Here is a 70,546-nt window from a genome sequence, read left to right on the forward strand (position 1 = left end):
TAAGAAATTTTTTATAATAGTTCATCTTTTGCTCTCAATATTGAAGCAATGTCAGTGTTTTTCCAGCATCCTCCAAATTTGAGGCTCCTCTCCTTTACTTTCAGTTTCTTTTTTGCTGTGTCCCTCCCCCATACCAGGTTGATATCTTTAACTTCAACTCCCTGAATCTTTCTTCACGTTCTCTTGTGTGTAGGACGAGGGCTCTGTGGAGTGTTTGCCATGCCTGCAGGGCCACTACTGCAGTAATGAGACTACTAGTGAGGAAGCCATGCTGAGTGTTATGGTGTGCCCCCCGGGTTTTCTCTGCTCTCAGGGTTTGGCCAGAGACCCCCAGCGCTCGGCCACCCTCTGTCCTCGAGGTTTCTACTGCCCTGGAGGAGGCATTGTGAGTCAGGGAACGATGCATACAGCAAAGGAAGATGTTTTGCAATTCATATGGTCTGCTTTTCAAATGGCTGAATCACTTTTGGTCTCATAAACTACCTGAAAATCTGATTTCACTCACAGGATCCCAACCCTATTCCTTGCCCCAATGGCACCTACAGTGAGAGACCTGGTCTGCGTGATGCCACCGAGTGTATCAAGTGTCCTGAGGGGAAGTATTGTTACTCCCAGCAGCCCCAGGAGCAGCCCATTACCATGCCTGTAAGATCCCAAATTAATGAGGAAAATGGGATTAAAGATGAACAAATATATATATCATATTATTGTATATAAATTACAGAATCTAATTTTGACGATGGAAATACTATTTAGTCAAATTTGCATAAAGATTTCCGTATGGTCCTTTTATGTTGTAGGTAAAGATTGCACTTCAAAACTAAAATGATCTAATCATTATGTACGTTGTGATACTTAAGAGAGGGGTGTGTCCTGATGGGCACTATTGCCCCCCTGGGACTGGCCACCCTTACACCTACCCCTGTCAGGCTGGCAGATACAGGAACAACACACTTGGTCACAGTGGAGAGGTGTGTATTTCATGTCCATCCAGGCATTACTGCAACAGACCCGGAACTCACGTGCCCTTAGTCTGCCCTCAGGTAGGAATTCAGTGCATTTTGAAAAACTGTTTTACTGCATGGATGAGACTGCAACATTTTCTTTAATTGTGCTTGCCTCTGTGTATGTGAAACCTCTGTAAATATCCGTATCTTTCTGTCACACTATTCAGGGTTTTTTCTGTCCAGACGGGACTTCTATTCCCCAACCTTGTCCTGAAGGAACCTACAGCTCACGCTCTGCTCTCAGTGATGCGTCTGAGTGCACCCCTTGTGGTAGCGGCCAGTATTGCACCGGCGTGGGACTTGCACAGCCGTCTGGAAGCTGCCAGGAGCGTTTCTACTGCAGAGAAGGAGCCAAGTCTGCAGTATGAGAATGACATTTCAGTAATTTATTAAATGGAGGTTGTTTGTCATTAATTCTTAATACTTTTCCTTAATTATTTTTGATTCCCATTGGTTTCAACGAGCCTTCATTGGATCAACAAATACATGTATAATAGTAATAATAACACCAAAAGCAGCTTTGTATTACTGGCTCACATTAAACCAGTTTGCACTCTTTTATTTTCAGTGTGGTAAAGGCACTCGTACTATAAAACAGTATGATGTTGGAAATAATTTAACTTTATTTTTGCTTTTCTTTGCATCTAATGACTGTTATTATTGCCAGACTCCAATTGATGGACCAACTGGAGGTTTATGTCCAGCAGGAAGTTACTGTCCTCGAGGTTCGTCCTCTCCCCTCCCCTGTCCCTCCAGCACCTTCAACAACAGCACTGGCCTCAGCAGACCTGAGGACTGTGTCAGCTGCCCTCCAGGGTAATCCCCCTCATATTCACTCACCATTCTCCTTTACATCAGGATTATTCAGATATTGGCTGATATATATAAGAGGACTATGTGAAACTGAAGCCTCAACTCCGTGAAGCAATGTGTTTCTCTCCCTGTCAGTTTTTATTGTTTAGGTCTTAACAACACCTCACCTTCAGGTCCTTGTTTTCCTGGTTTCTACTGCACTGGTGGCTCAGCGTCACCTGTTCAGAATGAAGCAGAAGAGGGTTTTTATACCTCGGAGGGAGCAGCCAGAGCTGAACCATGTCCTCTTGGCACTTTTGGTCCGGTAGGAAATCATACATACAGAATACCAAGTGTCGCTAGTCTTTAGGTGTTTTGTTTTTAATTAGATAATGGGATAATACAATATTCAAGGTTATCCCTTTGCCTATAAATTCTCCACAGCGTCGAGGTGCACAGTCATGTGTGGCGTGTCAGGGAGGCAGACTGTGTAATCAGACAGCCATGTCCCACCCGCCAATGTGTCCCACAGGACACTACTGTCCTCCAGGGTCCTCGATGGCTCGCCCCTGTCCTCCAGTCAGTATCTCTGCATGAGTATGTGTGTAAAAATGTACCCTTTATCAAATTCACATAAGTGATATTAAAAATGATTCTGTGGTATTATTCAGGGCTCCTACTCTGACCAGCCTGGTGGTGAAGCTATGAAGCACTGTCGGCCGTGTGAGGCAGGTTTGTTCTGTAGCAGAACTGGTCTCTCTGAACCTCAGGGTCTCTGTAACCCGGGACACTACTGCACCTCTGGAGCCTCCACTGCCTCTCCTGTAAGACATAATGAATCACAACTTTGATAACAAATTTACAGGGCTTTAAGATGCATGTTTTGACGTCATATTTCAAAATTTGTAATTTTTTTTCTCTTTATAGATGTGTTTCAAAAGCTCTGATGTAAACATTCTGTGATACCTTTCATATTTACCATGTGGATTTCTGTATAATATACAATGATGGTGAATTGTTTGACATTTTGTCTGCTATGTGCTTGTAGATAATTTATGCTTACAATTATGTTCTGTTGAAGTGAGGCAATTAGTCAGCATGATGCAGTATGAAAGTGGGGGAAGGAGTCAGACAAGAAAAGCACAGGGCTATTAAAGAGGTGGAAGTATCCTGGTTTTGAAGTTGGATATGTCTGCTTTGAAGCTGTGTAGTTGATTGGATGGCAGCTATTAATTTTTCCGTGCACTTTGACTGCTTAAGTATGTTCATTTGATATGAATATGAATTTAAAGGCATGTTTAGTTTGAGTTTGGATTAGTAAATAAATAAGTAAGTGCATTTTTGGATATGCTGCTGAGTGCGTAGGAATGATGGCTACCAACTAAAATTGCCCACAGCTTCAACTTTTAAACTTCTAACTTGAACAGCAAAAATGAAGCCAAAATGGTAATTTTGTCATATTTTGAAGGCCAAAATTATTTCTTTAAATTGCTTTTTTGGTCCAACAGTCCAAAGCCCAGAAATATTCAGTTTAGCATCACATAAGGCAGATATTTTGTTGACGACTTTATTTGACGAATGAAATTAAATATTAACTGATTATCAAAATTGTTGTTGATTTCAGTCACTCAAATTCTAATGATCATTGTGACATTTTTACAGGTGGCTGTAGCCTCTGGTGGTGTTTGTCCTGCAGGATACGTCTGTCCACAAGGGACCAAGTACCCCCAGCAGCACCCCTGTCCTGCAGGAACCTGGAGCAACACTATTGGAGCCCAAAATATGTCCTCGTGTTATCTCTGCCCCCCAGGACTCTACTGCAACAGCACTGGACTCAGCCAGCCTTCAGGAATTTGTAATACAGGTATTGGAAAGAATTATCTGGTTCAATAATGTTGAACTACACTTTTATCCATATACTTATGTTGAAGCAATTTTGTACTTGTCCACTTACCGCTGTACATGTATTTCATAGGTAGGTGAAGGTTCTCTACATCCATAAATAATGTCTTATTCCTAAAATATTTTTCCTTCATTGAAAAGGAAAGTGAAGAAAAAAGGCATAAACAGAAAATATTTGGCTCAAACGATCTTCACTGTCATAAGTCACTAAAATGATGTCATCTAATTTAAAGGATATTACTGCTCTGGAGGGGCAGCGTTTTCAATGCCCTCAGATGGTGGAACAGGGGACATTTGTCCCATTGGACACTATTGTCCCTTGGGTTCAGCTTCTCCTGTACTCTGCCCCGATGGAACATACTCAAACACTACCGGTATAAACATTGATTTCACAAACTGCACCACATATCGGGTATCATTATTTTGAATGATACACAACACTTCATAATTTTATTCTGTCTTTTTTTGAATGAAGGGGCAGAAGTGTGTGATGACTGCCCCTTAGGCACGTACTGTCTCTCAGGAGAGAGCATCCAGCTCTGTCCAGCAGGACACTACTGTCTTGGTGGAGGTGTTGAGGGCATCCTGCCATGCCCACCCGGCACATACAGCCCTCAGTCTGGCCTCAGTCAAGTGGAGCAGTGCCTCATTTGTCCAGCAGGTGAGAGTATTGTCACACGGTTTTCAGCACTCTGTATGGAAGACACTATTTATACATGCAGTGTTTAGCAGAATTGGATCTTAATGTATTACATTTTTGTTGAAACCAATTCATTTAATTAAAAGGCAAGAGCACAATGTTTATTCACATTTATTTAACTGAAATATATTTTAATTTCTATGCCTTATTTCTACTGAAATCATGTTTTCTATTGTTCATGCTTCACTAACAGGGTTCTTTTGTGAGGACTGGGGTCTGTTTGAACCTACTGGACCTTGTCAGGCTGGTTATTACTGCATCGCAGGTACACTGCATGTGTAGTTGGTGCTACATGTTCAGTATTACGTGTAACCTACCTGCTACTGCAAACACACGCCTTTGCACTGTTAAATTGGATCGGACAATTAAACCTGACTAAAATGTACAACTTGTCAAGGTGTAAACTTTCAGAATCCAGATGGCAACTTCAGCACAGGAGTAGGAGGAGCATGTCCACAGGGGAGGTACTGTCCTGAGGGCACCAGTCTCCCTCTGCCCTGTCCACCAGGGACCTATTCTAAGAGGTTGGTTGGTCAAAATATTACACACATTGTTTTTACCATGTGACTGTAAACATTTGTGAGTGCATATGTTTACATTTGTGTGGTTTTAGTCTTCATCTGACAGACACCTCTGGCTGTAGTCTGTGCCCAGCGGGTCAGTTCTGTGGCACTGCAGGTCTTACACGTCCATCTGGTCTGTGTCGGGCTGGATTCTACTGTCCTGGGGGAGACGCAGCAGGAACAGGTAGAATTTAAAAATCCTAACTTTTGTTTTCATGAGAAGTAGATTTTCGCTGGTGTTGTTGCCACAGAAATTTACTTCAATATTCCTTTCTGCAGGGTAAACCTGGTTAAACTATATTCTAATATTAACACAGCAGTAACTATTCTTTCAATTTATTCTATGAAATGAATAAGTGTACAGCCGACTTTATATATAATGTGTGAACAGAAATCGTATGACTAAGCATCAGATAGAAGAGAAACAGATGCTGATAAATGCAGGAAACCTGAATGTGTGAGAGCGTTTTGCTGAATGAATGATAACTGAATTAATCAGGTAATCCCATGATTCATTACATTAAGGGATTAGCAGCCATCATTTCAGTGATGTACCACATCAAATTGGTTTTTCCTCTCCAGGCTCAGAGGGAGGGCTTTGCCCACCAACTCACTACTGCCCTGAGGGTAGTGCTAGCCCAGTGCCCTGCCCAGCCGGAACCTACACCAACCTCACAGGACAGTCTGTGTGCTCACGCTGCCCTGCCGGATACTACTGTCCAGAAAAGAGTGGCAATTTTACCAAGTTCCCCTGTCCTCCTGGATTCTACTGCCCTGATGGTACACTCGCCCAAAACACTATCAGCCAATGGTTGTGTATCTTCATGAATCCATTGGAAAAACATGTATTAGTATACGAGTGTAAATCCAGCATACTGTGGTCTATAAAAAAGAGAGTAGCACTTTATGGAACACTTCATGAGCTTCTCGTTGCGCTAAACGGTACTCTTTGCATTGGTATCCTGTTCAACTCAGCTTTGACCATACAGTTAGAAATGTGGCTCTATAAATACCAATATGGCATGTGGTGCTTGTTTGTAATCCGATTGTATTATTTGCGTAGGAACAAGGCATGCCACTCAGTTTCCATGCCCTCGTGGATACTACAACCCAGAGCCCATGACTCAGAGCCTGGACAGCTGCCTGCCTTGTCCTCCAGGACACTACTGTGAGAAAGAAAGGCTGACTAAAGTGTCTGGAAAATGCAAGCCTGGTCAGTAATATTATCTTTGTTTATTTCTACCAAAGATCCAGTCACAGTCATACAGTCTAGTTTCTCAGTATCAGGATTTTGTCCTCTATAGCAGGCTGTTTCTCTCTAGAGGCCGGCAAACCAGTTTAAAGCTGTCTGAAAATCTGGAGGGTGGGGAACAAAGAGTGCGCATTAAGCACTGAACATCACAGCTCGACACCAGACGCGTTTCAGCAACAACAGCAGCTTTCAAATAATTCTGTGTGTTATTTATTTATATCCAAAGAGTCAGAAGTGCGTCGCTCCATATGTCTGCCACATAATTCTTAGGTCTCAGGCTGATAATAGAAGTGTGGCTGCATGGTTTATTAAGTCTTTTTTTCCTCATGGATGAGTCATCTCTCTCACCTCGCTCTGTTCTGCTGTCTTCCTGCTCTGTTGAGTTGCTGTTGCTGTTGCCCTGTTTTGCCCTGCCCTGAGAAAGTTACTGTGTGACATCTGCACTAATGAGCAGCAAGAATGTTTTGCTTTTCACAGGGACCGATCGCAGTCATAACATCAGTGCATCACCCTCATCGTCTTCCGCTTTGTCTCATGCTGTGTTTGTTCCTCTCAGGTTGGTTCTGTGTGTCAGCAGCATGGAACTCCCAGCCCTTTGACCTAGACAATTACACAAACGCCAACTGCCTTTGCCCAGCTACCTCCACAGGGGGGCGCTGCCAGGTGGGTTTTTACTGCCCCTTGGGTAGCTCGGAGCCCATGCCTTGTCCACCTGGAACCTTCTGTAACATCTCAGGTATTTGGACACTGACTAATAGCATTTTAAATAATACACACTCTTAAACTTGTCCACAGTGAGCATAATGTCACAAATAAGATCTCAGCAGATCGCACTGTGTGGTGTTTGTTTGTAAAGTAAGACCAGTGCTTCAGTCATAAGGGTATCAGGACACCAGCAAAAGCTGAATTTAACTGTTTCACATTCACTGATCATAAATCAATAAATGAGTATAAAACGTTAAACCGTACAAGGAAAAGTATTCAGTGATACATGAGAAATGTAGATGAATGTGTTGAAAGGCATTCAAAGGGTTTGTTCATGAATGATACAACACCATACTATATATAGCTGTATATTGCCTTGAAAATATCGTAAGAATTTTATACTGCATAAAAAAATAGCCCTGATTAGTATATATTGAAAATAATACATACTGAAACATATGTATTGTATTGGTGTTGTGTTATACATGATGGAAGTGTTATTTTGAGGGGGATGTATGAGTTTGGATTTCCTTTGCGTAAATACAGCTATTATTACATTTTCTGGCCACTATGTAATGTTTGCTAAAGTTATGAAAGAGAGAGAGAGAAAGAGCATTGATAAGACATTTTAATTCCAGACAGTATTCTTCTGGTAGGGACGTTAGTCTCTTGGCTAGTTATATATTTTTGTGTATATAAAATCTAAATAACAATATTATGATGTTGCTCTAAAGGTTTGGCTCTGCCAATGGGTCCCTGCTCCCTCGGGTATTACTGTGTAGGAGGAGCCACTGAGGCTAGGCCAACAGATGGCGTAACAGGCAGCATCTGTCCACCTGGGACGTACTGTGGTAAGCCCAGCTTTACTGCCAATACTAACTTGCCAACAAAGTAACGTGCTTGGTAAAATCGACAGTACATTGGGTCAACAGATGCCTGGCATTTTGCTTAATTTAGAATGAGTTTAACAGGAAAAAACTATATTTACTTTTCTTATTGTCATCACTACACATTCTGTGTTCACCACTCAGAATGGAGAGCAACAAGAGTCTTAGTGCATCTGTATGTTCATAAAAATACTATATTATTAGGAATTTTAAGATAATGTAACGTTAAGTAGAATTACACATAAAACTGAGACCATGAAATACGTTCTTTGTATAAACTATTAATCATAGACCAAAACAACAAGTTTTGTACAAGAGTCTGCGAAGTCTTATCATATCTTACCTTATACTTAAGGGGTATTTTTTTTTTTTTTTAATTGATTGGACCTGTTTTTTTTTTTTTTTTTTTTAATAGCAAAAAGGCTCCAGATTCTAAAGTGGGCCCATAGATATGTAAATTAGGAGAAGAGGCGCTGCAAAAGCAGCTTTAACTATGACCCAGGTGGATTGGAGACCCAAATACCCAAAGGTATAAGTGTGAGTCAGCTTGTTTCTATTTGTGATAGCTGGATGATAAACTGATTAGCTATGTTTGTGTGCACCTCTGCATCCTGACCAATGTTTCTTCGTGCACTGCCCTATAGTGCTGCACAGGCATTGGTATAAAAAAAGGTATGAATGAATAGAAGAATGAATGATGACCTCCTCCAACTTTTTCTCTCTGCAGTTGAAGGTTCAGGGGAGCCAGAGTTGTGTCCAGCTGGTACTTTCTCCCCAGTGCCAGGTCTGACCAGTGAGGCTGGCTGTCAGCCCTGTACTGCAGGTTTCTACTGCAGAGGAGCAGGCCTCAGGGCTCCAACTGGACCCTGCAGCCAAGGTCACTGTTTCATGAATCATTAATTTATATAATATAAAAGGATTCTGGTTCTTACCTGTTTGATAAAAGTATGTGTTTGATACATTCTTTGTTAAAACCCCAACCTCCTTACTATTCTTTAACCATCTACTGTGTTCCTGTATATTTTAATAGGCTACTGGTGTCCTCTTGGTCAGACTGCCGCTACAGCTCTGCCGTGTCCTCGGGGTCACTTCTGCTCAGAAGGTAGTTCAGCTCCAGATCCCTGCCCATCAGGAACCTTCCAGGATAGAGACAAACAAGCATCTTGTTCTGTCTGTGAAGCAGGTAGGAGCCCTTTTAACTCCTATTACCTTCTCAGCCGAAGCATGTTTCTTTTCTTTTAAGCACTCTTTTTTTTTTAGCCTTGAGACATTTTTGTTTTGCTGAACAGGCTACACTTAAAATACCTCTCTAGCAGTTTAGTGTTTTTTTTTTTTAATTGAAATTGTTGGCCTTTTTCACCAGCATGTGTTCCATTTATTATGCTGCCCTTTGCAAGTTTTTTTTAAAAGAAGTATTCTTATTTATTCAATATTTTGATGCTTTGGCAACATTGTTTGTCAAAACCTTCATGCCAAAAAACCTTTTGAATCAACCATCAGTATAGAAACTTCAATACAATACTGCTAAAAAAAGTTTTTGTTATTTTTCCACCATCTTGTCTTCAGTGCTTTCTCTTACTGGCAGTGCTAATTTGAAAATGAGCATCTCTCCTCTTTTGAAGGGTACTACTGTGATTTGAGACCGGGTCTTACCAATGCCTCCTTGCTGAGGCCCTGCCCTAAAGGACATTACTGTCCTGCTGGTACAGCCCTTCCCAACCAACACCCCTGCCCCATAGGCTCCTTCAACTCAAGACAATACGCATACACCTCAGCAAGCTGCATGCCATGTGCTGCTGGTAACTACTGTCCTTCTGCTGGACTGTCAGAGCCGGCAGGTGAGAAAGAGATCGCTCCCTTCTAATCTAATCTCATCTGATTTGATCTCGTCCCAGCTCGTCTCATATCAACTGATTTAAAAATCTGTCCACTGGAATAGCAGAACAGTTAATGGCACCTCAATGGGCAGAAAGGCTATCAAATTGCCATTGGAATGTGGCTACCAATCTGACCGACTTTGAAAGATGTGCTTATTCCATAGTCCAACCAACCAATGTGTGTGTAATCTGTGGTTTTTGAGACCATTCAATGAACATCTGAACTTGAAGCAATAAGTGCTACAAAAAAAAAATCAGGCAACCTTGCCTTGACCTCTGCCCAAGATTTAAATGGCAGTAAACCCAAATGTCTGTGCATGCCATTTGATAACTTTTTTGACACTGCAGTTAACAAATGGACTTTAGAGCTTCCCTTGTATCTTTAATATTTAAATCTGTGGTTCACCCAAATTGCAAATGACATTTTTTTTTGTAATCAACTGCAGAAAGCTTTGGTTTTACTGTATTTGCCTGGATTTTAAAATATTTATGTTTGACTAGAGACTCTCAGAAACTAGGGAGATTCAGTTTGGCAATTCAGTTGTTATACAGAGAAGTTGTAGTCTCAAACATGTACCACAGGGCTGTAGATTTATCTGCGTCACTGTAGTATGAAAATGTGTCGTGATGTTCTTCTACCCAAAGGACCATGCCATGCTGGTTATTGGTGCAGAGAGGGAGCATCCTCTCCCAGCCCACTGGATGGACTCTCAGGTTCCCTGTGTCCTGCTGGTCACTACTGCCCCCCAGGTTACTTATTTATCCTCCCTCAATAAGCAGCTGCTACACTGTCGTTGCCTGAAATGTATCAAGCTGCATGGGACCCTTGTTTTTGAAGTAGAGTTTTTGTAATCCAGTGATGATACAGCTTGCCTTATAGGGTAATGTAACCAAATTTATACTGTGTGAGGCTTTAAGCATTCTCCTTCATTATATTTTTTTGGCTGCAATGTTTTATTCATGCATCTTACCATTTGAAGGCCTACAGGAAGTTCTGACAACGCTTATCTTGTAACTTTTGATACAGTTTTCCTCAAATTAATTTGTATGCTTGTTCCCTCTGACTCGGTGCGCTGATCCGTGCCTTACAAATGTTGCTGCAGGGTAAACTCTGCATTGTCGTGAGTTTGCTGAATGCTGCACCCAGCAGCGGGTGCTTTATAAGAGTGTCTCACTCATTTAGTTGTACTTCAATTCTGATTATAGTGTGTCACAGTGTGATGTTTTTACAAAATTAATAACTGCATATTCCTGCAGTCTTAGTTTTTGCAATCTCTTCTTCCAATTGGAGTTGAAATGCGAGTTTGTGATTATGTGTCATCTTTACAGGCACCACTGCTCCTGAGGCCTGCCCTGAAGGAAGCTGGTCAAACAGCTCAGGCCTGCGTAGCCAGGAGGACTGCAAACCCTGTCTGGGGGGATTTTACTGTGACTCTGCTGGCCTCACTAAACCAAGTGGATCTTGTAGTGGAGGGTACACCAGACACTGCATTTATGAAATATATATCACGTGTACTTATTGTTTGTCCCCAGCCATTTTATCATTTCACACGTCAAAACAATAGGACTGTTATTATCCTTGGGTTTTCATGCTATCATGTTTTTTGTGCAGGTATTACTGTGTAGAGGGAGCTGTCACATCCAGCCCTACTGATGGAATGACAGGAGGACCCTGCCCTGAGGGTTACTACTGCCCAGAGGGAACTGTTCAACCTGTGCCCTGTGATCCAGGGACATATGTGGCTGTTACACACGCTACTCAGTGTGAGCCTTGTTTGCCAGGCTGGTACTGTGTGTCTGGGTCTCTGTATCTGTGTCCTGCAGGTTTGTAGTTTGTTGTTTTGCCCTTGACACCACTTTGGAAATACAATTTCAGCTAAATGCTGTTTTTGTGAAATTATCTAGCAAAATTGTTGCTAAAAACAGAAACGAACAATGTTTATCAGTAAAAAAAAAAACAACAATGAAATTATTATTATTATTATTATTATAAGAATTGAACCCCAGTTTTTTCATCCTTCATATTTATGCATTTCCTTGCTTTTTTTTGTGCAGGTTTTTACTGCCCTGAAGGAACTGGATTTGACTTGAAAAGCTGTCCAGAGGGAACTTACGGTCCTGACCCTGGCTATTGGTCTGTCTCTCAGTGTAGGCAGTGTGACGGTGGCCATTACTGTTCTTCCAGAAATGGCACAGCTGTCACTGGACCATGTCAGAAAGGATATTACTGTTCACATGGAAACATCTCTCCACAGCCACTGTCACAGGCTGCAGGTAAACCAACATGTTTACAGGACAGGCACTCCAAATTCACACATTTAAGAAATGGAGTATGTTCTTGTAATACCACATTTGTTCTTATTATTATGTCAGAAAATTGTATTATTAGTGTTAATTACAAAGTGGATGAGGATGTGGTTCTTCATTGATATTCCTGTTTTGAGATGGTTGATAAATGTCAACTGTTTTCCGTGTGTCTTTCACCAGGCGAAGGAGGGGCATGTCCTACTGGTCATTACTGCCCCCAGGCCACCATCCATCCGCTGCCCTGTCCACGTGGAACATTTTCGAACCTCAGCAAATTAGTCTCTGAGGTCATTTTAACTTTATATTACAACCACATATCTTCTTGACAAAGATTGAGAGAAGTATTTACCATTGAAATTACACCTGAATGGGAATTTGTGGATTGGGAATGTTAAGATTTGAGTAGGGTTTTCTTTTTCTTTTTGAAAAAAAAAAAAAAAAAAAATTCTATGTGTGTGTGTATATATATATCTACATATATAGATATATATATATACATAGAATAATAAACATTTTCAGATGAATAAATGACAGCTGGATAAAGTATTTTTTCTTAATAATGAGTTTCAAAAAATACTTTTCTTTCCATGGTTTTTTATGTATTTATTCATTTAATTATTTATTTTACATATTTTCCCAATTCATTTCTTATTTATCTGTATTTCATTATTATTATTTAACAGTGAAAAATCTCCACAGTTTATGACATAGATATTGATCATGCCCTGTGGTAACTAATTTCTGTTCAGCTGCTACACAAACCCTATACATTATATATTATAACTTACAATATGTTTTCTGTCTGTCTTGTGACAGCCAATCAATATGTAGTTCCAAATCAATGTCGCAACAAGACATTGTTTTCTTTATCTTACCTCATCTCTTTCTCTTCCTCCATTACTCCCCTCTTTGTTTCTCTTCTATCGCCACTCAGGAGGATTGTCAGCCATGTCTCCCAGGTTACTATTGTGATTCTGTGGGGCTCTCAGCGCCTTCAGGAAAATGCTGGAAAGGTTTCTTCTGTTTGGAGGGTGCAGATCGGCCTGACCATCGTTTGAGAGACAGCCGTGGAGGGCTGTGCCCGAAAGGTGATCAGGTCCTCTTAGAATTTAGAAATTTGTATTTCATTTTTTTGTTTTTTTTGTTTTGTTTTTGTTAAAGGGAGAAGATTGGCAAAGGAAAATGCTCTAAGATTCATTAGAAAATAATGGGGATTGTTCAGATGGGAAGTAGCATTATGAAACAATACTTCACACAGCATTGTTGAAACTCCAATCAAAATAGAATTTTAAACACAATTACGTTTAAAATTTACGTAGGCTCGGAACAAGTGAGCTAATAAACAAGACACTCTTTCAAGTAAATAGGGCTAAATATAAGCAGCTTCTCTGTTAACACTGGAAATCAAATCCTGTCTCCTGTTGATTGTGCACATCTTTTTGTGTGTGCTTGAGCGTGCATCTCTTTCGTGGCTTTTGTCTTCACACATCCAGGTTATTACTGCTCTGAGGGCTCCGTGGCTCCTCAGCAGTGCCTCTTGGGAACCATCACTACAGAAGACGGCCAAGCCAGCTGCAGCGCCTGTCCCCAGGGGTAAACTCGCTTATCAGTCACTTGCAACCGTAAACAGATACACATTTTCCCTTCTACACATAATAGATTATGCAAGAGCTGAATCTGTATATAGAGTTGTTTTGGATGTTTACGCACATTTGTGAATATCTTTTTAAGTTTTTATTTTGTTTTTTCTCTGATTTTACATGCGAGGATACATGCATACACAAGTACAGTCAAGACTCATTGCCCCCACAAGCAGCTAAGAACTGAATTATTCTCTCCTTGTTTTGCCTGGATAGTTTTTATTGTCCTGGCAGAAGTAATGGCTCTCTGTCACAGAGTTATGAGTGTCCAGTGGGTCATTTCTGCCCGTCCGGGACCTGGTCCAAACACCAGTACCCATGTCCAGCTGGATCAATCAATCCTCACACTCGGATGGCAAAACCACAGGACTGCTTGCCCTGCCCTCCAGGTCACACATCATTTACTGCTAATGATTATGAGTGCCCTTAAGGTTAAATAATTGACCCACGGTGTACATCAAAGACCTTTACTGTAAATGGTTATTTAATACTCCTTTAAACCAATAAATCTACCTCAATAGATAGATAGATAAGATAGATAGAGATACTGTATATAGGTCTCTATAGAGATCTAATATATATATATATATATATATATATATACATATACTGTATGTCAGCTTGAAATCACACAGTATAGAGTGTGTCTTCATTTTCGGTTTTACAGGGTAATTTAAAGTAATTTTCGATTACACTTGAATTCACTCTATTTTTGCGGCCAAACCAGGCTCCTTCTGTGCATCTCCTGGAAAGGGTGTTCCATCAGGCCAGTGTCATGCTGGGTACTTCTGCCTCTCTGGGGCCTGGTCACCAACACCAGAGGATGAAGGGACGACAGGTGATGGGTGTCCTGAAGGTCATTACTGTGCCCAGGGCTCCTCGGCACCACTGCCCTGTCCCATAGGACATTACAGCAACAGAACCAGAAACAGTCATCTCTCCGATTGCCTGCCTTGTCCTGCAGGTTGGAAGCAATTCATGTTGCACACATAAGTGGTTAATATATTTGTCTTTTAGCTGTCAGATAAATGTTAAGTTACATAACGTGAATTATTGGGTGATAAGGCTTCACACAGTGTCTGTGACTGATCGCTGCCTTTGTTTTATAGGTTTCCGCTGTGTCACCAGAGGGCTCTCTCTTCCTTCTCATATCTGCTCAGCTGGCTCTTACTGTCCAGGCAGAGAAAATAGCAGTCAGCAGGACTCATTACCCTGCTCACCTGGAAACAGATGCCCACCTGGATCTGATAGACAGACACCCTGCCTGCCGGGGACCTACCAGAATTTACCTGGGCAGGTGAGGAGGATGAGAATGAATTTATGCCTATATTATCATGAGTCTTGGTGTCCCAAATGCAAGCTGCTCCTACTATATAAATCAATTGAAATTAGCTACAATAACTATGCTACTTTCATAGACACTATATGATTTGATATACTGGACTGAGAAATGTGTTTTACTTCACTGCATCTGGAATATGGCTATTGGTCAACTTGTATATGACCTATAAAAGATGGAGATGTGTTGTGAAGCTGTTATATTTGCACATTTTGGGGAAGTTATGACTCTTCTTAAAGCAAAGTGTTAATGTTCCAGCAGGCCCATCTTTATCAACATTTGTGTGTACTGCATACAGTTTTGCTTTTATTATCTCCAACATAAGCATCTAGTGTTAATGTCCATTGATACTATAGTGAACATCTGTAGCCCTTATTTTGTATTTGTGCTGTGTAGAAAACTTCATGTGCATAATTTCCTCCTCCACAGGCCGACTGTATGAAATGTCCAGCAGGATTTTACTGTGCTGGCTCAGTGGATGCTGACACTGGGCATGCGACTGGGACTCACACTCTCATGCTGTGTCCTAAAGGACATTATTGCCCATCAGGTAGGAGACTATTAAGATTGATTAGTTGCCTGATGATATGTCAGATGCAAAATGCTGAATATTGCCTCTTGTTTTGTTTGTACTCTAAAACAAGTGGCTGTAACAATAAATGGCGTTCAAATTATGCAAATGTGTATAATAATAAATAATCAAGAGGAAGTTGGTCTTCACAAACTGTTCCATGATGTTTCGTCCTCAACCATCTGTAGCTATTATTATTTATTTACAGGGATGCATACTGGTGTAGCATTCCCATGCCCAGCTGGCACCTTCAGCAGGCAGATGGGGTTGTCTAATAAGTCAGGCTGTGAGCTCTGTTCTCCAGGGAGATACTGCAGCTCCTCTGGACTTTCTGCTCCCACTGGGTCCTGCTCTCCTGGGTAAATAGGCAAACTGGACACACGCTTCATCATGTTCACGTACACATTATGGTGGATGACCTGTTTTTGTGTAATTCTGCCTTGTTTGGTTCAATTCTGTCTATTTTGTCTGTAATTAAACCTCCTTTATGCTGTATCTGCCAGTCTGTCCGTCTGTTATCTATCACTTCCTCCATCCCACATAGTCCTAACAATTTTCTTTGTCCTCATCATCTCTCTGCCCTGTAGTTACTTCTGTATCCATGGTTCTTTCTCTGCCCAACCAGAAGAGGGCCCAACCGGAGGCCGCTGCTCTGCAGGGTCCTACTGCCCCCAGGGTACCAGCTATATGGTTCCGTGTCCTCCAGGCACCTTCAGCTCCATAGATGGTGACGTATAACACTGAATAATTACACAGATACACTGTTGGTGACATCTAAACCCAATAGAATGGCTTCACCTTTTGACCTATCGATTGTGTCTTTTAACAATGACTTGAAACAGGTGAAGGGAAAATATTTTACTTTCTAGTATTTTAAGCCACATTTTATATCTAGTTTATCTTTTCAGATCCAATATACGAGTTGTATTTTTGGTTTATCAGGGGCTGTTTCTATCGAAGTATGTCAGCCCTGTTTGCCTGGCCACTACTGTGCTGAGGTTGGTCTCTCCTCCCCGTCTGGGCCCTGCAACTCTGGCTTTTACTGCAGAGAGGGATCCAGAACTGCCACACCTTGGGGTAATATCACAGGTAACACGCTTCTTCTACTTGCCCTTTTCGTTGTGTTAATAAATGCATGGCAACATAAACAGCTGGTTGTTTTAGAAATGGTATTTATAATCTAAAAAAAAATCTAAGGTCATCTGACACAAGCCTAAAAAATACATTGCTGTGCAGAATTGTCTTTCAGTGCACTTCTGTTTTTATTTAACATTTTCACGGCCTTTGACTCAGCAGAGCTGGGGAGGTCTTCACAGAACATTTACCAGTCTCCACTGCTTTCTCTTAGTATTTTGATTGGAGAAAATGGGTCTGGCCTTATAGTTCACTCACTAACCTAATGAGTAATGACATCCAATAAAGGTCTATTGTCTCAGTTACAGGAGATATCACATCTCCATCCTCACTTCCTGGTGATTCAACCCTGGGTCAGTTCTATGGTGATGCGTGTCCAGCAGGCCACTACTGTCCTAAAGGGAGTGCAGAACCAAGCCCCTGTCCTCCAGGTAGAAAACCCAGACAGAGCTCCAAAAGAGGAAGTGGACATTATTTCTGTTATCATGTATTATGAATGTGTTGCTGAAGTAAATCAATCCTCTGTCTATTTACTGAAGGTGCCATGTGTATGATATCTTTGGTTTTATTAGACAGCTTCCAAAGGTAGTGTGCAGTCCCATAAAACCCCCAGTGGTGCAGTATAATAGCTTAATGTATCCAAAACTTTAGAGGGGGTCGTAAAACCTAACGGCAGTCCAGTAAAACTGTCATAATGGAGCAAGCTATGGTGCACATATGACAATTATGCCATGCTAGTTCCTTTTCTGTATGTGTGTGTGTGTGAGAAAGGAGACTCGGTGGGAGTTATTTTTACTTAAATGGTAATTTGCCTCCTCAATATAGGCACTTTCTTGGGGAGGTCTGCGGCTGAGTCCCAGGCTGACTGTGAAGCTTGTTACCCAGGTTCTTACTGCCCCTCATGGGCTCAGACCTCTGCTGACCTCCTCTGTCCCCCGGGGTGGTTCTGTCCGCTAGGATCAGTGTCTGGACATCAGCCAGGTATAGTACATATCATCAGAGGTCAGCTCAGGTTCAACTATAGTGGTCTTTTCACTTTATCATTTTCTTTTTTCCATGCATTACAGTCAGTCTAGCATTCAGACAGTTGGTTAAAAACATTCTCATCAGGCAGTTTGTTTGTAGTTTGTAGACAAAGTATTTATTCACTGCACTCTTGTTTATGGTTTACTTATGAACAAACACCTTTATGAATGACTCATTTTCATCTTAAGGTGAACGGACAGTATACCACAACAAAAAAATGGTTATACTTTTAAGTAAAGGGAAGCAAATTACAAATAATAATCTTCGATTGTATGTCAACAAACGCAATACTTCCTTGCCTCTTTTGTGACAAAGCCTTTTTTATAGTTTTCATTTGTTTTTAAATTATTTTATTTTTTTCTCAAGTTATTAAGTAACAGCCAAAAGCCCCAAAAATTATCACTGCAAGAATTATAATTTTTTTTAAGACAGTTTTGACACAAAACTTATTGCAACGAGAGAAGAAAAGCGAGGTAACACCGAAGTATTGTGAGAAACTACAACATTTAGTACGAGGTAATGCAAAAGTAGTCCTCAAAAAAGTTATTGCTTTGACCGGTATCTCAAAAATTACCCAAATTTGAGATATGATTGATTGGACAGCCTTAACTCCTCTGATCAATTTCAACTTGTCACTGCATTTGCTTTTTTTATGCTGGTGGTTTGAAATATGTTTTCAACTTAAAATGCAAACGATGTCTTATTTGACATGTTCCATAATTTTTGCAAACTGGTATTTGCCATTTAACTTCTGGTATGTGAGCCATTAGGACCCACTGTTGTACTAGTGATTTCCCTGTAATGAAGTATTGTCTTTGTTTTTTATTTTTTATCTGCACTCCAAGTTTTGTTGTTGTAATCATCTATTGCTTTACAAACCATATCTTACATGTACCAAGGGGGGGATTGTATGCCTCAGATGAGCTTTCCTCTTGCGTTACATGATCATCTTGAGATTTGTCTTTTATTGAGCCATTTTGCTAATTTGAGCATGAAATGGCCCAGGACCTATAAATAGGTTCTAGCCTTTCTGTCAGAGTCGGAGCACCTGCTGCTGAGCCGGCTTTCTCTTCTGTACTGCAGTAATTGTGCTCAGAGCCACTGTCTTCTTCATTGTTTTGTTTCCATGGTACCACACTAGGCTAATTGAAATCACCAGACACTTGATATTTTGCCAATTAAATATATCTAAGAGGACATACCATGTCTTTGCTATATTTTCTTTGGCACATGACTCTTGTTTTTATTGTAAGCGATATGGCAGGGAATGACAGTTTGGATGTTTCTTTGTCTGTCTGTTTCACAGGATGCCAGTGTCCACCGGGCCATGTGTGCCCACGTGGTAGTGCTGAGCCGGCCATCTGCAGCCCTGGCACTTTTCAGTCTTCACCTGGAGAGTCCACTTGTAACAGCTGTCCGTCAGGTAATTGGAAAAAAAAATATCTCTAAACTATAAACTGCACACAAAGAAACAAAGGTGAAATGACGTTTATAATAAAATGGGTCATACCACCTTGCCCAGGTTTTTACTGTATAGAGGGTTCGTCTGTGCCATCTCCATGTCCAATCGGTCATGTGAGTCCATCAACTGGCAGGTCGTCCCTGAGTGACTGCTCCCCTTGCCCCTTCGGCTCCTTTTGCAACAGCAGTGCTTTGACTGAGCCGTCTGGACCCTGCAGGCCAGGTCTGACAATCCACAATCACCCCTGGGAATGATGTCAGGGAACTGAGCTATTGGACTTTCTTTTCCTTTACTGTATAACTTTGATGTGCTCAGCTATAATTTCTCCAGAGCAACACTATTCACTTATTCTACATTGTAAATATTTCAGCACTGTCAGTGAGATGTCTTGCTACCTTCTTTCCCACAGGACATTTTTGCTCCCTGGGGTCCACTGAGCCTTGTCCTGTCTCTAAGCCTTACGGAGACATTTGTCCCAGGGGGCACTTCTGTCCTCATGCTGCTGGGTCACCCAAACCCTGTCCTGTCGGCAGCTTCCTCCCCGAGCCTGGAGCTTTCTCCTCCTCGCACTGCCGTCCATGTCCCCCAGGAAAATACTGCCTCAGTCCTGGAGCCTCACAGCCCTCAGGTGAGGATTATACCAGTCAAGTTGATTATTGCTCATTAACAACAAAGGACCAGTTGTGAAAACAACCACATAACATTTAATATTTTAGCTGTATGGTTTAAATGAGACCTGATTCAGGGGTAATACACACCACATTAGTCTGGTCCACTGAATTGCTGCCCATATAAAACAATTGTTTTTCTTTATGGGGGATTAGAACTATACAGCAAAACTAAATAACTATTCTGTTCCTATTTTCAGGCTAAGATCAAATATGAGTCACATAATCATTCCATGTGTAAAAACCCTTTGCCCCTTTGTGTTAGGTCTGTGTTTTTCAGGTTTCTTCTGTTCTGGAGGTGCAGATAGTCCCACACCTCGAGCCAACCTGTCTTTGTTTGGCTGTCTTCTTGAAATACTGGAGGTTTATACCATGAAGACAGACTCTGCCTTTTGGATGCACAATCTGTCCTGCTTCAATAACTCCAGTGATTCTGGTGAAATATGGCTTTCTTCAGTTTGTAATAACACAATAAATGCTTAATTTAAAAGGGCAGTACATCAGTTTCTTAAATCTATTCAATCAGAGTGCAGAGCCTTACATGTTTTGATAAATGTGCCTGTAGCTTTTCAGGCTGACCCTTCGCTAAGTATGCTACAATTAATCATTGCCTTATAGTGTTACATTGTATTGTTCCCTTGAAACGACTGTTAAATCAGCTTGTAGAAAGAGAAGACAGGCTCCTCTTTGGTTTCCTGTCTGTTAGACAAAGATATTAACTCAGCTATTTTTTTCATGCTTTATCTGCCATATTCTCTTGTAGGGAGAGAAGCTCGCCAGATCAAAGTGGTAACGGTGCCACGGGCAGATTCAGATCATATTGTGACTCACTCAGCACCATGTCTCAAGAGTCCACATTATGCCTGTTCCACCTACAGAGGAGATGTATGCCCGAGGGGTGGGTAAATCCTGACCGTGAACTTGTGATCTCCGTGTGATGCTTTGTTCATCCCCTCAGACACGCATGTTATCTTTCTTGCTCATGACAGTCGTCCCATTTACTGCAAGTGCTGTGACATGACTGATTTCATGTGATTGGCCCAGTTTGTGTTGCATATTCCAGCTTTGACACAACTCCATCTTGGTTTTATTTGGAAGCTGTTTAAGAAAACAAGACTGAAATGTTAAATCAGGAGAAGGTGGTTTAAATAATAAAATACTTCAGGGTTTTTTTTAGTTTTTTTTTTTTACAGAAACATAATTGTCAATTACACTTCATTAAATACATTTCTTCATAACACAGTCACTCATTGAAGACAACATAAGACACCGATGGTTGTGCAAATAGACTTTTCCCAGCAGGCTTCTTGAAGGTTTAAATATTTCCCGAGACCTTACAGCCTGAATGCTGCAGTTGGACCATCCTCCTGATAAGGACCTGTAGATGGTTGCGTCGTGATGCGCATTAAAGCAGCACTAAAGTAACAGCTAATATCAAACTTTAAAATAACTTTAAAATTGCAGCAAAGTAATAACTTCCCCTGAAACATTATAGAAAATCTGGACGGTTAGTTCAGTGTAAACAGAAGAAACAAGAAATAGGAGTGTGAGTATAAAAGGTTTGACAGAGAGTTTGAGAAAATCCTTTGTCTCTACAGGGAGTAGCTGCACTGGGATGGTAATACTCATGATTGGACCTTTTTCTTGCTAAAGTTGAAAAATTTCAGGGACATTTTTTGTGGCTATTTTTCAGGGTTTTATTGTCCTTTGGGCTCTGCTTACCCTCTGACCTGTGAGGCTGGCTCGTACTGTAACCAGACTGGTCTGGATGCTCCAGCAGGGCTGTGTGCAGCAGGATATGACTGCCCCAGTGGTTCTTCAGACCCCCATGCCAACCCTTGCCCTCCAGGATACTATTGCCCCCTTGGAACTCCACTCCCTCAGCCCTGTCCTCTTGGAACCATAAAAAGTGAGATATTGCTGAGATCTGCTTTTTTTTTTTTTTTTTTAAATAGAGCTGTAATTTTGTATTAATTTAATAACATTCATGGATTTTATTTTTATCATGATAATTGAATTATCAAAAGAGTTCTTTGTAAAAGAAAAGAGTGAAATGATTCAGGAGAAGTCTGTAATCCCTAGCTCGTTTTGAGTCGTGTATTAAAGATGAATGAGTAATCAGCCACAATACCAAACCGAGAAAAATAACACTTAATCCTCTTAGCTGCAATTTGTCAGTTTTTCCAGCTGATGTTCTTACATGAACTGGTGCATATCTTGCAGTTCAGTGATGTGGAGAATTATGAAAACTTCCATTGAAGCCCGCCCCCTCCCCCCCCCCCCCATGCCCTTCAGCACATATGAATAATTGCAGTCACAAAGTGGTTTAATCGTGTAATTGTATTCTTGTCTTGTGGCAGACAACTAAAATCCTGAATTAGAAGCTGATGAGGGAGTATTCATGTACTTTGCAATCAAATAATATTGTCATTTGTTGTAATTAAATTATTAAACAGATAACAAAGTGATTTGGTAATTAAAATTTTGCAAGTCAACAAATAATGTCCACGTATGGATGTGTAGAACACCAAACAATGCTTTTGGAAGAAAAATAAATAAATCAATTCATGAATTAATTTCCATATTGTGTGTTACCTGCCAGGATCCCTCGGTGGATCCACAGTTGAGGCTTGCCAGCCGTGTCCTCCGGGTCACTACTGCCACCAGAGTGGTATATCTGTGCCAAGTGGCCCCTGTGCAGAAGGCTTCTACTGTCCTGAGGGTCAGAGCTCTGAAAGACCACAACAACATTTCTGCTCAGTAGGACATTATTGTGAGAAGGTCAGTGTGAGTCTTCAAGCTATTGTCACTCACCCCTGCTGAACAATGCATGTGATGTCTTTACATAAGGCTGTGGTTGTTATTCTCTCTTAACAAGTACATTCAAATATACTCAAGTCATTCCCTGACTGGGTAAAGACTATCTCCGTCTTCACCCTGTGCTCTGCCTTCCTCCTCTGCTATCATGGCAATACTTGGTGATACATGTTATTCCCTTATGATGCAGTCAAATAAAATCATTTTAATTGTTGTTCCAGGGCAGTGTCAGACAGACAGCCTGTTTTCCCGGCAGCTACCAGTTCAGACAAGGCCAAGGCAGCTGTGAGACGTGCCCTGCTGGCTTCTATTGTCAACATCAAGGTAAAGCCAATGGGTGGACAAATCGCTGGGTGCCCAAGCATTTTGCAGCATGGAAAACAAATGTAATGATCCTTTAAATCATAGTGAGTTTCCTAAAAAAATATAGTAAATGGCTCTTCTTGAATTCTGTATCTACACACCAGGAATGAACCTTCCACTTCCCTGTGAGAGAGGTTTTTATTGCCCCAGTGGATCAGCAAATCAACAGCCCTGTCCGTCAGGGACTTATGGAAACCTGTCAGGGCTGGTTGAGGCATGGCAGTGCTCACTGTGTGACCCTGGGATGTACTGTAAAGGAACAGGTACAATGCATCCATTACTCTGACAACTATCCGTTGCTTGTTAAGTGCAAGATATCTATCAAGCTGACAGCTGCAGTTTAAATTTAATGATGCATTCCTGCAAAAAAAACAACAATAGATGTAAATCTCTTCTCTATTAACTGGGAAATTAAAAAACTTCATTTAAATTTGTTTCAAGGGAGGACATCCCCCAGTGGGCCATGTGCTGCAGGGTTTGTTTGTGTTGGCGGTGCCTCTGAACCTTCACCATCAGACAATTTGAAGGGATTCCCATGCCCTCCTGGATTCTTTTGCTCTGTGGGGACCTCGGTACCTAAACCATGCCCGAAAGGAACATTCAGGTGGATATTCTCCAGCAATATCTCTATATACTGTACCTCTAATTACCACAAACCCTGATTATGTATTAGACAAAATAGGACTACACTAATAGTTAAGTATTTAAGGACTTAACAAAACATTAATCTCTCCATTTAGCTCAAAGTAACATTTGAATTATTTAGGATATAATCAAATCCACAGACATTCTAGCAGATAATGATCCATGTTCAGCTTAATATTTTGCCGTTACCTTAATTCACTTTTGTATTTTATATATATCTCAGTGATTCAATACCACCGACTCCTCCTGTGGTTTATAGTTATCAAATTATATTTTGACAGTGAGCAGAGTGGGCTTGTGGACGATTCTCAGTGTCGTAGCTGCAGTCCTGGCTTTTACTGTTCACAGTCTGGCCTCTCTACAGTCTCTGGACCCTGCCTACCAGGTACAAAATAATGCTGAGAATTATGTTATGTTAGGTGATGCATTGTCTTACTTGATATGAAGGAGTAGCTTTGCAGAAATGTTATAAACATGGTTCCCATACTAGGTTTCTACTGCCTAGAGGGATCCCATTCTGCTACTCCAATGTCAAATGTATCTGGAGGTGTTTGTCCAGCAGGCCACTACTGTGCAGAGGGCAGCAGTGTACCCTCCCCCTGCCCAGCTGGCTCCTACCAGAATGAGGCTGGAGGAAAAGGCAAAGATGCCTGCAAACCATGCCCTCTTGGTAAACAAGAAGTAACTCTGTAAAAGTGACATTTCTTTGCCCTGTACTAATTTATCCATCTCACAACAATAACACTGTTGCACTGTTGGTTGTTTAAACCTTTGCACTATTGTTGAGTTAGTTTAATTTAATATTATTCTATTTTTATTCTATATATTGTGCATTTTTATATTTTTACTCTGTTATTTTTATTGCTTTACCCTGTATCTATAAATGCTGCTGTAGCGAAAAAAAAATTCAATCTATCTAGCTTCCTTCCCTCGCCACTCTGAAGATGTCCTTACTGTTCGAATGTCTTTTGCCAGGCTGGTTCCAGGATTTACCAGGACAGAAAGAGTGTGTTCCCTGTCCTCCTGGGTTCCAATGTCAGTCACTGGGTCCCAGTCCCACCAGGGGGAGCTCCACTGGAGTCTCCAGCCCTCTGCCCTGCCCAGCTGGCTACATCTGTCCCAGGGAGAGTCCAGACAGTCAGCCGCTGCCATGCCCCAAAGGCAGCTACAGCCACAGCCAGGGTCTCACCACCACAGGTAAAACCTTTTGTGAAAAGAAGAACCAAGAGCTATTCACTTGCATTTCTGGCTAGCTTTTTTTTCTTTTTAGGAAAAAAAAATATATAACCTAAAATTAATTTGGACAGTAAATGCCTTTTTTGTTGTTGTTGTTGTTGTTGTTAGATGTATGTGGTCTAACTCTTAAGGGCTTCAGTCAACAGTTTATTATTCAAATCTGAGATTCCTTTTAATACTTCATATATTTGGAAACAAATTTGTTAAAAAATATTAAATCTCAGAAACTATACCTGGCTAACATACTACAGGTCTGGTCATCAAAAGAACTACAAATATATTCACAAGCATTAACAAAGAATATGGTCAACTCCTTTGAAGCTGTTTCAACTAAATTTGATTAAGATACTTTTTTTAAAAAAAAATTAATATTATGTTAATGCATTTAATATTTAAAGCACAGATAATTTAAATCATTTTATCATTAAAAATGATTACATGAACACTACAAAAACAGTCTTTTTGAAATGTATAAAGATGATTTTTTTTAAATGTTCCTTACATCTCACTGTCTTTAGACATTGACACTTCTGCAGCATGTAGGCAAGTGTTGATGGATCTCACCTGGCAGGTAGCTGGTTTCGCTGTCAGGGCTGAGGTCAAAGCTGTCATTCTCTGTGTTTGCAGGTCAGTGTTTAGGGTGTCCAGCAGGTCACTTCTGTGGGTCTGAAGGTTTGGTTGAGCCTTCAGGACTGTGTGCTGCTGGGTTTCTTTGTCTGATGGGTGCCAAGGTGCCAAATCCAACTGACAACAGCACTGGATCTCTCTGTCCACCTGGGATTTTCTGCCAACAAGGGCTTAAAGCAGGTAGATGTAATGACCTTAAATCCCTAGCTTATTAAAATTAATTGTAGATATGAACTGATTTTACTCAGAGGTACCGTCTGTATAGCTAAAGCTTAGTCTTATCCCTCTGTCCCATGGGGCTTCTTTTTTTTTTTTTTTTTTTTTAATGCTAAAGCCATTTAAAATAGCTGTGCTCAGTGACATTATCCTTCATTGACATCAGGCACTGAACTTTATATTGAGTCAATACCACATTCAATGCCTTGCCGCTGCAAATATTAAGTAACAGTTTTAAATGGGTGTGTATGAAGTTTATGTTCATGACGCCTTTTTAAAGTGGATATCTTCTCTGAGAATAAATTAGATTTGGGCTGAGTCCCACATAGAGATCTAAAAAGTTACTGTGAGCTGTAGTAATGAATATTCACTGGATTTATTGACAACAACAACATTTGAATATCTCTTATAATATTTTAAAGTTCTCTTTTCATTAAAAATCTGTTCGTTTTTCTTTGAACCTCTTTTGTGTTTAAGGTGATTGCTGGGCAGGGTTTTATTGTGACTGGGGCTCTAGCAAAGCAGATCAGGCTCTATGCCCAGCTGGTTTCTTTTGCCCCAGTGGAACACCAGTTCCCATGCCTTGTCCTGCAGGAACATTTAGCTCTGAAGCAGGCAAGACACATCAGAGCAACTGCACCACCTGTAACCCTGGATACTACTGTCAAGGTGGGAAACATGGATGGTCCTAAAATTCCAGTATCTGCAGCAAAAATGTGAAACTACTTTTGTGTTGTTTTTATGTAAGCATTAAAAACTATTTTGAGAGCCGAAATTAACCCAGTAAGTAAAAAATATATGAACTGAGAATTAAATTATTTGGATTTCAAAAAATGCTTGGCCTTACAGTTTTGTTGGTTTTGGTCAGAAACTTTATAATTTAGCTTGTGTCAAAAAGTTTTGGTTGCGAATCAGAACTCCTATGGTTGTAAGTCAAAAGGTTTTGGTTGCAATGATGCATTGAGTAGGATGCAATTGAGGTGAAATCCAGTCAGCTCATCCTATCTAAACTAAGTGACAATTTCACAGCATCAGAGAATCAGTTTCTTTAATGATGCAGCTGTATCTTCAAATGTAATGATGGCAGACTTTCCAAAGTTTTGCATGTAATTATGTTAATTATATTTGACTTTATCAGATATCTTTTGTGTTTATTAACTTTTCTTGGTGTGACTCAGCTGAAGGTACCGTCCAGCCCGCACTGTGTCCTGTTGGACACTACTGCCCTGCTGGTCTGACTCTAGGACTGGAGTTCCCTTGCCCACATGGCACTGTGCAGAGCCAGCTTGGAGCCTTCAGTCCTGATGCCTGCCTGCCCTGCCCTGCCGGTATAGAAAAAAAATATTGTTATATTCCACAACATCGTTAAACCCTAATTCAATTTTTTTTTTAAACTTAAAAAAAAAAACGACTCGTGTGCATCCTAGTCTGTGTTTCAAATCTTCATGATGACTGTATCTGTTCGTGTTTCCTGCAGGAATGTTCTGCTCTCGGTCTGGTCTGTCCCAGCCCACAGGACTCTGTGAGGCAGGATACTACTGTCCTGGTGGATCAACCAGCCCGAACTCCACTGAGTTTCAGGTGTTCCTCTTGTTCTCTGTTGCCTCTGTGGATCCACAACCTGGTGATGTTGGCCAGCTACCTTTGTCCTCAGGGAAAGGTCCTTAATGATATTGGGGACCCTTCAACCTTTAATCTAATTTCACCTTTATGTCAACATTCATGTTCACCACAAATATCTTGATCAGATTTGTAGATTGTAATAAAAAAAATTAAAAAAAATACTAAAATGCTGATAAATCACAAAAGGGCCACATTTCCAGGGGGTGCTGTGATTATTGATGCTTCCTTGACCATGAACCAATTTTCTTTGAAAGCTATCATTAAGCATAATGCAGTATTATGCATTCTTCGATTCCAATTATGCCATCAAATGTCATTAGTGTTACCATAGTTTTGTTTTATCCCATTTTTCTCAGGGGAATTCAACCGGAAGCCATCTTTGTCCATCTGGCCATTACTGCCCCTCTGGCTCTGGCTATCCCTTCTCCTGCCCTGAAGGCTCTCTTTCCATCTTTCAAGGACTTAAGGAAGTAAACAAATGTCCACCCTGCCCACCTGGACTGTTTTGTGACAGTCCTGGAATGGTAGAGCTCTCAGATGCCCTCCCGTGTCACGCTGGGTAAACACTTCTGCACTTGTTCCTATACTTTTTGAATTTGAGCTCTCCTCGCTCTGAGTGGATTGTCACAGTTTTTTGGGGATAAATTTACTTCACCATCTTTAAACCCCTTCAGTGTTGCCAAGGGTTCAGTTTATTTCTGTTCATATGCTGTACATAAGAAGATCTGAGAACACTTGGGAGAAGTGTAATTAAAATACAGTGCAATTCAAAGACATTTCATCCATAAAACATTCATTTTAAACATGGAAAGTTGTTTAAGCAGGGTTTTTTTTTTTTTGTACCTTCAGCTGCTATATGTGATGGTGTAAATAGTTAGAACTGAACAATTCTAATTTAAAAGTATAACCCTAACTGTTATGGTAAATGCATTCCTGTCAAATTGCAACAGCTGTGCTCTAACAGAGAACATTATTCATCATTGCAAAACTAATAATTGTAATAACCATCATTTAAAATGACACTTACGTTGAGGAGTTACACTGAAATGATATTTTCTCACTCAGATTGTTCAGTCTCATTAATGTCAGTTTATGGCAACATTTATGACATGAACTTTGATTTCCTTGTTTACTCCTCCCTTCAGGTATGTGTGTTTGAGTGGCAGCTCCAGTGCCACTCCATCTGATGGTTCCCATGGCTACATCTGCCCCGCTGGACATAGCTGTCCTGTTGGCTCAGCAAGGGAGGTGCCCTGTGTACCTGGCACCTTCAGTCTGGCCCCTGGAGCAGCCCGCTGCATTACATGCATCAAAGGAACCATGTGTTCCTCCTCAGCCACTCAAGAGCCCTCAACCTGCCCAGCTGGTGAGGATGTGATGATCAACTTTGAATGAACAGTTTAATCAAATCGGTTACCCTTTAAGAAAAATAGCAGCAATATTGTGCAGTAATATTGAATTATTGGTTTATTTCTAGGTTATTTTTGTCCTGCTGGCACAGCCCTTCCTCAGGCTTGCCCTTTAGGAACTTTCAGCAACCAGACAGGTGCCCACTCTCTCTCTGTCTGCACACCCTGTCCCTCTGGAGTGTACTGTGGCTCATATGGAGCCTCAGCACCACAAGGTGACGGCACACTAAGATATTTGAAGACTTAATTTAGCCTGAGAGCAAATCGAGCACCTTTATGGTGACTTTGTTAAACCGATTAGTTACAGATAAACAAACTGATAGTGTGTTTGTTTTTGTCTAGGTCTGTGTTTGCAGGGTTATTTCTGCCAAGGTGGAGCTGTGGCGCCAACACCTCAGAACTCTGACCACCTTCCCAGGAATGGGCCTTGTCCTGTTGGCCACTTCTGTCCAGCAGGGTGCCTCTCCCCAAGTCCATGTCCTCTTGGCAGTATTCGCAACACCACTGGTGCGCCTGGTTTTTAAACTCATCATGAAATGGCCTTTTTCTGTTGAGTCACAACATTGTTTGATTAATTGAATGTTGAATTGATTAAGCCTGTACATAAACTATGTATCCTGACTGTTACTGTTGTCTTTCCGTCATAGGAGGTGTGTCCATGGAGTGCTGCTCTGCCTGTCCTGCAGGACACTACTGCTCCACGGAGGGTCTATCGAAGCCCAGTGGCCCTTGTGCTGCTGGTTTCTACTGCCCTTTTGACTTCTCTTCAACAACTCCATATGCCTTCCTCTGTCCCAAGGTAAAGGTTATTAATATACATTTTCATTCTTTTTGTCCAGTATTCCCCCTCTTCCACTAAATTCCCTTCACCCCCATTATCCATTGTTTTGATTGGTTACCACGCATGCAGGAGCTTTTTCCCCATTATTATTATTATTATTATTATTGTTATTATTATTAATGTCCAGCCAAAATGTAAGCCACCCCCTCAGATGTGCCTTTATCACTCTGTCCTAGGGCCACTACTGTCCAGAGGGCTCTGCCCTGGCCTTGCCTTGTCCCACAGGAGAGTACCAGCCAAACCCGGGTTCAGATCGCTGCATCCCCTGTCGACCTGGATTCTACTGTGAGGAGGCCATCGTGGGAGAGCCATGGCCCTGCCCACCACACTCATTCTGCCCTGCAGGTATGCTAGAAAGACAAGTTTAACTATGAAGGACTAAAACTTTCCAGCTCACTGATTATCATGCTATACTTTGTCTTGTTTGTTTGAATTGCACATCAAGTTGTGCTTTTTATGAGGTGGTGATGGAATGCTAGCTGTAATTTTAAATTGGTTATATTGACATCAGCGGTATCCACCTTCTCTTAAAACTTTTGAAAAGAAAGTTAAACTTATTTGCCAAGATGATTATTTATTTGTTTAGTGAACATTATCCAGAACAGATCAACAATGGGGAAAAAAATATGTTTCATTAGACTTTATTTTATGCAAACTAAAGTAAAACAAATATGGCTGGTGGAAGTTAATGCCTTTGTGTTAATTACTGTGTAATAAATCATGCTTTGTGTTGTTTTTTTCAGGCACAATGGTGCCTCAGCCCTGTCCTAATGGGACATACACTGTTTCAAACCAAGGAGGACTACAGGAAGAGAGAGAGTGTTCACCCTGCCCTCCAGGGAAGTTCTGCAGGTGTCCTTGATGCATCACAGCTACCCTGCATGCAAGCAAAAAAAACAAACAGGGCATCTAGTGCATTAACATACATTATGTTCATGGACACACAATTTGGCCCATGCACATCCTGTCCGCACATAGAGACAAATGCTAAAAGGCAAACACTCATCTCTGCTTTGTACTCACAATTAGCCTAATGCAGGAGTATATCGTGTTCAGGAGTTACAGTTCACTGAACAGCTAAATTGAGATGCATGATTTTAATGAATGTAGAGCATGGGAGGGGAAAATGTTAAATGTTAAGTTGGTAGAAACTACATCATTACTATTCTATCTATTCTTTCTGTCCTGATGCCTGGGAAAATGTTAAATGCCGAGTTGGTAGAAATTACATCATTACTATTCTATCTGTCTAATGAAGCATACATTTTAGTGTCTTCTAAATGTTACTTTGTGTGTAGATGTTTCTGTGTGTATGCAGTGAATCTTGTGTTTTGACTTGATCAGTTTATTTTCTTTAGGGCTGGTAGGATCCAAGGTGTTTGTGCTGCAGGGTATCTTTGTGTTTCTGGGAGTGCAGATTTCACCCCTCAGGGCCCAATGTCTAACCTGACCCAGTGCCAGTGGGGTGTGCAGTGTGCTGGACCATGTCCACCAGGTACGATACATTTTAAAAACCAACAGTGCTACCAAGAATTGATATTTAGATTCTATGCAGACATTTTTGTTCTTTATTCTCAGTTTGTATAACTCTTGAGATCATTTCTACCCCAGCTTTTAGTGAAGTTACTTAAAATACATTCTTAAAAACTGAATGTACTTTTTTATTTTAGGTTTTTATTGTCCTGAAGGCACACAACGGGCTCAGTTGTGTCCTGCAAATACCATCAGAATCTTCCCAGGAGGTGCCAGCCTACAGGACTGCTTACCCTGCCCACCTCAGTATTGGTGTAAACCTGGTATGAGCTGATTTGCGTGCTTAGACGTGTTTCCTGCCTGCTGTAATTAGGTTTACTGGGTCAATAAACCAGGAAGGACACCGTGTAGTTTGAGACTCCTTACAGTTAACCTATACAAACAGTTTTCTGTCCTGATGCCTGGGAAGCAGCCTGCTGCTTGATTGCTACCCAACCAGGCAGTCAACTGCACTCATGTCAACACAGTATACTTAAATAACTGCAGGATTGGAGAAGTCTGTGACTCCAGTTAAAACAACAGGCTTTCAATTAGAAAGAGGCAGGAGACCCTGCTTTGAGAATGATGTCTGAGCCCGGGCTCATTAAAGGTTAACGAGTAAGAAAGATGGCCAGTGGCAATATGAGCCATAAAAGTGGATAAGTAAATAATTGAAATAAATTATTCAACTGATAAAAACAAGCGCAATAAATGGGCCATAAAACTATACCACCGCAAACAATATATACATTTTGTCTACATTTTTAATTTGTTTTGTTTGTATGCAGGAGATTCAGTCATTCATTTCTGTCCTGCTGGCCAGTACTGTGATGGTCTGCCTGGCAGTGACTACAATGGAGGGACAGGACCGAGGCCATGTCCTCTATACACTTATCGAGCTTCCCCTGGAGCAGACAGCAAGGGTGACTGCCTGCCCTGCCCCGCTGGGTCACACTGTAACAGCACAGGTGCGACATACTGTACTTCACACAGAGCAAAGCACAACATTTTAAAAAAATGAACTCAGATTAAATATACAAATCCTTTTTTTCTGTCAAAGGTGATTTCCCCTCTTTTAATTCTGTTATTTATTGGTCCTATTGTATACTGTAATGAGGTGTAAAATACACCTTAATAGGCCTCTCTCTGGTGGGTTTGACTTTACACTTGTGAGGACAGTTCAAAGACAATTGCCTTTCTGGGTTGTTTTAATTTCAGTGTCAGTGCACACGTTTATACTCGTGCAAGAGCTAAGAATGAAGAAAGTACAATGAAGTGAAGGCACTGAATTTAAAACTCGTCACCTGAGGTTGCCGTGATGGTTGAGTGATATCTTCTCAAAAAAAAAAAAAAACCTTTTCTAATCCCCTTCACAAATGCATTACAGTTCAGATTGCATTTAAATGTTACTTAAACTCATGGATAATCCCCTCCTCTTTCTCTGGTCCTTTGTATGCTTAACTGAGTGCTGCTTAAATACGATTAGTAAGGCACTACACTTTTGTTGCAGCCATTTCTATAAACTTCATGATTCAGTTGTTACTTCATTTTAAACCGTGCTGAATATGTGTGGATTAGGGGTGTGCTATATGGTATTGTTAACAATAATATACATTTAAATTTGAATATAACAAAAACTCACATCGTAATAATGACAATATTTTCATTTGAGTTATTTTGGTAATGAATCATACCCGTCTGTGCTCTGCAGTTGCTCTTCTAGTTTATAGTTTGGTCATTGTGTGTGAGTTGATGAAGAGGTTTTTAAGAAAACTATTATTTTCCAGGACTTACAGACTACTCTAACAGTCCCTGCCCACCTGGCTTCTGGTGCAGTGGGTCTGGACCCCCCATCCTCTGCCCAGCGGGCACAAAGAGGCTGCTTCCTGGAGCTGCTGCACCCAACCAATGTAAACCCTGTGCAGGGGGAACCTTCTGCCCAGACCCTTGGACTACAGGAAGGCCCAATGTGGAAGGGATACCCTGTAGGGCCTCTTATCAATGTCCCGTTGGTGGGTTTGTCAGCACATTTTATAATGATAGCATACAGAAGCTAATATATACAGTAGGTCGAGTCTTTTTTTTTTTTTTGGTATACTTTCTTCCCGAAAAACTACAATGAGGTTCTTCTGTAATGGGTTTTTGCTCGTAATCCAGGTGCAGTTTCAGAGAAGCTCTGCAGAGCTGGGTCATACTGTGGACCTCAGACTGCTGAGCCTCAAGTCTGTCCAGAAGGTTATTTATGTCCCGAGGGATCCCATTCCTACTACAACCCCAAACAACTGTGAGTGCATGAAAGGTCTAATAGCCTAAAACCTGGCATGAAAATGGCTGGATGTCTGCTGTAACATTGATATGACGAGGAGAGGCTTTAACTGTTGAAAGGATGAAAGCTGAATGGGTTTCGACTAATTCTGCTGGGTGTTGGTTATAGCTTTATAAATAACCTGTTACCATGCTCCACAGCTGTCCGTTTCCCTATTACTGCCCAGCCAACAGCTCTGCCATGAAGTCCTGCGAAGGGGGTTTGATGCCTGTCAACACCAGCGGGCTAAGGGGATCCAAAAACAGCTGCTGTAGTGTGTGTGAGGGGGGCACCTATCGTCCATACCTCTCCCCCATTCTGCAGTGCCTTACATGTCCACCAGGATACTATTGTCCCCCAGGTACTTCATATTATGAAAGGAATTATAATCAGCTCAATTGTAAAATATTTTTTAATTTCACTGCCTAACTCAAAGTGTAAACTGATTCTAATGCAACAGGTACAGACAACTACAAGAGTAACCCTTGCCCCATTGGCTATGTCTGTCCCATGGGATCCTCCCAACCAATATCATGTCCGCCTGGCTCCTTTGGCAGCCGCACTCATGCCAACAAAATGGGCGACTGTAACTCATGTCCAGTTGACACTTTCAACCACCTGCCTGCTCAGAAGGCCTGCTTTCCCTGTGGCAGCTCCTCCACCTCACCAGCTGGTTAGATGTTCAGATAATTAATTTATTTTTGCAGTTTTGTAGAGAAAAGTTTCAAAAGTGTTGCTCATCTGTACATGAAAGTATCTCTGTTGATCATATGTCACACTTGTTTCCTCAGGTTCTTCTTCTTGCACCTGCATGGGTAAGAACCGTGCCTTCCAGTATTCTGATGGCTCGTGTTTGTGCAGAACTGGTTTCATCTTCTACAATGAACTGGATTTCAAAAGCTCTACTTCTGACAATGAATTGGACTGCCAGCCTGAGGTCAGTAAAACCAGGAATATTTAAAAAAAAAAATCTGTATCCTTTTATTAAAGTGTTCCCCATCTTTGTGTGTGTTCACTCAAATATATAAACTTGAACCTAATATGTGTTTTTGGTGTGGATTGAGAGACACGTTCTTATGCAGCACAATAGACTTAGCCTGCACCCAATTTTCAAATGTCTGATGTTAAAGTATCCCAGAAACATGCAAACAATTCAATTCTGGCTGGCAAACACATGGAGACCATAGTGAGGCGATGGTTCATGGTGATTTTAGCCTTCCCTATTTGCAAGCTTTGTCAAAAAGGAAAGTTTTAAGCCAATACTTTAAAGTAGGAAATTTGCCTGGGATGACCTTTAATGTAGGATGGAGCTTGATTATTAAGGGCTCTTTAAGTCAGGAGCAGAATTCCAGATTCCAATTTTATAGGAAGTTGAAGTAGAAAAGCTAAAATGGGAGGAATATGGTTTTCACTGCTAGCTCCCTACAGCACTCATATTGCAGCTTTGTGGCTCACCTGGAGGCTTTTCACAGTGATTAACACATCCTGACAACGGAGAATTACTGTAGTAATAGATGAGTGGATTAATTTCTCCGCATCGTTTTGAGACGGGATGTTCCTGATTTTGTTAATGTTGAGTGGATGAACGAAAGGAGTCTTTTCGATTTGCCCTATCCTGACCATAAATACCTCTAAGATTCCTCAGTGGGGCTGAAGGCCAAGGCTATGTCATCCAGGGTAACAATGTGATTGGATAAGAAGTTTCAAGGGTGTTTTGAGCCTAGTACTAAAAGTTCAGATTGATTTGTTTTTAGAGGTAGACAACCTCTCCCGACCTGTTAAAACAACGCTACATTGATTTGACACCATCATTTTATAATATTGTTTCCACATTGTGTTTTTGTGAGATAGAAATCAATATGACAATGTGAGATGGGGAAAATATCTTCCTGTACAGTTATGTACTGTAGCTCATTCCTGAATGATGCAACAAACGACAACATCCTGGTCTCTGAAGTATGTCCTCTCAGGTGTCTGTGTTTATGTGTTGCAGGTAAACAGAAGATGTGCCGCAGGAGAGGTACGTTTGGCAGCATCCAGAGAGTGTGTGTTGCCATCCCTCCACTCCTGTAATATCACCTGCGGACCACATGGAGGAACTCTGGATGTGGAGATGGGCATGTGAGACATGTTTTTATTTTTCAACTTGTTCCTACATTGTAGCCTATAGAGTTAACTACTAGCAATAAATGAATAAAGAAATATATCATTCTTTCTTTGTTGTATATAACCTGAAATGCGGCCACTCTGTCTCTTGTCTTATCTGCGTGATCCTGATGCTTCAGCTGCCAGTGTGAGCGATATGTGTCCGCTGAGGAGCTTTGCAATACTTCCTGCCTTTCCAGACTGCCTCAACTCTCTGCCAAGCTCGAGCCAGACGGACACCTGCTGCTCAGCCTCAGAGAAAGAGGCAGCACGGTCTGGGCCAGGGTGAGGGAAAGCTGACAGGGCCACTGACAAACTGATGATCAGCCGCACCTTGCAAGCACATAGAATTATCCCATTCAATCCCATTATTTACCTTATACCCACTGATCAGTCACTCAAAATGTGTGTGTGACTGAGGGGGAAGGTTTTCGCAGGCTGCTACAAGCAGATAAAAATAAGCACAAATATGACATTAGTATTGTACCGATGCAGCCAAGAGACTTCTCAGACCGGAGGGTCGACCTACATCGATTAGTTGGCAGAAAGCTCAGCGCAGCAGTTCTCAGCGCCTCAGCAGGACACATGGAAAAGTGTTGCAGCAGCAGATTGTGTGATATTGTGTATGGTGAAGGGGAAGTTATAGATAATGAACTTCTCTCACTACGAAAGTTCACTAGATTGGCTACTTGGTCCTATCATTTTCCACTAGTTTCATCATCTATGTGCAGGTTTTTGTGCGAGTGTGTGTAGCCCCATCTACAGATATATAGCATCTCCAAGTTTTTATCATAGTTCGCCAGCTGTTTATGTCCACAGATTATCATTTTAACAACAACAACAACAACAGCAGTCTTTGTGTCTAGTGCAGGATATTTACCTAAATTCCTTTTTAGTCATGGAGAGCACAATTTACAGTAAATGTATAGGACATTATTTAAAACAGATGTAATACACATATTGTACTACAGAAAAACTATACTAGATTCAGTACTCGGAAGAAATATGATTATGATAGACAATCACAGCATGCCACAGTTGATCACACACTATTGGTTCAATTTATGTAGCAAGATGTTGTATCATACTGCAGTTGCTTTTCTCATCTGTTGTTTGTGTTTATTTCCAGTCAATAATGAATGTTTTAGGACCGGATATCCATGTAAACAATATTGGGAAAATACATTTGGTCCAGTTTGACTCTGAGGGAGTGTTTGGTTGGATTCCCACACAAAAAGACATCGTCAATCACTTTCTGTCAGGTAACCAGACTTGTCCTATTGATTCATGCTTTTTCTTTTCCTATGCTTCTACGGAACCTGTTTGTTTTCTGGATCTGATATCATTTTACAGGAAACTTGAAATTTCAATGAAACCCCAACCATGTAGATCTGACACAGATGTATCTGTATCCAGAACCAGTAGAAATCCTAAACACAACACCCAGAAACAGGAAAAGCACAGAAGATGATGATGGTGACCTAGGTGTCTTTCCTCGAATCCCCAATCCCATTGCCTGTGTCTCCTCTGGTGACATGCTCATTTTTCATCTCTCCATCAACCACACTGGTACCACTGATTGTGTATACTTTTATGGTGGTTTTATCATTAAATTATGATTTTTTGTGTGTGTGTGTAAACACTATCATTTTACTCCCAACTATATTTAATTTTCTAAGACCGCAATCGCAGCCACTTTCCGGTGTATCCAAAAGACCACCTGTTCAACAGTAACCCCAGCTGGGACTTTGGTGCCTTCAGAAATCTGCAGATACTCATAAAGCAGACAAACTTCAACTCTTCAAGGTAGTGCAGAGTCCACACAGTATTCATCATCTTGAATTTCTTTTTGTAACAATAAGCCTTTCACTCCTCTCGTCTCCTTTTTCTTCTTCTACCCTCAGGTTTGCTCATGTTTTTTCAGATACAGGGAAGTATGTGTTTGTGGACAGCGCTGTCCCTCAGTGGAGTATGGTAGTGGTGGTCAGTGAGGAGGGGACAGAGTGTGACCCTAGGGCTGCTGTATTTCAACCCATGACTCCAGCACAGTTGGTCAAATATGGGATTGTCAAGCAGCACAAACTCAACCTTCTGCCTGACTGGGGAGTGATTGCTGGTCGGTATTTTTATTGTTCAGTATTTTGTGGTGCAGAAATTCGCCCTTTTTATTTTATATATACATGATACAATGGGGACTGTGTGCAGGGATCCTGAGTCTGCTGTTGGTTGCGGTCGTCGTTCTGACCACCACAGTGCTCGTTCTGCGACCCGGCAAAGCAAAGCTTGTCTCCCAGTGGAGGACAAAGCCGAAGTGGCGCAGCCTCGGGGAGCCCCTCTGTCCGGTGGAGTGTGTTTGCAGCAGGGAGAGGTGTGTTGGTGTGACAGGAGAACTAATGTTGTGTAAGTGTCAATACACTGATGGTGGGTGACCTGGCAGCAAATACCTTGTGCCTTTGTTTCTGGTTTTTTTGATGGTAAGTAGTATAGAGGCAGACGGGAAACAAGGGGGAGAGAGAGGGGTGTGACATGAAACACACCCTGTTGCACACTACATACAATTACATATAACTTTTAAATATGAGACAAAAGATACACAGCCACACATTTACAAAAATGTTTATATTTGTGTTTCAGCATAGCTGTCCCAAGCCACGGCGGCTTCCTTGCCAATAGAGGTGCAGGAGAAGGAGCAGAGGCTGAGGAACCAGCTGTTTCAAAGGGAGGTAAGTTCTCAGTTTAATATACTGTGCTGCACCCTCTTTTTAAAAGTAGAAACATCAAATCTTTGAGTAAAAATGCAAGGAGATTCTGCTGGTACCGGTCATTGTGTGGGTGCATAGTGAGTTTGTGGTCAGTCGTACGCTAAAGATGATTTTCTGAAGTGTAGTCTGTAATTACCACAATTAATTACGTCTGTGTACAATTAGATAGAGTATCATCTATCAAAATACAATATAGTTTTTGCCCAGGTCAACCTAAAGAATATTTATCCTTTTGTAAATGACTGCAACCATGGTTTGGTTAAATTCAGTAAATAAAACCACCAATTTTTGTATTTTCTGCACTGCTTCAACAACCTGGTCAATAACTTCACTAATACACTTTGGCAACTCTTTTCCATCTGACTGGTTTTCAATACACTTGCCGTTGTTTCTTCTTTTATCTGCTGATAAGGTTTGAAATTGCAGTAAGGTAGAGTTGACTTGAGTGTTTCTCAGTTAATGCTCATTGCATTATTCATTCAGCTTGATAGGGTGTTTAAATGTCCATTGGCCTAGTCATTATGAAACCATCTCGCATGACCAGCTAGCAGTTAACAGCCTATTCCCCATTTGATTGATGATAAAGAAAATAATGGCTTATATCACACTCTAAGGACTTTTGCTGTTATCACTAAAGAAAGACTACTAAATTATGATGGAGCCAAGCTTTTGATTTCAAGGTGTAGTCATGCACTGAGTGTACCTCCTCGAGTCTTTAGGATGGCATACATACCCCCGCTTTTATCAACCCATTTCTACCTTATCTATTATTGAATTTATCTGCTCTTATTTAGGAAGAGTGTCTGGCTGCTGTGATTTGGAGGAGTTTAATGTGAAAACTCTGTACGACAAACTAGAGGATCAGAACCTTCATATCGCCTCACAGCTGGCTCGACACCGCAAAGACATACAGGAGTTTTATAGAAGTATTTGTCAACAGACTGAGTCACTTAAGGTGAGTTTTATTGTAGTGAGAAATGAGTACAATAAATTATTCATGAATAATCCATAAAAGGTTTTTAAGATGTATATGATGTATTTATTAATTATTAATCATTTTCTAATGCTTTAGAGATCAGTTATAAGACATTGAAATGAACAACTTGTATGTTGCCAGGGTGTAGAAAAGCCACATCCATCATGCTACTTTCCTCTTTTTTTATTATTATATAATCTAAGTAGTTTATGATTGGACTTTAATCCAGATGTGCTGCAGCCAAACTGTCTGTTGCAGGGATCCCACTGATGCATTTTCTACAACCTGGCAACTTAAAATGTGTTCTCATTAGTGGACTACAAGAAATGTATAATACATTAGTAAATTATATATCAACCATCAATAAATCCATCCACTACATCTTATAAACTCTTTACAAATGTCGCCTTAATAGAGAGTGGTGCCAATTTTCTTTCAACAAAAGAATTGGCTAATGGATATGTAATATTTAAATGTTGTTGTCCTGCCCACGTCCACAAGAAAACAATGTAAAATTGTATTTTTTTTTTTTTTTAACAGAATGTCTTTGAGAATATGGACAATAAAAAACTGAGTCTTCTTAAAGAGATGCTCCTCCATAATGTAATGAGGGATAAACCATCCAACAGCAGCACGGGGGAGAGAGATACACAAGGTAAAACTAAATAAGGATTTAGAATTCTTGCAGAGAACCAGACCTCAGTTCTTTAAGATAATGAAGCTACAGCCCGCAGCTAATAACCTCAGTTTAGCATTTATGAGCAAAGTGTAAAAACTGCAATTTGTACTTTTACGGCAAGTTATGTGTGGGTTAACTAAACGTTAGAGGGGCTTGTAGGTGGACAGATGCCATGCTAGCTGTTTCTTACAAAGCTAAGCTAATTAGGTGCTGGCTAGCTTTATATGCACGGATATGGGAGTGGTATTGATCTAACTCTTTGCACGATAGCGAATAAGCTCAGTATTTCCCATCATGTCGGGTTATTACTTTTTGTGCGTCATCACATTTTGTGCTTGTGTGTTTTAACAAATTCCTTTTTTTATTTAATGGCTAAACACCTAAACATGCTGTTGTTGTGCTTTTAAGAGTCTCAAATTTGTGTCTTATTCCTACTATGTAAACTTTTTCTTGCATGAAACTGAACAACCCCATACCCCCCCCAAAGCTGAGGCCTCTATATCATTACTGGGAGCTGTTCTCAGGTCAGTGGAAGCTCTCTTATGCAGGCTGACAGGAGAAGCGTGGCAGAACCAGGACTTGCCTGGTCCCTCCTTCTGTCATAGTGGTCCTCATGATACCAGGGAGTGTGAGCGGCAGGCTGGGTACATGCAGCCCAGTGACACCAACATGTGCTATACACAGGTACAGCAGTGGCATCAGCTCTTTTTGGAGCACATTTTAAAATAACAAGCGGTTAATTTCCTTTTTCAAATGTCCACAGTTTTCATCAGCAAGTATGACCAAAGCTCTTCCCCATGAGCAAGGTTAGGAACAAATATTGAAATGTACAATGGTTTGTTGCATTTATGAGAACATTAGGATATTACAGCGTGCTCTGTAAATATTGTATTTCTCTGTTCTCTAGTCCATGCACTGAGCACAGCTCCCTGTCTCAGTGATCATGACCTGGCCAAGCTGGTCTCCATATCTCCTCTATTCAAGGCCCTGCAGGAGATTCAGCAGTCGTTACAAAACCTCTCCACAGATGAATCAGATCCTCTCAACAATGGTACAGAAACATGATACAAACTCTCCGTTCAAGACCTCAGAGAGAGAGACTGGCCTCACAATGAAAGTATCGTTTAATTCTACTCAATTCTAAACATGAAATCATGAAGCCTAAAATACAGCCTGTTCTGTTTTAGCAGCTGCAGAGCAGCCTGTCCCGGGAAACCATGATGGACAACTCATCCCGACAGCGCTGGATAACCTCTCACCGCAACACTCTGCAGTTTTCCTGTTTGGTTGTCAGGTGATGCAGTTGCTTGCAACATGCCCCCTGTTTCCCTCCATTCTTCTGCTGCTGGCCAAGTCAATCCCCTTTTCATTGTCCTCCTCTAATGAGAGTCTGCTGGCACATTGCTCAGGGGACTTTTATTTTGATGCGACCAATCAAATCCTTTATCTGTCAGAGGAGAAGCTTCAGCACGCGGGACATTTCATTGCTATCATCCTGCAGTCCATGGCCCATATAGCATCAGGTAATCAAAAAGACTCTTTTAGAAAACAGTCATGAGAGCCAATCTTGTGTCCTGGTTTCACAACAGTCATTTGTAGTACATTATAATACCACTGGCAATCATCTTTGAAAGCACAAAGTATGTAATCTCCTTTGGAAACAATATGATTTCTTTTTTTTTTCTTTTTTAAACCCAGGATCCAAATCCCAGAGCTTTATGCGAGCTCTCCATGAGGCCATTTCAGCTCTAAGCCTTCAGCTGTTCAACTTTTCTTTCAAATGGATCACAGCAGAGGTGTGTAAGTGCTATTCAAAGCTCACTCATCATTCTCATACCGCACGAGTGGGAACAGATAACTTTTTATACCTTTTTGTTTTACAGTCAAATTTCGACAATTCACAGGGGCGGCACAGCGCATTAGTCGAGGAATTTCTCAACATTAGAATTCCCACAGAAGCCCACTTCACTGAGCACCTATTAGCCGGCAGGTTAGTGAGAAAGATAAAACCCACAACAGGGTATAGTGTGCCCTTATAAGATACACCAATATAAATAAGGCAATTACAGTAAATAACTTTTCTGCCCTTCTTCCCATTTAGACTCGAGAAATATAAATGTTTCAGGTTGGAGCAGCTTATCGCCAACCTCAAACAGAGTTCAACTCGGGGCATCGAGACAGGTAGGACCATTGTTGATTTCTAGTTAGATGCAATTAAGATATAATATGCTAAATCAATGGCAAGAGTTTTTCTTACCTAAACTGCTCCCAGGATGGATAAAATACTGTAAAACCATACACGTTAGTATATGAAATGTTCTATTTCACACTATGCATCTGTCTCTGCAGAGCAGCTCTATAAATATGCCAATAATGACAGACTTGCATTCACAAAAGAACAAAAGTGGTTGATAATCAAAATGTATCACCATTTAGAGGCTGAATAGTTTCCAAATGAGTTAATAAAAATAACCTTGATATCACCGGTATTCAAAATCAATATACTAAAATGCATAGCCTAGTATAAGGAGCACAAACTTTTGACCCTTGATCAATAGAGAACCTATCAAGGTCTTAGTAGCAGCCTTGTACACCCTTTGCTCATGTATGGATGGTTTGCTGCTTTCAAACCATCATTTTTGGTTGTCTTGACTTGATGGCAACGCCAAGCTATAGCCTTATTTTACAATAATAATTCTCCCAACTATTTGTGATTTTCAAACCAAAGTTGTTTCTCCATTTTTCTCCCGTCACAATATATAAGCATCACTGAACTATTAAAGGAAGTCGGGGAGAAAAAGTCAATTTTTACCTCTTGAATCACTTTCAAAGCTTCTGTTCCACTAGACTGGTCCAATATCTGAGTACACAGAGTTCATGTCTTTAATGACAGCATACCAATGAGCACTGAAGCTATTCTGAGTGCTCATTCTTTAATTTCTGCAGATTTACCACCAAAAGGGACCCCAGTGCAGGTATCACGAACAAACCCTACACAATGTTAATTCAAAGGAATAGTCACCGTTCTCCGAGCACCACACATCACTTATCACCTTTTCCTCTGCTCCAGGTGTCGTGTATAGAGGAAGAAATTGATCGCATGGATGAATCTTTCTTGCTGCTCAGCATGCAGCTACAGAAGAGGGCTCAAATGAGCACATGGCTGAAGGAGAGAGACAACAGTGCTGGAAGCCCTTCTGCGGTAATTAGCCGGAATATTACACATTGCATAGATAATTACATAAACCAAAGAATACATCTGTGAGATAATTTAGTTTTGTAGTGAAAGGAGAAATGTATTCTTTGTGTATTATTTCCTGCCAATTTCAGCAAGGCGAAATATTTGTTTTGATTTCTTCACTACTCATTACTGTAACATTTTATACATATAAATTACATATCACCGCTCTTGAAAATGTATCGGAGCAATAAGTCATTCAAACAAACTCACTCTTCATTCTGATATAAATTAGCTTTTAGTCAGCCTCGACTAAAAGGAAAATGTGTGATGTGCATGCATGGATATGATGTGTGCCTGCATTTGTATTCTCGCATTACTACTTGAGACTTTGTGCACTAATTAATTTGCATCTTTTACCGCACATCATCCACAAAACATAGTCTGTGATCTATTCTTTTGCAGAGGTCAACACCAACAGGCATGCCAAGCCTGAGTCGTAATGGAACCGTCCTGCTGGAACTGAAGAGACGCTATGTATCACAGCGCCTCAATGAGCTCCAAATCACATTAGGCCAGATCAGACGGTGCCAGCAGCATGACAGCAAGTCGAAAGACGGGACAAGAGGCCGTACACAAACAGACAGCAGCATCGCTCAGCAGGGAGAGAGGGAGCTCTACCCTGGTGTAGATGGCTGCAATCCCCCTGATGGCCAGCGGTGGGACAGTATTTCAGCTAGCCAGAGTCACAGCCAACAAACGCAAGAGACCGGAGGTCTTGATAACTATAAACTGGAGAGTCATATTTCCGACCTGCAAAGTACTAACACTGTCCAGGGAAACAACCGTGACACGTTACTGGACGGCCAGAAGCCAAAGAACCAAGATCAGCTGCATCTAAATGTCCCAGGAAAACAGGAGCTAAGCAGTCAGATCACCATAGAAAATACAACTGGACAAACGGATAGTGATGACCAATGATCACAAAGTGGATCTCAATATGGATAGATGCTGACAAATCTTTTTTTTTCCCCCCTCTTAACGTGATCCTTTTTGTACTCTCTCCTGTGGCCTAAAGTTATCAGGTTATCTCCATACAGTATAGCATTCTGTCTTGTTTTCTGAGTAATGCTCAGTGACCTCTGTCTTAATTTGCACCAGCTTTTAAACAATTCGGCTGCGTTCTCTTTAATTATCTGACAGAAATCATTTCTGGCAGCACTCGGTGGCTTGACACCACCTGTCATCTTGTCCAAATAGTTTCTTAGTCAGGAGTTAATGCTGGGCTCTAAGACAGGCTCTGTTCATTACCATATTCTAATTAAGACAATAAACTTCAGCTGATGAACACACGGTGACACCGGCGCTTCTGTGCTGCGTTCTGATCACGACAACTTCTCCCTCGTGTAAAGGTGACAACCGACATGTTTTCATGAATATTTCATGTTCAACTACAATAAGTCTCTCCCCTTTTCTCTGTCTTGCACACGTGTATGTTGTCTAACCTTTATACTCTGACCTCTTTTCATTTGAGTGAAACATCTTTACAGATGAACCAGGAGAACCTAAAAGTACAGCAACACAACTTGAAAGCCAGTTGGATCTGCCTCAGAAGAGAAGTCTATGTTGTGCAACTGCTGCTTTCTTCTGGTTCAATGGTTTATCTGACGCACAGGGTTGTGGGTCTTATAATAGAAAGGCAGTATTCCTACAGGGGGCTGTGAGCCAAATCAGAAGGTCAGATGGAACAAGTCTTCACTTACTATCAGTGTTAGCTCTGAGCTCTGTGCCAAGCCCCCCTGGTTGAATTTGGCAGTGCCCTGTAGCTGTGTGTGTGTGTGTGTGTGTGTGTGTGTGCGTGTTTGTGTGTATTTGGGGTGTGATTCAGTGACTCCCTGAGATTATATGCCTTATCAATTAGATTAGCTGCTATGCCAGTGATCTGGCCTGTGTGTCTATCTCACAGTGGGACACGGCATCATACGCTGCATGTTGAGCTGCTCTGCAGTCGTGTGAGTGTGAATCTTTGTGTGGTAATTTGTCGTAGTACAATGTTATGTTTGCTCTAGTTGTTTAGATCAACACATGGGGTATTTTTTGGAAGCCTAGCTTTGTTTGATGTTTATGTAGGTATATGTGTGTGTGTGTGTACACACACACACGAGTAGAGTCCTACTTCCACTGCTTAAACCAAACTGCAGCTATAAGTGTTTGTTTTTTTTCCCATAGGCAGCACTTGAGATTTACATTTCAATTTCCAACATGTTTGATCCATGGCTGTGTGCTGTAAATCATGTTTTAATCTTGAAATCCTTCCAAATCCCTAGAAATCTGCTATTTGTAGTAGATCCTCGAGGAGCCCTGCATGCTGTCACTTCTATACTACATACATTAGCGAACGCATAGTCTTTAACCCCCTCAGTGGTGAAAGGAGGGTTCTGATCCTTTACTTTAGTAAAAAAAATAATAATAATAATCCATTACAACTAAAAGTGCTGCATTGAAAATCCTGCTTAAGTAAAAGTGCATAAATATTAGCAGCAATATGTGGTTAAAATATTATGGTAAAAGTATGGGTTAGGTCTTTCTTACTGATATATTCTTATACATGACCTCAAATTATTAATACTGAAGCATCAGTGTGTAAGCAGGGTGTTACTGTTGTAGTGGAGCTACGTTGAACTACTTTATATCCAGTTTTATATCCAGCGGTCGTCAGAAAAATACTGGCAGAGGAAATTATTTTATTTTATTTTTTTATTTTTTTTTAACTTGTATTGAACTAAAACCATGTGAGAAGCTCACGGTGGGAAAAAAAAATACTGTGTGTTAGAGCTGCTAATAACTCAGAAATCTGAAACTTGACCCAGACTACACTGCTTTTTGAAACACGTTAGAAGTCAGTAAGGTTCAAAACCACTGCTTTAATGATGTGTTACATTGTACTTGTTGTTTTGTGTTGGTCCTGCCTTTGTGCTGTATTCATCAAATGTGTGCATGTTGTGCTGATAGCCTTTCGACCTGAACACAGAGCAACACACTGAAAACACGTTATTTATTCACCCTTGCCTGTAAAAAAAAAAAAAAAAAAAAAAAAAAAAACAGCTGAGTTTGAAGCGTCCTGTTGTCTTCCTGACTCACCGGGCTGTCGTTAAGCAGTCACCATGGCACTGCATTACTGTTGCTATGGTTTCCTTATCTGCAGGATGTGGTTCGGCTAGGCCTGCCATATTTAGTCTGCTCATCAATTTGCCAGCCTCTGATGCTGACATCAACAGGAGAGTGCACTTCGCTGCGTCTTTGCTCTTCTTTCTACATGAAAATCTGCACCAGTAACTTTTAAGCATTACAGCAAAAACCTGTTGAACCACTCTTTGAACACTTGCCAGTATTTTACAGCTCAAACATCCAAAAGGTGTACTCATTTTTATGTTTACAGATTGATACAAAAAAGAAATTCGCTTTCATTTTCACTTGTGTAAATCTGAAACAAAAGAGGAACTGAAATTCTCACCACTGATTTTTGTTCTCTTTGAGATTAATCCTCTCATTATTACAGATACAAAGGCTGCAAGATTAAACACTGTGATGTCAGTGAGATTATCGTGGTTCTTTCAGGGATGAGGCTGGATCACATTTTCATCTTGACCTGGTTTTCTTTGTTCTTTCACAAAGTTGACTGATAGCATCAAACATCACAGCAATTCTAATGAAAATATAGAAATAGTATCTGCCATGGTGAATTGAATGTAGACAAAAAATACTGATTGGCATATTCTACTCTATCAAATGTGATAATCACTCAATAAGAAGACGTTCTTCCCTGGGAACAGATAAAAGAATTAAACTGAAATATTTTTGCATATATTAGCAATATGTAAGAGGTTATTTTGTAAATAATGTCCATTGAAAGGCCTTTTCTTGCCAAAAGGGAATGAATATAGATTAAATCTGGGAATAGATTTCCCTCGAGAAAGCACATTGTACGTGCATCAATCTTTTGATGTAACCCTGTTAATATTCATATTGGATGTAATGCTGGTCTATAGATCAGAAAAAGACCACTTCATCACTTATTTAAGCTTCAACAATAGAGACAAATCACTGCAATTTTCATTAAGAGAAAAAAAAAGTTATCACACTGTTCAGCAGGCACTTCAGTGCTCTCTGTTATAGTTTGTGTCTGCGTGATGGACGGGAATTAGGGTCGCGTTCTTTTACTACCTGAACCACTAAATCAGTGTAGCTAAATTAGACCAATGGTTTCTTCTTCTTTAAGTCATTAAAGAAATGAAAAGAAAAGGGAGGGAAAAAAATGAAATGAAGCATGAAAGAGTTTGTGCCTGAACGTCACACAAAAGATCATGCCCTTTTAAAAGCTAACCTCCAGAGGTTGGAAGTGTCCTGCACTGTTCTTTTTCAGTTTTAAAGCTGCAGTCAGCCAACTATATAAATGAGTCTGCATGAGTTTAGCAATGATTTCAAAATACAGACTCAAGTTGTGAACGGCTACGTGTTTTAAACAGTTTTATGGTTTTATGGAGGGATATATGTAGATATGCATGCATATTGTGAACAGTTTGTAAACCTGCATTGCCCTATTCCTGCAACCACATAGTTAGAAACGTGGCTATATTATTTTTTTTACCACAAAAAATATTAAACATTGAACCACTATATCCACTTAACGCTGTTGTCGCTGGCATAATGCAAGTACAGATGTGTAACAAATGAAATGTCCTGAGAAGGAGCTCTGCAGCTGCTAAATGAGGTTATATAACACTTGACAAAGATAATTATGTCTCACTGCTCTTATTACAATAAATAAAACTGATTTGCACTACATTTCTTTATGTACAACGATGATGCGCCATGCTTGGTTTGTTCAGGCCCTGCAGTCAACAGAAAAGCAAATGCAAGCAGGCTTACATGATGATTACGTTACCCAAATGACAGTAATATGGTCATGCACATTGTAGTGTAGGAGGGAGTGACTCACGCATGCGTATCAAACCCTCCGCTCCTGCCAGCGATAAGTGACTGCTGAAAAAACAAAGGCAGTGAGCCGCGGCTGGGAAATGTCATCAGTCATCCTTCATGGAGGAAAACTACTTCAAACAATCGATAGTGTTATTCTTTGAGGGGTGAAATAAGAGAAGTGATCTCGTTGGTTTTGTTGGTTGTGTGTGAACAGGACTCCAGATCCCGCAACAGTAAGTGACTAAAATCGGCTTTTGAGAATCCACAGGTTTCCTTCTCTTCGCTTTGTTTTTATGTTCTAAAAACATTTGCTCTGTGTTTCTGGATGGATTCAGACTGAATGACAGCAGCTGTGGTCGGAGAAACTGCCGTGTCACCCAAGAAGCTGTCTCACATCCCGGACTTGTTTATATCCGAGTGGAGGGAAGGATGAAGTTAGTTCTCTTTTTAGATGCGGAAATGCGGAAAAAAGGCTGTTGAAAGACTTGCATTCTCAGACGAGCACGCAAAAAATAAAAAAAATAACAACGTCGATCCAACAAGTCTTTCAGGCATTTCGTAGTTGGAAACAATTGTCTTTTCGCAGACATTTTGGTTTGGATTTTCAGCCGTGAAGAGGGAAGTTACCTGCGCGCTCATCTGCCGAGGAGAGGCGCTGTCCGTGGTCCTGAAGTCGTTTCAACCCTAATCTCATCTCAGATCTCGTGTGAAGACAATTTAAGACACAGCAAAAGTTGAAGAGACACTGTCCACCAGCAGCTCCAGAAAGAGCTGAATATGGTAACTCAATACAGAGTTCATCTGCAAACTTTGGTACTTTTGATTTTTGGCGGTAAGTATAACTGCAAGACGCTACACATCCCTTGTTTGATTGTGAACGTTGCATAGTGGCAGATTTTTTTTTTTTTAGTTGCATAGCCGCATAGAAATGGCTTGTGAACCATTCAATTGGCTGTGAACTCAAAAGCCACTTTCAGAGCAGTCCCACTGCAGAGTGCAGCATCGCTCAGTGTTGTCAGGATTTAGGCAAAAATAAATAGATCCATTGAACAGAGGACATCAGGGTTAAGCTTTTTCTTCTTTTCTTTTCCCCTGCTCTAGTTTCCTCCCTGACTCTTCCTCTCTGTCTCCTTGTTTTTCTGCTCCCTTTCTATGTGTTTGTGTGAGCACTCACTTAAAAAAAAGGGGGGGTGGGAAAGGATAGAATCAATGTTGTCACTGTTGGCCTGGGGGCTTTGGGTTATATAAGAGCACTGGGCCCTGCACTGTAACAGTCACACAAATACAAGAGATCCGTTGATGTGTTTGTAATCCCCTTGAATTTTTTTCCCCTACATATTTACTTACAGCCATCCTACCATTATTGTCCCGCCTGCAATGCATTTATTTTGCAAATGCTTTTGTCTCTTGTTTGCCCACAGTACTCTACTGTCCTCCGACACAGTTTCTGTACTCTTTATTCCTCCCTCTGCCTGCAAATAGGCAGAGGCCATCATTAGTGCTTTCTGGTCTGGATGATCTTTGATTTGCTATTGTGACTCAAGTCTCTCCAGTGCTCACAGAGCTGTATAATTAAATTTAACACACACTGAGATTTGAATCTGGCTCAACGTTGATTTCAATGCAAACGCAGAGTACAAGAGCAGATGACCTCGACACGACCGCGTAGGTCAAGGGTTTTTTACTACAGATAAAAAAAAAACTGTTCTTGTCACAGTAGACTGCGAGGCTATATTATGCCAGTCATTAAAAACAAACAAACAAAAAAAAGACTAAAAGTTGTGTCGCTGACTGCGACAGTTCTACGGGACACTTTGATTATCAGGATTAATTGTAGCTGCGTCTTTCAGCACCTCTGAAATGCTCTTACATTTACATTACACCCACTTTGAGGCACCCTGGTTTGGTTCAGTGACGAGTATTTAACACTGAAACTACTTCGGCAAGATGTTTATACTTTTTCTTTATCAGGAGAACATATTTAACACCTTTCAAATGATATTTTTTTCATCTGACATGATTAACTTATTGGAAAGTTACGTGTACTACTACTTCTCCTTGTTGAAAAATCTAAACTCCAGGATTATGCAAATATTATTTTTATTGTAAAAGTTGAACATAATGTCTCCCACTGAAATGACAAGTCCGTCCTCAATTTTTTGTGATATCAGTTTTCCTCGTTATACTTTGATTGGCTTTCAAACTAGTTACAATGTCACATGTTCACCCTGTAAAGATACAACTTAACCTCAGGTTTACGATGAGCATAGATAAATGTTGCCCCCTTTAGCCGAATGTGAAAACAGCCTTCTTCTGTCGGACTCTGCATGTACATCACGCTGCACAGTGAAGGTCAAACAGCCAAATAAATAACTAGGAAGAAAGCCAACATTTTGAGTAAAGAAGGACTTTTGATCTTCATCACATCGACAGTTGAGTTGAATCTGTGTAACCTCTCCATGCTCTTCTAGTCCACCTGAGCAGGCCAGTATGTGTCGAAGTCCCGTCGAGGACAGAAGCCGTCCTGGGGAGAGACATGAGGCTGACCTGCATCTCCTGCATGAAGAGGGAGGAGGTCAAAGCAAAGACAATTGTGGAATGGTACTACACGCCAAACAAAGATGAAAACACAGAGCTTAACAGAACTCTTGTAGGTTGCTGCTACATTCTTGTGTATGATATGCCATGTTGTATTTCTGTATATACATGCGTGGACTGTATGATCGTTTTAAGCGTATCTACATGCTTTTCCTCTCTCTTAGATATACCTATTTGCGAATTACACTGGCAAAGACCAGGGCGGGCCTTTTAAGGGCCGTCTGAGATGGAATGGGAGCCAGGACTTGCAAGACATCTCCATTATAATCACTAATGTCACCTGTAACGACAGTGGTTACTATGAGTGCCACGTTCGTCGTGACTTTGTGTTTGGCTTCTTCAATCCTTCGTTCTTCCTCATCAAGAACATCACACTGAAGGTGAAACGAAAAGGTGCGCCTAACTTTAACTTTCTTCTAAGATATTCAACGCGGTTTTACATATCAGTATAGTGAACTAAAAGTGCAACATAAATATGAGCTATTGTGAAGCCAGCATTGGTCCATCAGTGTCTCTAGACCTGGTTGTTCTGAAAAATCAACCCGTAAAACTACTTTATTTTAACCAGTACATTAGCAACTGAGATGGATAGATTTGATCAAAAGAGTTTTTGTTTTTTTCAGCATATCTGATGGTTTCACTTCAGTATTGCACATTTTAACACTGAGGAAGATTAGTCTGTGGTCTGTGATGAGTTCTGTGCACTGAGTGCTCTTTTTGTGCTCTACATGCCCATCATTTCATGTTGCATAAAGTGTTTACCAGACAGCGTCAAGTGGGTTTTTACAATTTATTATATATTTCCAGCTCCTTCTTTCACTGAGTGATGCGTCAGCATGAAGTGTCTGCCGCTAATAACACCACTTTCCTTCTTCCTCCCTTTGTTGTGATTGAACGGATTCAAGAGGAATAATTGTGTGTTTTGTTTTGTCTGCCTTTGTTGTCCATCAAAGCTTCTGTTGTCAGTGAAGGGGTTAATACAAACCAGCTACTTTGCTATCTATTATAAGGGGTAATGTATTCTGCTTCCTGAATGCTTGGCTTGCTGAATGTGTCATTTTCCACTTTTATCGAATATACAAAACAACGTGTATATTTGGAACAAGTTAACTCTCGCCATTTCCTTAACTTTAGATTTTCTGTATATGCTTGCATATGTTATAGCTGACTGTCAGAGGCATATAAAGATAGGACAGTTGCACTCCTATGTTTGGATTATAGTCAAAAACAGGAGCAAATTTGATGTGAAATGCAACTTTTAGAAATATCATTTAGTTTGATTTATTCTACTCCATACCTTTTTTAAAAGCCTCTCCTTCATATTTCATACAACAGTGGTATCACATTTCACAAAGCCTTCTGCCAGCGTTCTGTACATCACAGCTGGGTATCATGTTAAAGTAATGATATCCATAGTGGTTGAATGGATTCGCTCCTGGCCAACATATCTGTGCTTTCCCATCTAAGGGATTAAATTACTTTAATAGCCTCTAATTTCAGGGACAGCAGAATTAAATCAGAAAAAAGCTGTCAGCTTTCTGGTCAGCAGGCTTTTCTGGAAATTGGTACACACTCACTGGCACAGTGGTTCACAGCAGCTTGAAATGATCCTGAAATAGAAGATATCAAAAGGATAAATTCACATTTATTTTCATAATAATAATAATTTTCATTTGATTTTTGTTACTGCAAGCCTTCCTCCTGTTATTCCAATTGTTTCTATTGTAAATGATCTGTGCAAAAATACTTTCCAAGTTTTTTTTTTTTTTTTTTAATATGAAATTCCCTCTTTTTGTTACTATTCTTCCACTGCAGCTCAATTATGAAACACTGTCAATGGAAACGCAAAGAGGGAATTCTGTGTTAATCAACTGCAGTCCTGGAGGATTTAACTGATTTGACTCCTGAAACCATATTAAACTATATAGTCATAATGTTTATTATGCATTTTTGCATTGAATCAGGACTAGGGATCTTGTCCCCTTCACGTACATTGGATGCATGTCAGAAAAGGTTATTTTCATGCCAAAATGAAAAGCAGCATTAATTACAATAAGCAAAAACTGCTCTGATGTTGGGCATATGATTATTGTGTTAAGATACTCCTGAAAAATGTGAAGCTATCCTTTGAATAAAATGTGATAGTAAAACGTAACAAATAGATTTTAATGTTATTAGTCTGAAACTCCAAACCAAAATATTAGCTGAAATATGAGGTAATCAAATCTGCAAACTTAGTCTATGTTGCTCTGAGAACCACGGTGACTGTGCACATCCATCTTATTTCATACTTAAAGGTACCCTGTGGAGTTTTTTTTTTTTTTTTTTTTTAATGAGGGTTCGCATTGAATTTGTGTGTTTTTTTTTTTAGTATATACAGTACATATGCACTCTGAAGCACACGTGGTGTGATACACATTCTGCAAGAAGAAAATTGGCTCTGAGAACCCTGGTGCGATTTAAATACATGTTTATGAGGAAGGTAATGAACATGTTTGTTGTGTTAGAGCTCATGATGCATTTTAGAAGAAACATTGCATATAAAGATGACAGAGAAATCTCCGCAGGGCACCATTAACTCCTTAGGCTCTCTTATCATGATATCAAGGGTCATAATTTTTTGTATGCAACATAGTTTGTGCATCATTTTTACTGTAAGTGTATCTATGAACAGGATGATCACCAAAAAACATGACTTTAATGTTCAGCTGTATGTTTCAATGAAATGAAAGTAAACTGTTGAAGTATTCTGCAAAATATTGCCCTTCCTATCATGACTGGCAGTTGATTGTGGGCCAGTGATTTTGAACAAGCTTAGCGTACTTTATTAAACCTGTAAATAATGTCTCTCCTGCTCTTTTTACACAAAAATTCAGGGGAGGAATGCAGACTGAATAATGCATGTTCCTTGCTGCTGTTTGTGCTCCACAGCCACTCTGGACAGCGCAGCAATCTACTCTGAGATCATGATGTATGTTTTGCTGGTGTTCTTGACCTTCTGGCTGCTAGTAGAAATGGTCTACTGCTACAGGAAGATCTCCAAGTCTGATGAGCAGGCACAGGACACAACGTGAGTTTCACAGCTAAATGAACAAACAGACACACACACACACACACAGATAAGCGTGAGTAGTGATCTGAAACACTGCGTGTCTTGAATACAATGTTGCGACATGTCCAGATATAAATGTGCAGTAACTTTCTCTTTCTTTACAACTCAAAACATTGTGTTTATATTCAAGTCAACAGTCAAAAGTCGCATAGAAGGTGTGTGCTTGAATAACTAAAGGTTTTTGCCTGCGTATGCTTGAATTTCTGGGTATTACATAATTGTACATTTAAAATCTGAGAGGCGTGTCGGCACAAGAGATTTAGGAGGCAATCAGGAAGGGTGCAGGATAGACCGAAAGGAGCGTCAGGCTGGCAAACTGACAGACGGCGGTGTAATTGAGTCTACAGTGCATCAGTTTGTAACCCTCCTGCAACAGTAATCTGTCTTTTCACTTAGACTGCCTGACAGGCCTGAATAACTCTAAGCACTGCTGACTGCTCTTTTTTTTTTTAACAACATTTTACATCCGTGGTGGACTTCCAGCTCCATCACAAACTGACTTTTTGCGTCCCCCTGCTCCCAGTGGATTTTTATGGTGTTGACTAAGCCAGTCGATCCACGTTGACAACTTTTGTACAGGCAATTTAACACCCTAAGTAGAACAATCACAGATAATACATAGCACATGTGCTGATCCAGTTATTATTTTTTTTGCTAACGATTAAATGCTGATTCCAAATCTCAATCCTTCAGTGACACTTACAGCCGAAGTGCTGCACGATGTGTTTGTTACACCAGGTTTTAGAAGAGGAAATATTCAGGGGATTGTACATAAATACAAGAGCACAGTGTTTCTGGCTGTTGTCGTTGTTGATGAGGGGAACAAAGGAAACAATCCAGTTTAAAAGTCTTGATTTCAAAGGTCTTTTATACCCTAATAATTCCTTATTTCATGGAAAGAATTGTGTCATTTGGTAATATTTTGGGGGAAATTGGAATTTTCCTCTAGATATGTTAAACTTGAATTAGTTTCATAATTTCCCACAAAAATGTAAAATGTTGCTGTGTCAAGTTTTGCCAAATATGAAAGCTAAGTGAATATTTTCATTTTCAAAATAATTGATTCGTCAAAAAAAAGGCAATTTGAAGATTTCACTTTGCGCTGTGGAAAATCGTGATCAGCTTTGGAATAAAATATGTATTTATGGACTATGTCGAATTTGGAAACGTAAGTAAAGAATAGAGAAATCAATAAAGCACTGTTTAAAAATTTAAAATGTCTTACGACATAAGACATTTTAAATTTTTCGGTGAATGCACTGATGAAGCTCGCAGGGTTCAGTACCTCCAATAAGGTTAAGAACCACTGTCTTATGTAGTGGCTCATTTAAGCCAAAAGGGGGCTGCTGACTTGTGTTTTAAAAAAAAATAGGAATTACAATCCTGCTTTGCCCTCAGCATTTAGATCAAGTGTACTGACCCTGATCAGGAGTGCACATTAAGTGATCGAATGTGTGACACTGTAAACTTCATCAGTTCCTGCAGCTGAAAGAGTTAATGGGTTGTGGCCACCTCCAAGCCATTATTGACCACAGTGAAAAGTTACACCCACTCAAAGAGGCTGTGTTGTGGTTGACTTCTGAGCTACTCGGGCCGAATGAATACGTACAGTATTACATTTTGTCATGCATTACTGCTTCAGATCATATCAGTTATGTTACTAAAGGAAAAATTTGGGAAGCAGCAGCAAAAATTTATAATCTGCTAAAGAGTTAAATGAAGCTGTTTGAAATTTGCTGACAGGGACACAAAACTCTTTTCACTTAAATCAATGTTGCCTTGTCTCCACAGTTTCTGTGCAGCTCTTGAATTGAGGGCATATTTAGTAAAGGTACTGTGGTTTTAACAAGCTGAAAGCTTGCTATTAATACTGAATGAGGGTGTCCAGTCCTCCGGATGTGCAGGCCATACAGTCTCTCCCCACTGCCACAGGTTATGAATTCTAAAAGCTAAAAACCATCACTGTAATGTGAGCAGCGTGCTATCAGGAATGAGAGGCAAATGTTTACACACAAAAATCCCACCGTTCCAAATTGAAGACAGGTCAGTCATGTTGCACTGTAGTGAACACTGTTCAGACTTTTTGACCTGCACTAGACTATGATGAACGCTGCCACCAAGTCTTAGACACTCCTTTGTTTTTCTACCAATTTTCCCACAGGACAAACTACCTAGCCATTCCCTCTGAGCAGAAAGACATTCCTGCCGCTCCTGTTACCGAATAAAAGCAGTTGAAATTGACACGGTATTTTACATGTGAATGTCTCAACCTGATCCAGTTAAATCATCCCTCTCTCTTTCAATTCATTGTTTGTACCTTTTAATGCTCATAACTGTGCAACTCTGTAGTGGAGTCCTGTTGCTTCAACACCCCTCTGTGTCTGCTCTTGCTCATTCCCTTCAAAAGGGCTCTCATTCCTGCCATTTTAGACAAATCCACCATTTGTACTCACTCTCCATTCAGTGTATTCAACCTTTCTCACTTTCAAGGATTTGCCATCCTTGGAAAGTTGGGAGAGATAAGCATGACGATTTCAAATATTTCAAATGTAAACACAGTCTCCTCTGGCACTGATCTGCATGATGAAGATTGTATGACGTGTGACATTTGCATGTTTATGATGTAAAGCTCCTGATATTTACAGTAATAATCCTAAAGGATGCAGCTGTTTATGTGAATTAGATGATGTGAAATATCTGTATGGTTGCAGATGTGATACTGGTGATTTAGGACATATAGTAAAGCGTTTAATGTTGATTAAGTGGGGAAACATGTTTTCTGCTCTCTTTAGGTATTGACGAATCACGATGGGCTGTGACCGTCACTTGTCAGAAACAGGCATAGATTCCACAACCTTATCTGTGCCATCACGAAGGTATCGTTACTCCCAGACAGCCATGGGACTCCTGCCAACTGACCTCCCCTGTGTATCGACTGTGTTTCTTATGAAGAGCCAGTCGAAAATGTTCAAGTGCTAAATGTTTCTCCTCCTTTTCTCCTAACCTTCGTGCCAGGCATCTGAAATCAAGTGCTTACACTAATATGACATGTTAAAGAACAAAAATGTCTGTGTCCTGCACTTAATTATCAGATAAATACCAGTCATCATATGGACCTGCCAGTGTGTACACTTACGAAACATTTCCTTAGTAGTTTGTAGAACCTCTGTGAGTTTTATAATCTATATAAACAATGAGATCCAAGGAAAGCCACTGTCCTACTGTTGTCAAAGCTGTTAAGTACAACATATATTGACTCTGTAGTGCTTGTTTAGTTTATTTTATTTTCTTACATTTTTATAGACATTGCTAAGATTTTGGATCCAGATTTATTTGTATTGGCCAAAAGTCTTTTTAAAGAAATTGGATTGCACAGCTTTTATACTGTATGGATGTGCATTTCTCTCCGTTTGGCTGTAAGCGTCTATAAACCCACAATGTTAAGGAAATATACTCTACACTTTTACAGAGGATATGACCACTTCAGTCGGTCTGAGTTCATCTAAAGGTCTCTTCTATACTTCCCTCTGCATAAATCTTTAATCCATGTTCGACACCGATATTAAAGTATATTCAATAGCTTAGCTCTTATTGCATACATTTACTCTAAAACCTATTCATGAAGCTTTGACTGTTGCTGATGTTCTGCAGTAGCATTGCTCGCGAGAGTAAATGTGGGCCTATTTCTATTGTGCAACGCTGTAGAAATGTATATATTTTGTGATTCAATCATACTGTGCTATTCTTTGTCTATTACAGATGTGTGTGTGTGTGTGTGTGTGTGAGTGAGCTGCTTTTGAACTATTAAATGCAATGCATTCCACGGCCTGTGTTGAACCTCCTCAGTTGTGTACTATAAACTACTGGTATTTCTTTGGCCTAATTGCTCCGAGGCCTTCCAAATTGCAAAACAAAATGAGTCCACGTTTGGACTTTTACTTTATTCTGAGAGGAAAATGTAGTATTGACTTACATCCTTTGTTCTCCTTATTGTCTGTGTGAACAGAGTTGGCTTTAAACCAACCACAATGAGCACCTCTGCTGTTTCCAGCTCTCATTAACACAGCAAAGAAGCCGACAAAATGACTTTCCATCAGTTTCTTCTCAAAGTGTACTGCGTGTTTTTTAATTGTCAGTCTTCAGAGAGCTTAGATTCAGGACTGTATAGCAAAGAGTTTTATTCAATAGTTTGAGAGCAGGTGCAGGTATGCAAGGCCTGAGAGGAAGACAAAGAAAGAAGGCAAAAGGTGAAAGTACAGGCAGAGAGAAAGAGACTGGCAGTTAGAGAGGGATGTGATGTGCGTTGCTCTTTTAGCTACCCATGACCCACCGCAGTGACAGATAGCAGCAGCTGTTGTTATAGCAACCCGGGCTTGCCTGTAGCAAGGCAGATTGCCTATCATATGGTAATCTGATAGTTGAGAAAAATGTATTTATGCACCACCATAAAAAAAACGTGGAGTGGTTTATTACTTACTGTACACAAAATATGAAGAAGGCGCCCGTTAATAAGCCTGTTTTGCTCCAAGAGGAAGTGAGGAGGCTTGATAAACTATTCCAGAAGAAAAGAAATGACTTCACAAACAACAAACCAAGGTCAGGTGTATTGTCTGAATAGCAAACGGGTAGTGTAACCAGTGCCCTCTTTACCCATCCATCAAGTTCCCCTAAATTGGTTATTGATTGTGTGACACATCCCATAAACTCTCCAACAATACCGCATTATGGCTTTGAGATATATTGTGAAAGTGCAATTCTGTAACCTTCCCCTCTTCTCTTTTTCTCTCAGTCTCCGTTTCTCCCTGCCTTATCGTGTCTCTTCCTTTTCCCGCTCTGTTGTTACTATGTGCTTCCCAGAGGATACAACCCAGTAATGTGGCCCACATTTGACTAAAATACGTTTCAATTAAACCACCTGGCCCCAACTGCTTCAGTGCTCTGGTAAGCATTTTAGGTCATCTCAGACCAAGAAGGTGGACTGGCTGGGACCATATACGAGCTTAATGTGGAGTTAATTGTCTTCAATCATAAATGTAAAGTGCTGATCACATTGGCAATCGCTACTGACAGAATCTACAGGGGTCTAATAAAGCAATCTATGCGTGCAGCACACACACACACACACACACACACACACACACACACACACACACACACACACACACACACACACACACACACACACACACACACACACACACACACACACTCCACCCCACCCTGTGTTGGCCTGAAGTTAGTTATCTTAAAGTTGACTAAAGTAGTTGCCCGAGCATGACCAAAAGAGTGGCTGCTATTTCCATTTTGACATCATAAAATATGCACTGATCATGCAATCTGTTGTCCACAATGCTTGTCCATCTACGAAGGGTCTCTGTCTCCCCCTAGTGTAAAGCATATTATGTCATCAAATACAAACATAATCAAAGTCGAGTTATGAATGACAAGCTCTCTCTCAGTCCAGCAAGATTGTCACACCTATTAAAAAAACAACAACAACAACATGCTGTCACACATGGTTGGTGTCAAAGGATTTTTCTGATAAATGCAACATTTTATAATGATTTCAGATATTTACGTTGCTAATTTATTGATCCTCTTTGTTGGAAAGGTGGGTTGATCAGAAATGCTTGGCTGTGGTGTGAGCGTTGATACAGCAACCTGTATGCTGCCAGACATCACAGTCATCCATAAACACAGGTTATTGATTGTTGATCAATAGTCACTTTGCTGGATGGGAGTTCTATCTATTTTAGCATTTAATAGTTATGAGAAATGAGAACATTAGTGAGTAAAGTCAGTAATTATTATGCTTTGGGGTTGTGCCTTCTAACTAGGATACAATAAAACCCTCCTCTCCTCTTCTTTGGGGAGGAGTGTTCTTTCTCCTGTACCTTGGTACACTTATTTGTTCAGTGTCCTTGGCTCTCTCTTTAAAAAAGGTGGTTTTAGATTCTTGGAGAGGACTTTTCTTTCACTTTGTTCATATTTGGTCCAAAGTATTGCACAAAAAAAGAAGGCTGTCCACACACTGGTATCGGGTTCTGCCAAGCTAGCCATCTGGCTGACACGCAAGGAATCGGGCTCGGGGTACCAGTAGTGAGGAGCCTGTGAAAGTTTCTGGAGGGACTGTTGAACACTCCTGCTATCAGACGGCGGACAATATACAGGCCCTCCCCTCCCCTACCCTACCCTGCCCTGTGCGTGGCAGAGTTTAAAGCGTCTTTTCAAACTACGACACCAGGCTGGAGTGACAAAGGTTTTTCCACAATATTTCTCCTGCCTAACGATTTCTTTTAGTTGCTGAAGAGGGATGGAGGCATTTCAAAGAGGCACAGAAATTGAGTAATTTCGCACAGGGATTCTTTTCTGAGATAGCCATGGGCATTCCACTCATAATTATAAATCTTCACACATTTCGTGCTGCATGTTAGTCACGCTACACAAAAGACCCCACACCTTGATAATTAATTTCTGGAGTGAGCAAGTTTCAGCTTCAAAGACATCCAGCCAAAAAGAGATGAGGTATATTTTGGGCTTGTCAAAGAGCTCTGTTTTGGTTGACGTAAATTACAAAGCAATTTGGAGCCTCAGACCAAAGATATGGTTTATTAAACCAGACATTTTTTTTTTATCTGATCAGGCTATGTTGATAATAAATCAGCAAGAATTAGACTCCCCTTTGGAAAACAAACGATGTGATAGAAAAAACAATATGGCTTATTTGAAAGGGAAGCCAATTTAGAAGAGTTTCAGATCACTGCACAGTGTTATGTTGGCTAAGTATAGATATCACTGCAGAGACACCACGTTAAACATCAGCAACTGATTTGGCAGTCATTTAAAGCCTAAAAAGGTCTTTTTCATCCAAAGCACTAACATGAAATATGTTCCACATCACATTAAGAGGAATAGTTTGACATTTTGGAGTATACACTATGTTGATTTCTTTCCCAGAGTAAGATGAGAACATGGAAACCTCTGGGCTCTCTGTCTGGTCAATAAAAGGCTAGAGCAAGCAGCCATTAAGCTGACGCTAACATAAACATTCAAGCTCAGTCCGAAGGTAACGACATCCAACCACTATACCAAAAAACAATATATGACATAATTAATTACATGAATTGGTGAACTTTATAGCATCTGGGAGGACAGAGCCAGGCTCCATCTGATTCCAGTGTTCGTGGTAACCTGGCTAATTGACACATGGCTGTAGCGTATTAGATATTAGAGATTATATTTGGAGTGAGATCAATGTTCTCCTTTTAACAATCTTCTACCAACCCATTTCCAAAAAAGTTACGACACTGTAAAATGTAAATAAAAACAAAACAAACAAACAAAAACTCCATTAACTGGTCTCCTCAGTTCCCAAATATTTACAGAGCTTTAGATTACAAGTAGTGATGCAACACAGGGGTAAACATGCCCCTGTTCCAACTTTTTTTGAGAAATGTTGCTGGCTTCAAAATCAAAATGAGCATATATTTTCCATAAAACTATACAATTTCTCAGTTTCAACATTTGATATATTTGTATTTACATTTTACACGGCGTCCCAACTTTGAAGGACTTTAACCGAGGGGACCGGGATTGGAAACTTTGAGAAAGGGATGTGGATGTCTTAAAATAAATCTTTTCCCAGCCCTAACCAAGTAGCTGTTGTGCTTAAACCTAACCACATGCTGTTACAATTTACCCCTGAAATCTAAATATGTGTTTTTTTTTTCTTGCCTAGGCAGGCAAACCCTAACAGTAACATGCTGACATGCTGTTATAGACTGAAGTGCGTGTAACACAGTTTGGTTTGACACAGGGTTGCTTCTAAGGTGTGCTGAGACAGATTGTTGACATGTATCACATTTCCTCACAAGCCAGCTAAATGGAAAAAAAAAGTGATCTGTATTGCTTGTGAACAAGATGCTTTGTCAGCAGTTACACTGCTGCTTGGCTGTGCTAATTGGCTACATTAGCTCACTATTATTTTGTCAATATTTGATTAGAGGTTTACCTTGCCCCCATTGACTCATACATTCTTCAAAGTCAATGCTTATTATAGAAACAGTAACCTGCTGGCACAACACATCATTCAGGCACTTATGGCATCTTTGTCAGCCATTAAATGATACTTGCACAACTTGGAAGCACCCACCGAGAATCTTTCCACTTTAGTTTAGCATAATCTGACTTTGGACAATGCACTCAGTCGCAGAGTGACTGTATAATTATATCAACCTTGCCTTTATTGTGTTGTTATCATCCCCTTGTGGTGTCATTGGTATAAAGGAGAGCAAAGAAGTGGAGGTGTTTGACAAATAGAGAGCTGCTCCTGACTACTGAATGAGAGGCCTATCTTCTCAGGAATATTCATTTACTCTCATGCAATCCATCAAAGCTCCTTTTATAACGAAAGTCCTCCACTGGGTATTTCATTTTCCTTGACTCCTGTCTATTGTAGCAGATTCTTGCTGTGCAGATATCTCACTTTCTCATCAATCAGCACAGATGTTTGGTATTTGCAGAGCAATATTTCTTAAACCTGCCATACCCTTCCTAATCTGATTTTTGTTTTGTTTTACTTCAAACAGCCATAAAACTCCTTTTTATTTGATTCCTAATTAAATCCAGTTCAAACCGGTAAGTGGATGTAGAGTGAACACTAAACCCTATGCAAGCTCTTATAGTCATATTGTCACCATCATCATTTCATACATGTCAATCAAGTGCTGCCAAAGCTCTGCTAAATTGCTGTGTGCATTAGAGAAAGCACATGTTTTCAATAGCGTTATGTAGGAGCCGTTATGGATGTTGCCTTTATCTGTAATGTGTTCTCAAGTAAATCACTCAGTCCAAGCTTTTGCATTGTCTTTGTTAGACATTACCCGATAAGGGTTGAAAAAAAAAGAAAAAGAGATAACATATCCAAATCCTGAGCTGTTTCAAACTTCTAATCAAAACTGAGTCCATGAATTAAACAGGAACCCTTTCACCGTGTACCTTAACCTTTCCTCTCTCCCATCCATCTCTTCTATCCATCATCCCATCCTTCATTTCATTCACCAGCGTTTCAAACAAGAGGCATCTTTGATTAGCGAGACAAAGAGGATGCCTTAAATAAAAAGACCATTTACAAGTCAGACTGGGAAGCGAGGCAGTGACTGGGCTGTGCTCTCTAATTTGTGATGAGAGGATGGAGCTGGCCCACAGCACAATGACGTCGCAGCTCTATTGTTAGTGAAATGAACACCTGGCTGTCAGAGAAGTGCTAAATCACCGCTGTGTGTTTGGCCACACCTGAGGCTCGCACAAAGCAGATCATTACATTGTAGATTGGCTGAATTCAAAGGTAACTGTGCCTGAGCTGGAGGTTTTTCATTTAATCAGTCAACAACAAGTCGGTCAATTAGATTTACTGCATGCTTTTTGTGTGTTGCTATATACTGGCATCATTGTTTCCTGGGAGAAAAGGCACTGACGGTGAAACACTGCTCAACCTGATTCTACAAGAGTGGAGGAGGGAAAATAATCTGGTGCTTATCCAAATATTTGTAATTAGGATGTTGAGTCCAAAGTATTGAAGGTAAAAGGGAAGGCTTTAAAGCATAAGCAGACCTCTGACATGCTTTATTACTTTTGTACTGCAGCCAAAGCAGCAGTGGGCTGATGACCTTCTTGACAATGCCACTTAAAAAAAAACAAAAAAACATGTCCAACATATTGTATTTCAGCCCCATTGTTACAAATGCACAAATGATGTTCACCCTAGGATGCTCACATACACGGCTGAGTCAAGGCAATCATTAGGAATTATAACTTGTGTCTCCCAACCAGAGACTCATCTCTCCATTGAAGTGGATGAAGCCCAATTAATTAAACTTCAGTTCCCTCTGGCAGGTTTAATCTATTGATGATAAAGTTATAGATGGGCAGTGAGAAATAACAGCTGCCAATTCATGCAAGTTGGAAACCCTTACACTCCAGTCAAAACTGCTTTCCAAAAATCATCTGGGATTAGCAAACACAGGGTACACATAAGCAATTTTATCCACAACTTTGTTTTTTTTAAATGCCAGATTATTTCCTGTTTGAAGTATTTACATAATTCACAGTTTGAGCTGTGTACTTTGATTAAGCCTTCAATCTTATGTGGCAGAGATGAATGCGTGCATTCTCTCTAATTTAACTAATAATTTACAGCAGCAACTAATGAACACATTAGATCAATAGAAAACCACACAGCATAGGCAGTTACTGAAGTATTCCTTTGATATCCCTGCAGCAGTTTACTACCAGTGAGAACAGCTGACCTTATTCTGCCTCGGCTCGGGTCAGAAGCCTGGGATTAGGAGGAACTGTTTGTGAAGCGCAGGAAGTTGTATCACTGAAAAGAAGTGAATGTTGAAACCAATTTTATTGACACGACTTCAAAGACATAAATCACTTGCAATTACACAGGGCTGAATGGTACAGTAGCCACAGGCTGGATCTAGGGAATGGAGCTGTTTTCAAAACTCCCATTTAATTTTTTTTAATTCAGCAGGTAAATTCGCTGTTTATAACTCCGGGCTGTAGATTTCCTTCAAGAGAATGATCCAAAACCTTAAAAATTTAGCAACTTTAATAATGTAAATATCCTTTTATGAATCCTTCCCTGCACGGGTAGAGTGCAGTAACTACAGGAGAAGTGAAGTTTGTTGAAGAGCATTAACTTTAGTTTTATGAACATTTACCAACCTGATATCCCAGCTAAGCGTTAAATAGATCTGTCATTCGTGTAGACGATACCGTGTCAGTGTCACGTTTTGCCTCAGCTAGGCATAAAAAGCAAGGTTTGGTTAGTCCTTAGGTTTGGGAACCAAAAACCAGGTGACTGGGTTTGGTAAAAGATCATAGTTTGAAGTAAATGTGATTTGGTTATGTGTAGGGACCACAAATCCTCATTTAGGGTTTGGCACAAAAACGATTTGGTTAGGGTTTGGAAAACTACATGTTTGGGTTAAAAAATTTACTTTTATATTTTTATGTAAGTAAGGCTACGTATGTCACATTTGTATTGGAATTAATATAATACTTTAATATGCAATGTACTGTGTTTAGGTTTGTGATTTACAGGTGTCAGTAATTAAAATGCTAAATGCTCAAAATGACATGGCTGATAAACTGAAATTTATCATTAACAAGCTCACATTTCTAATTAGTATTAAGCACAATGCACAGCTAAGCTGATAGTTATTATAATTCAATGTGAAGGATATACATGTATGCACCAAATTTCATAGAAATCTATCCAACAGCTGTCGAGACCTTTCACTCAAGGCCATAAATGCCAACCGCTTGAGTAAAAGTCACCATCTGTGAACCTGATATAAAACATTCCTTGGCTATCAATCTAATAGCTTTAGTCCTCCCTTTGTTGTGTATCGCTTTCTGATTTGTCTAACACTAAAATAAGAAATACAGACAGACCAATGAGCTAAATCCAGTATAAAAGAAAATAACAGAGAGAAATAAGACAGCATCTTTAACACAGTCTCTTCACCGTTCGCAGTATATTTTCCTCGAGTGCCTTTCTGTCGCAGCAATGTAGATCAAATTTACTTCCCCTGATGAATTTGACCTACACTGCACCATAAAAATCACTTAACCAAGTGAATTTGATATATGTTGAATTGGATTGGGTTACGTATGGTGCAACTGTCAAAACCAGCCAAAAAAAAGGTGTGACTGAGTGCAAGAACACCGACTGTGGATTCTTAGATCAGGGACTTCAAATCAGGACTAATGAGACACATGTCAGCTGCAGTTTTAGATCTCCTTTGCTTCTTTTGAGTTTGCCATCACCGACTGTATATTGTATGCAAGTATTATTTAACAGCTAGTTGAATCCGGAGGGAGTGGAGTTCTTTATTCAGATAACTTTGACACCCTCAGATTTTTCAGACTGGACAGATATAGACATTTTCAACATCTAATTTCTCACTAAGCGTTTTAATTAGATTTATTGCAATTTAAAAACCAAGGGCGTTTTTTTCTGAATGTTGTATCACACACCAATCACAATTTTAATTCCTGTCATGAAGACATTTTGATTTGAATAAATTTGTAGAGGTTTCAGTATTTTCCTTTTTTACAGTGACTTCAGCATCAGAGGTTAACCCAAAAGTAATCAACAATAGTACCCATTCAATCTTGGGAGGCTCTCATTGTGGGCACAGAATATGACCTCACTAGGAAAAAAACAAAAAAGGAAAATTCAGGTCTCCTTCAAACTAATCCAAGTCACACTGTAGGGTTTGTGCATAATCAAAATGACGTAATTGTGACATTGCTATATGTAATCTAAATAACCAACACTTGGTCTTTATCAGTCTTTATTAGCAGAGGGCTACACACCTTTATTGTGTTGTACTGATGAGCTGAGTGGGAGGAGTGGGACTAGTAAGGAATTGTGATTCAGCAACAATAGGAGCGATAAATGACCACATAATCAACAGTGTTGGCTGATTAACCTGCCATAATATCTGAGAAGAAAGCCTTTTCACATTCTTGTTAAATATTTCCAATAATGCAGTAGTGAACACCTTAATTATTTAGATTTCATTATTTAAGGTGTTAAGAAGATTGGCATGACCTTTTCTGCTTTGTCTCTCACATCCAAATCAATTATCGATTTTCTTTTTCTTAAATTGGAGAAAAAATAATTGGACTTGTCTGCAATCTATATTGAAGTAAAGTTCAATCTAAATTTTAATTTGTATAAGGAGTAAAATTGTGAAACTGTGGCCCCTGAAAAAACTAAAGGCGCGATGCCCCTGACCTCAACTAAGGTCAAAATTATTCCATGAACCTTATATGTCTTAGGCTCAGCTTTTGTTCCAAAAGAGTAATGCATGACCTAAAGCTAATAGCACAGATAATCCTGTCTCAGTGCAGATATTGACTGCTCTACACGTAAAGAGAGAATAAGACCGTACAGTATAAACAAGGTCCCACAGACAATTGAGTTTCCCAGATATTGCAAGTGTATTTCTGGCTTCTGGTTCATTTTTTATCAAACAAAACAGTTTCCTTTTAAAAGGCTCCCTTTAATTAAGAGTCCTGGAAGCATGTATGCACACACTCCATGATGTGTTTGTCCAGCAGTAAATATTTTTTCTGGGGAAACGAAACTCAAAACTGAGTTATGCTGGGGCTTTTCTTGTCTTAATCCTGCCATAAAAGGCAGACTGAATATATTAGTCACATAATGAATCGTACTGTATATCTTTCTCTCTTCTCTGGGAAAGCCAGAGGATAAAGTAAATATCTGAAAGTAAAAATGAACAGCATGATATGTATGTCACTGAACTGAGTACCTTTAAAATGAGCTTAGTGTCAACAACCAAATAGTGTGCCACCATGTATTTGTTTTTTGCTCATCTGCAGTAGAGTGATAGACAATACAAAGTCCCTGTCCACTAATACTGGTCCGTGTTTTAATATGTTATTATTCCTTATTACAGAGTTGGTCTCTTGGCATTTAACTCCTCTTTAGATTCATACAGTGACAGTTGAACCCGCATGGCTGCTCTTAAAAAGCCACACACGAAGCTTTTACCCTTACGAAATCTCTTGACATCTATTTTTCAGTGACACACTTGAACATTTATACATTCCTTAAGCACTCTGTTTTTTAAACATGGTGGTCGACTATCATCAGCATGGAAAATTAATTGCTTCCACAATCATTTATCTTCTAATAGTTTGTGTAAATATGTTTTAATGCGAGGCTGAAAAATGAGAAAGACTGGAAATTGCAAATAGATTTATAAAAATGGGATTCCAATCTGTAGCCATAGGCACTCCAGAGTTTGAAACAGGAATGGCTGGAAATTAAGCAGGTAAGGCTTGGTGAGAAAATGTCAAGCTGGTCGACCGTGTTCTCAATAATAGACCTACCGCATTGCTAACAGCTCTGCAGAATTAACAGTGGGGGTTGGTCGAAGCCTCAATGTCGTACAACAAGACTGAGCAGCAGAGGAGGTGTGCCTGGGTTCAAAATCATTGAAGCTCTAGACCAGGGGTGTCAAACATACGGATCCGGCCCGCCAGGGGGTCCAGCTCGGCCCGCCGGATGACTTTGCTAAGTGTGAAAATTACAGAAAGACATAAATTGCATTTCTATGAGAATATGGAGGTTTATTAGTACAAACGTTTTGTATTTTTTTTTTAATCGATCCAATAATTGCTTCAAAAACAGCGTAAATGCAATGTCTGCTCCGGAGGCAGCAGCGCTCGCTGCTCGCTTTCTGACACGTTTGAAGTCAAACGTGTCAGAAAGCGAGGGAATCTGCAGAGGAGAGCCCAGGGAGATAAACAGTGGGCTGATGTCTGAGTTTTTCCTTTTTATGTTTCTAGTTTATTGTAGAAAGACCTTAAAATAGGGTTTATCATCCAAAAACCTTCACCAATGACTTAAACATAGAGAAATATTGTCGTTATTATGCTATGATTTTACTGGTCTAGCCCACTTGAGATCAAAGTGGGCAGTATGTGGCCCCTTAACTAAAATGAGTTTGACACCCCTGCTCTAGACGGACCAGTTGGGAGGGGGTAAAGTGATTCTTATCATTCCCCTGTCGCCACGCAACAAATGTCTGTGTGCCTATGAGCAAAGAATGTAAGATCTATCTCAGCTTTCTTCAGTAAAGCCAATTCAACTGCATTTGTGATAAAAAACTAAAAAAAACAACAACAAAAAAAACACTTGCACATGCTTGTCATTTATTTGTTATTTGTGTCTTGCATTTGCTTTGTTGAAAAATTTTTTTTTGCACAACAGATCCTAAATGGACTTTTCTGCTGTTCTCTCTCTTAAAGGGACAGTACTTGTCTTTAGAAAGGGTGCAAGTCCAATCACTTTTGTCTAATGACACTTGGGTGTGCAAAAAAAAATAATTTGTCTAACCTAATTTTAGTAGCGATATCAATTAACAAAGCCATGTATATAAAGCAGTTGAGTTCAACAGAATAGATTGACATGTAAATCAACAAAGAAATGTTGAATAATTGCTCTGTGCACTGCATTTGTACATGCCACACATCCACTTGTAGTGGCTCACAGCCACCCACCGTCAGGAGCTATTTTTTCCCCTGGCAGCTGTGAAAGTTCTCCAGTTTTTGACATACAGTCGAGGTAAGTTAGGTACAGCTCTCGCAAACACAACAAATGAATATCAATATGTCCCCTGATCACGTCCTGTCCATCTAACTCAACACAACTCAAAACAATGCAGAGGTGAGTGTTGTCGGCAGTTTTAGTGGTGGTCCATTCGGCTCGAGTTACACACTCACCCACAGGCAGAAGTAAAGGAGCAGTGTGTAGCATTTAGTGCTGTGTTGTGAGGTTGCAGATTACAACTGAACACCCCTCCCCTTCACCCTTCTCTTCTAAGCATTTCAGGGGATGTAAGGTGGCCGCATAATGCAAAAGGTCTTCTCTTGATCCAGTGTTTGTCCCTTCTGGGGTACCGTAGAAACATAGCGGTGCAATGTGGTGGTTTCCTTGGAAGAGGACCCTCTCCCAATATAAATATCAAGAACTTATTTTATGGTTATGAAAAAACAATGATTCTTAGTTACAGATGATTATTCACAAATTTCTTCCCCGAAATCCTTCACACTGAGCTCATAGGTGAAATATATCAGCATTCTTCTCAAACTGCCAGCAAGCTGTGTATTTACAATCTCTCTTGAAAAAGAGGTTTTATCTCAATAAATAATGTTTATTATTATCAAAGTTCAATGTAGTCTTCATCATGATCTGTATCGGACTGTACAATATCACTTTTGAATCTTACAGACTGGGGGATATCTAATTGACAACAAACACAAACAAAAAACGAATGCACGGCTTAACATGTCATCAACTTGTATCGTTCATCTTTGTTGACCAAGCCGATTGCAGCAAGCTAAAGGACACAAAGTGAAATGCAGAGTGCATGTGACAGAGGTAAATGTGTTTCTTAGCATAGAGTACACTATCTCCAGTTTGCATAATTTCCTGTGTTTCTCTGATAGACATTGGGTTGAAGCTAAAGTCACGTTGTTAGATTTTGATTGTACATTTCTGAGACTGTCAGAATTTTGACATAATCTCTTTGGACGCAGATACTTTGAATCATCAAGTCCATTGGTTATATTTGTTCTCAGCGCACAATATCTGATATCACCTGGACTGATCCCTGAGGTACGTCCCTTCTTTGTTTATATAAAGTAATGACTTAAAGTAAACTAAAGGAAAGTAAACTACAGTCAACTTCATGCAGGTGTTTGAGAAAATAGAGCAATTACGTAAGTGACCATTTAAAACTTAACATTTGTTTTTGCTCGGCTATTATTAATGCTTATTTTTCAAAAAAGCCAGACATAAAAGTGAACTTTGCAGACAAGCTTACACAGTACAGCTCCTTAGTGAAACTTCCTCAAAGCTGTTTTTACTTATTCCTATTCACAGAATTATTATTTTTTTAATTACCATTTAGTGGAATTCGGAAAGAGAGCTATATCACCAAATTGGACACCTTCAGTCTAATTAAATGCACCTCCATAACATCTGAACTCATTATTTAGCAAACTGGTGTTATGCACTATCTGGTGTTTTAGCATGAAGAGAGAGAGAGCGTACTAATGATCATTGATTATGAAAGGT

General features: G+C 40.2%; 5 protein-coding genes and 1 long non-coding RNA gene across 7 annotated transcripts; all 6 read left to right on the forward strand.

The window, feature by feature from the left end:
- The first annotated feature begins 14,809 nt into the window (after nucleotides 1-14,809).
- On the forward strand, nucleotides 14,810-16,898 carry LOC138616504 (uncharacterized). Its single transcript, XM_069690857.1, has 6 exons — nucleotides 14,810-14,929; nucleotides 15,401-15,521; nucleotides 15,751-15,901; nucleotides 16,130-16,269; nucleotides 16,485-16,631; nucleotides 16,891-16,898. The coding sequence occupies exons 2-6, from the start codon at nucleotides 15,410-15,412 to the stop codon at nucleotides 16,896-16,898; spliced, it is 558 nt and encodes a 185-aa protein (XP_069546958.1). The 5' UTR covers nucleotides 14,810-14,929; nucleotides 15,401-15,409.
- A 674-nt stretch (nucleotides 16,899-17,572) lies between these two features.
- Nucleotides 17,573-19,380, forward strand: LOC138616236 (uncharacterized). Its single transcript, XR_011310587.1, has 3 exons — nucleotides 17,573-17,657; nucleotides 19,009-19,125; nucleotides 19,225-19,380. It is a non-coding gene; the product is annotated as an uncharacterized lncRNA (long non-coding RNA).
- Nucleotides 19,381-19,660: 280 nt separating this feature from the next.
- Nucleotides 19,661-23,592, forward strand: LOC138616513 (multiple epidermal growth factor-like domains protein 10). Its single transcript, XM_069690870.1, has 10 exons — nucleotides 19,661-19,792; nucleotides 20,033-20,069; nucleotides 20,113-20,268; nucleotides 20,596-20,730; nucleotides 21,526-21,741; nucleotides 22,435-22,613; nucleotides 22,871-22,973; nucleotides 23,117-23,275; nucleotides 23,454-23,487; nucleotides 23,529-23,592. Exons 1-10 carry the CDS (start codon nucleotides 19,661-19,663, stop codon nucleotides 23,590-23,592), a joined length of 1,215 nt encoding a protein of 404 aa, XP_069546971.1.
- Nucleotides 23,593-24,601: 1,009 nt separating this feature from the next.
- LOC138616521 (multiple epidermal growth factor-like domains protein 6) lies at nucleotides 24,602-31,043 on the forward strand (the record flags this gene model as incomplete). Its single annotated transcript, XM_069690882.1, has 13 exons — nucleotides 24,602-24,854; nucleotides 25,521-25,700; nucleotides 26,214-26,405; nucleotides 26,915-27,064; nucleotides 27,214-27,317; nucleotides 27,716-27,918; nucleotides 28,505-28,725; nucleotides 28,837-28,983; nucleotides 29,111-29,275; nucleotides 29,416-29,567; nucleotides 29,786-29,954; nucleotides 30,353-30,461; nucleotides 30,968-31,043. Coding segments are annotated over exons 1-13 (2,121 nt in total), but the record flags the coding sequence as incomplete, so codon positions are not given.
- On the forward strand, nucleotides 31,010-45,014 carry LOC138616217 (uncharacterized). The gene is made up of 28 exons (XM_069690367.1): nucleotides 31,010-31,104; nucleotides 31,280-31,405; nucleotides 31,910-32,089; nucleotides 32,909-33,133; nucleotides 33,279-33,405; nucleotides 33,588-33,787; nucleotides 33,887-34,099; nucleotides 34,218-34,363; nucleotides 35,420-35,547; nucleotides 35,712-35,856; nucleotides 36,701-36,833; nucleotides 36,988-37,140; nucleotides 37,251-37,377; nucleotides 37,476-37,687; nucleotides 37,777-37,939; nucleotides 38,206-38,294; nucleotides 39,128-39,288; nucleotides 39,850-39,964; nucleotides 40,476-40,672; nucleotides 40,752-40,794; nucleotides 40,896-41,039; nucleotides 41,176-41,511; nucleotides 41,687-41,784; nucleotides 41,872-41,978; nucleotides 42,090-42,169; nucleotides 42,935-42,963; nucleotides 43,059-43,190; nucleotides 43,632-45,014. The coding sequence occupies exons 1-28, from the start codon at nucleotides 31,047-31,049 to the stop codon at nucleotides 44,145-44,147; spliced, it is 4,383 nt and encodes a 1,460-aa protein (XP_069546468.1). The 5' UTR covers nucleotides 31,010-31,046; the 3' UTR covers nucleotides 44,148-45,014.
- A 3,138-nt stretch (nucleotides 45,015-48,152) lies between these two features.
- Nucleotides 48,153-57,679, forward strand: scn3b (sodium channel, voltage-gated, type III, beta). 2 transcript variants are annotated; one of them, XM_069690380.1, is made up of 7 exons: nucleotides 48,160-48,379; nucleotides 48,482-48,978; nucleotides 50,618-50,796; nucleotides 50,909-51,137; nucleotides 53,676-53,814; nucleotides 56,018-56,101; nucleotides 56,649-57,679. In XM_069690380.1, exons 2-6 carry the CDS (start codon nucleotides 48,924-48,926, stop codon nucleotides 56,079-56,081), a joined length of 666 nt encoding a protein of 221 aa, XP_069546481.1. In that variant the 5' UTR covers nucleotides 48,160-48,379; nucleotides 48,482-48,923; the 3' UTR covers nucleotides 56,082-56,101; nucleotides 56,649-57,679. The 2 variants fall into 2 exon arrangements, with proteins under 2 accessions (XP_069546490.1, XP_069546481.1); XM_069690389.1 differs by lacking the exon at nucleotides 56,018-56,101 and having other exon boundaries at nucleotides 48,153-48,978.
- Nucleotides 57,680-70,546: the final 12,867 nt, after the last annotated feature.

Source organism: Brachyistius frenatus, unplaced genomic scaffold (assembly GCF_029030835.1).
Source record: "Brachyistius frenatus isolate BFR_SWC_R1_liver_20210118 unplaced genomic scaffold, ASM2903083v1 Contig_1, whole genome shotgun sequence".
NCBI classification, from domain to species: domain Eukaryota; kingdom Metazoa; phylum Chordata; class Actinopteri; family Embiotocidae; genus Brachyistius; species Brachyistius frenatus.

Excerpts from the sequence above, each read along its gene's own strand:
- LOC138616504 (XM_069690857.1), top strand. The coding sequence starts at position 15,410 with ATGAAATGTCCAGCAGGATTTTACTGTGCTGGCTCAGTGGATGCTGAC. Across the intron at positions 15,522-15,750 it reads AGGACATTATTGCCCATCAG|GGATGCATACTGGTGTAGCA; the intron begins GTAGGAGACTAT and ends ATTTATTTACAG. Across the intron at positions 15,902-16,129 it reads ACTGGGTCCTGCTCTCCTGG|TTACTTCTGTATCCATGGTT; the intron begins GTAAATAGGCAA and ends TCTGCCCTGTAG.
- LOC138616513 (XM_069690870.1), top strand. The coding sequence starts at position 19,661 with ATGCTGCTGGGTCACCCAAACCCTGTCCTGTCGGCAGCTTCCTCCCCG. Across the intron at positions 20,269-20,595 it reads CAATAACTCCAGTGATTCTG|GGAGAGAAGCTCGCCAGATC; the intron begins GTGAAATATGGC and ends ATTCTCTTGTAG. Across the intron at positions 23,276-23,453 it reads GATGTACTGTAAAGGAACAG|GGAGGACATCCCCCAGTGGG; the intron begins GTACAATGCATC and ends ATTTGTTTCAAG.
- LOC138616217 (XM_069690367.1), top strand. The coding sequence starts at position 31,047 with ATGTCTAACCTGACCCAGTGCCAGTGGGGTGTGCAGTGTGCTGGACCA. Across the intron at positions 39,289-39,849 it reads AACAGACTGAGTCACTTAAG|AATGTCTTTGAGAATATGGA; the intron begins GTGAGTTTTATT and ends TTTTTTTAACAG. Across the intron at positions 40,673-40,751 it reads CCAACATGTGCTATACACAG|TTTTCATCAGCAAGTATGAC; the intron begins GTACAGCAGTGG and ends AAATGTCCACAG.
- scn3b (XM_069690380.1), top strand. The coding sequence starts at position 48,924 with ATGGTAACTCAATACAGAGTTCATCTGCAAACTTTGGTACTTTTGATT. Across the intron at positions 50,797-50,908 it reads CAGAGCTTAACAGAACTCTT|ATATACCTATTTGCGAATTA; the intron begins GTAGGTTGCTGC and ends CCTCTCTCTTAG. Across the intron at positions 51,138-53,675 it reads ACTGAAGGTGAAACGAAAAG|CCACTCTGGACAGCGCAGCA; the intron begins GTGCGCCTAACT and ends TGTGCTCCACAG.